The sequence below is a fragment of the Hibiscus syriacus genome, unplaced genomic scaffold (assembly GCF_006381635.1).
Source record: "Hibiscus syriacus cultivar Baekdansim isolate YM2019G1 unplaced genomic scaffold, ASM638163v2 tig00110009_pilon, whole genome shotgun sequence".
Lineage (NCBI taxonomy): Eukaryota > Viridiplantae > Streptophyta > Magnoliopsida > Malvales > Malvaceae > Hibiscus > Hibiscus syriacus.
In genome coordinates this window covers 1,170,409-1,242,497 of record NW_024062561.1, presented here as the reverse complement: position 1 = coordinate 1,242,497, position 72,089 = coordinate 1,170,409, and the positions used below count along the sequence as shown (strand labels likewise).

General features: G+C 33.3%; 2 protein-coding genes and 2 pseudogenes across 2 annotated transcripts; 2 read left to right on the top strand and 2 right to left on the bottom strand.

Moving 5' to 3' along the window:
• The first annotated feature begins 1,779 nt into the window (after nucleotides 1-1,779).
• LOC120212252 lies at nucleotides 1,780-5,698 on the top strand. Its single transcript, XM_039210625.1, has 8 exons — nucleotides 1,780-1,971; nucleotides 3,655-3,867; nucleotides 3,977-4,050; nucleotides 4,140-4,193; nucleotides 4,293-4,360; nucleotides 4,729-4,875; nucleotides 5,017-5,131; nucleotides 5,214-5,698. Exons 1-7 carry the CDS (start codon nucleotides 1,780-1,782, stop codon nucleotides 5,070-5,072), a joined length of 804 nt encoding a protein of 267 aa, XP_039066556.1. The 3' UTR covers nucleotides 5,073-5,131; nucleotides 5,214-5,698.
• Nucleotides 5,699-16,043: 10,345 nt separating this feature from the next.
• On the bottom strand, nucleotides 16,044-44,059 carry LOC120212250 (annotated as a pseudogene).
• A 9,487-nt stretch (nucleotides 44,060-53,546) lies between these two features.
• On the top strand, nucleotides 53,547-55,317 carry LOC120212249 (annotated as a pseudogene).
• A 424-nt stretch (nucleotides 55,318-55,741) lies between these two features.
• On the bottom strand, nucleotides 55,742-59,468 carry LOC120212273 (very-long-chain aldehyde decarbonylase GL1-9-like). The gene is made up of 2 exons (XM_039210638.1): nucleotides 59,265-59,468; nucleotides 55,742-56,276 (listed from the first exon to the last, which is right to left on the bottom strand). The coding sequence occupies exons 1-2, from the start codon at nucleotides 59,466-59,468 to the stop codon at nucleotides 55,821-55,823; spliced, it is 660 nt and encodes a 219-aa protein (XP_039066569.1). The 3' UTR covers nucleotides 55,742-55,820.
• Nucleotides 59,469-72,089: the final 12,621 nt, after the last annotated feature.

The window sequence follows — 72,089 nt, the reverse complement described above, 5'->3', positions numbered from 1 at the left end:
AATAAGCACCTCTAGGCATAATGCTAAAAGTAGCCCCCAACGTTTATTCAAATGGCCATCTTGGCCCATATTACTTTTTTGGAGCATTTTGACTCCTAACGTTTCATTTTAGGGCAAAAAAGACCCTAACATTGACTGTATATTTACTTTGGTCCTGATTCCTTTTTGAAGCATTTATGTACTCAACGTTTTATTTTAGGGTAAAAAACTCCTATTTTAGAGTGTTAATCGTTTGTAACTAACATTTTTCTTCATTGAGGAGCATTTTTTCCTCAAAATGAAACATTGAGGATCAAATACTCAAAAAAATGAGCCAAAATAATTATTTAGTAAAACGTTAGAAGCTTTTTTATATTATGTAATTTAAATTATGATTTTTTACTTATAAAAAGGGAAAATATCAATTCACATATATAAATAACATATACATTAAAAATATATCCTATATAATTATAAAAATATACTACGTAAAATTATACATAATATAAGATACAAAAAATATTAAGGGTAAACTACATGAGTGGTTCCTTACGTCTTCGGTCCGTCTGAGTTTGGTCACCAATTCAAAAATCAAACGATTTTGGTCCCTTACGTTATCGGTCTTTTCAAATTTAGTCCCTCAGCCGTTAACTCAAACTTTCGTTAATTGTCAACTTAGACTTCTATTAATGGGAGTTAACGACTGGGAAATTAAAACCGAACGGACTGATAACAATAGAGACCAAAACTACTCCTTTTTAACTTGGTGATCAAAATTAGACAGACTAAAAACATAAAGGACCACCCGTGTAGTTTACCCAAATATTATATATATACACTATTGAAATTGTCACTTATCTTTAATATTTGTACACTTTTGCTTTTCAAATTAAAGAACCTAAGTTTTGGTCAGGGATTTAAATAGTAGTTTGCTACCGCAATATAGTGGTAGTAGTGTAAATATTGTAATCACTGCAATAGCGTCTTCTATGTCTGTAATCGCAATAAACGCAATGTAACTGCAACCGCTATTTAAATCCTCGGTTTTTGTCACTAGAACGTTGAATGTTGTTAGTTTGATGATGTGATATGTTAGTAAAACAATTTAATTTTTATTTCAACCCCTAAACTTTAAAAAAAATACTACTTATAGGCGTTTTTGTAAACCCAAAACAATTTAAGGACAAGTTTCGAATTTATCCATTTTTCTAATACGTTTTCCATCAGCTATCACCCATGCCGAAATCAAGCTTCCATGCGCCACTGACCCCTTTTATTTAAATAATAAAAAAACCTTTAATTTAATGCTTTTTTAAAACAATTGCATAATGTCAAAATTAGTCCCAATATGTACTAAAATAGTCATTTTGATCTCTATTTTTTGAGAGTATTTTGGCCCCTAACGTTTATTTTTATGGTAAAAATGTCTTTAACGTTTGATTGAATAGTCACTTATACTCATTCTTTTTTGGAGCATTTTGACGCTTAATTTTAAATTTTACTATAAAAAGACCTCTATTTTGGAGCATATAATTTTCATCCATAGAGGAGCATTTTTCCGTAAAATGAAATATTGGATGCTAAAATACTTTAAAAAAATATGAGCCAAAATGATTACTTAATCAAAACATGAGCCAAAATGACTACTTGATCAAACGTTAGAAATAGTTTCTACATTATACCTAAAGAAACTAACGCTCTGTCCATTCCTTTATTTCACGGTCTTCCTTTTATATTTCATTTGGATGCTTTCAATCCTTCAATTTTCTTTCATTTTTTCTTTTGATGAAGGTTTAGAGGATGCAAGAAGGTAAAGAGGGGGTTGATCCAACTGAGACTGAGTTTAAACCCGATTCATGCTCGAGCTTGACGCTTGCTGGACCTGACTTAGTCTTAGATAATGTCAATTACTTCTTCGATAAGAAAAGCAATATGAGTGAGTTTGGTTGGAATACCCTACAACCAGACCATGCCGATGAGTTTGAAAAAATAGTGAACTAGATTGAATCGAAACCAGGTCGGATTTTACGGGAAATTCCAGCAGCTCATTAAATTCTTTTATTAATGTGTCACACCATCAAACTAACAACATTCAATGTTGCAGTGACAAAAAGTTAATAAAACGATAATGTAAGTGACCAAAACTTAATTTTTTTTATTTTAATGAGAAAAATGTACAAATATAAAAGGAAAGTGGTCATTTAAATAGTTTTATATATATATATATATATATATATATATATATATATAAAGAAAATCAAAATGGTAATAATTATCATTATACTTTAAATATGAAAATATATATAATCACATTATATAAATAAATAAAGGTATAATAAAAGCAATATCATAGTATCAATTAATTAAAGTAATAAAATATTACAAATATTATATATATAATTATTTTAAAATATATTAATAATATAATAAATGTTATTTATCAATCAAAAGATGTATAAATATCCTAAAAGATTGAACTTAATCTGAATGAATGTATGTATTTATGATTCGTGTTTCAACTTGAGTTTGCGATAATCTAGTTCGAGCTTAATCTATTTGGACGACCTACCCTTTTATCCTTTTACTAATGAACTTCACGATTCAGATGAGATATTCTACAACTTACACCAAGAGAAAAACCAAAGACAGAGAAGAAAAAAACAAGAGAAATATAGAACAAATGTTTGCTTTTATTATTTAGGAGTGCATAATGAATCACCTTTAATCTTTTTTGTCTCTTCAATAAAGTGGAGAAGGTATTTATTTATAGTTGAGCATCCTTACATCCAATGTTCTAGATCATTTACATTGAAGGCTAAGATTAAAGCATATCTATGCAATCCCCTTATTTAAGGAAATTAAATAAACCCTAACAATATATTTCATAAATAGGAGATTACATCAAATATGGAAATAAATCAAAAGAAAATATGATGATAGATATTAATCTAGGATCTTCTTGCCATAACAAATGTCTATGGGCTCTTCAGCATTACCCAAGGGAAGGGCCATCTCGAATGAGTTTGGGGCTCGAAACAAAAATGGGTATTATATAGACCTTATGAAATTTTTAGAGGTTTAGGGGCACAATTACATTGAATTGAAGTTTGAATGGTCCAATCAAAGAATGAAGCAAGTTTGAGGGTCCTAGATAGGAAAAATGGTATAATTTGAATATATTTTTTATATTAAGCCTAAAAATAAATAAATAAAAAGTTCTGTATAATACCTAAATTACTTTCAGCATGTTCATATCTATGCTAAGTCTGAAATCGATTGTGTACTTATATAAGAAATGTATAATAGGAATGGTTGCTAATGATAAATTCTCATATTTTAAATTTATAAGTTTAGACACCTAAATAGGAAAAATGGTATAATTTGAATATATTTTTTATATTAAGCCTAAAAATAAATAAATAAAAAGTTAAAACAGAATGATTCAAATAGAAACGCAATAAAAGTTAAGTGAATAAATGGATAGCAATTGCTACTTTAGCTGCTCTTTTGGCAAATGAAATAAGGGGAGGAGAAGCATACATCCTGTGTAGGCATTCCTATTTCAGTAGGGCAAGGCTATCAAGTGGAAACTAAGGATCTGTTTGGAAAGGAGAAAATATTTTACGGAAAATGTTTTTCCTATTTTCAGGTGTTTGGTTCGCGTAAAACTCTTAGGTCAACGTAAAACGTTTTACCGTCAATGGAAAACTTTGGCTTAAACACGGTATTTCGACTTACCGTTTGGAAAAGGGTAAGTCGAAATCCAAAGCTTTCTCGCGACCCTTGCTCCACACAGAGAACACCGTAAATTCTTTCTCCCGTCCTTGCTCCACACCGGCGACTGTTTGGAATCCTTTTCACCGGCGAGGCGGACGGTCGTCTTCTCAGGTATGTCTCGTTTCTTCTTCTCCCTTTTCTTTTTCCTTATAAGTCTCTCATTTATCGACTTCCCCTCATTTTTGCTTTTGAGCAAATAATGAATCTTTCAACTAAGCAGAGTGTTAATAGAGCTATGAATCCTTGGGCTCTTCATCTTCAAAAACTGGGTCTGGAGCTTAAATGTTCTCTCTGGTTTGTTCTCTCTCATTGTGCTGTGTTTTATTTGTTTTTTTAATTTGAGGTTTTGAAGTTGATATTATTAAAAATTGTTATCTTGACAGTTTGAATTTGTTTAAACGACCATTGTTGATGCCGTGCGACCATCTGTTTTGCGAGTTAGTACCATTTCTCCTTCTATCTTTATCTTCACTTCTGAAATTTTTTGGTTTTCATTGCTTTCTTTTCATTTTTTTTTGTTTTTGAAATTGTTACAGTACGTGCATAGCCAGAACTGAGTTTTGCTCAGAGTGTCCTATTTGCAAAGATCAATCTGCAGATCGAGGTGATTTTCATTTAATTACTTCTATTTGTTTTTTTTGGGTAAAACATTGTTGGGAGCTAAATAAGGTTAGTATATGGGTTATCTTATTTCTAAACCCTATTATTTTTGTTTTGACCCATTTATAAGTTTTGAGTAGTTATTTTATAAGTACTGTATCTTTGAATTGTTTGTGTTTTATCATGTTGAAAGGTGAAACTGATATATTTTTCAAGCATTGATTTCTTTTAATCGATCTTTTTGGTGTTGGAAATGGACGCATAGTATCTTACATGGAGATTATTTCGTTGATAAGATATCCTTGAATAGGCTTTTTATTTTAACAACAATGTACTCTTATTGTATATATTTATTGTTTTACCTTGTTGCAGTTCCTTTTGATCAAGTTTGCGAACATGATTGGTGCAACTGTATCCAAGTTTTGGAAGCCGGATGTCACTCATGTGATTGCTTCTACAGATGGGAATGGTGCATACACCATGACACTTCAAACGGGAAGTGGATTCTTAATATAAATTGTAAGTTCAATTGTTTCTTTTTCCACTCTATATTCATAAGCATCTGTTTCTTTTACTTTGTTGAATGTGTGTTGGATGAAGTTCAAACACTAAAACAATAAGTTGTATAGTCACCACTGATATGTAAGCTTAATTTTACAGGGGTAAAGGAGTGCTTGAAAGCCATGCATCCTTTGAGTGAGGAACCTTACAGTTAGTCTCGATAACCACAGGTGTCGTGATGGCCCTAAAACTGGCAGACTCGATATTAAATGATGTAAGTTATGTCTGCTAGTTTTTAAAGTTGGCAACACTATTACCTTTTGCTTCGCAAGCAAAGTAACATGTTCCTCTAGCAGGCACCAAAGCTCTTTGATGGCTTTAACTTTTATTTTGTGGGCGATTTCGTGTCTGGTTACAAGGAAGATCTTCAAAATCTGGTTGTCACCGCGGGTGGTATTGTTCTGATGAGAATGGAGGAACTAATCGAACATAATAACAGCGGTGATCAGACATCTCAAGCAAAGATGGTTGTTGTGTATAACCTGGATGCTCCCCAAGGATCCGAGTTAGGAGAAGAGGTTTCAATTATTTGGCAGAGGGTTAGTGAAGCACATGATTTAGCCTAAAAAATTAGAGGAACAAGTTACTTTCAAATGTGAACTTTAATGTGTTGTATTATTATTTATGAATTAGACAATATTTTAGCTCTAATGTGTTGTAGTATAGATTCAGTATTTGTATTGTTGGTTTGATGTGTTTAGCACTAATTATGAATTAGACTATGTATTATCACGGTTGGATATTATTGTTGGTTTAATGTGATAAACCCTTTAATTATATATTTTGACACTATTATTATTAGTACAATGTTATGTACTATTGTTGTTTTAATTTGGTGTACTATTAATTAAACATTCTTAGGATTTATAAATTTTTATAATATATTTTTAATCAATTATTAATATTATCTAAAATACATATTTTTATAAAATATAATTATATATAAAAAATGAACCTTTAAAAATAATAAATAATAAAACATATTCAATATGTACAACTTCTTCATTAAAAACAGATTCTGAAAACAGTTTTCAGGAAAATTACCCAAACAGTGTAAAACATTTTATAATGTACCATCCAAACACTGAAAAATGTTTTCTGGAAAATGATTTACATTTCTATAAAACATTTTCTAGATTTCATTTTCCAAAAACTGATTTCAGTGAAACAAACAGACCCTAAATACGTTGGCATTTACGAACCCAAACTCATTTAATATGTGGGTATGTTGTTGGTAAACCAGCATTTACTGGACCAAGGCTGGTTACAACTAAGGATGTAAAATGGGGGTAATCATTCACGTTTCAATCGAATCTTGTCAGGTCGGGTAAAATCGGATATAGGTCAAGTCAGGTAAATTTGATGTTTCGATTCGGATCAGGTCGGGTCATTTTCAAGTTGATTTGATACCAGGTTCAGTTCGGGTTCAAATCGAGTTACTTTCAATTCAGATCGATGTTAGTTCAGGTCAAAACAGTTTAGGTCCGGAGCAGTTAAAGAACATGTTAATTTAGGATTGGATGGACTTCAGGCGGATCTCGTTCAGATCGAGTCACATCATTGACAGATAAAATTCAAGTTGGATCTTTATCAGATACGAATTGAGTTCAAATCAGGTCAATTTTTATTTTTGGATTAATTATTTTCATCTTTCGCGAACGTTGAATTGCAATTGGTAATTGTATATGATTTAGAGTAAATTACTAAGAATACAAATAATCATGGATCAATTTTATGAAAAATATAAAATCAAGGACTAAATTGAACAAATATGAAATTACCAATAACAATTTAAATAAATTAAACAACACACATTGATGAGGGACTAAATCGAAATAATTTTAAAATCCGATGTTGAAATTAATATAAAAAAGACTAAATTATACCCATTTAAAAAGTTATGACCTAATTACAAAAATATAAATAAGAAATAAGAATGAGTCAAATTCATATGAAACTATAAATTAAATGACTAAATTAAATAAATATGAAAATGAACGAATTAAAATTTAAATAAAGTAAAGAACACAAAAGAATGAAATCAAAATAATTATAAAATGTGAAGCAATTTGAAAAATAGAGTAAATTACATTCATTTCAAAAGTTAAGAAAAAATTAAAACAATTATAATATCAAGATTAAAAATTAGATGATATAAAATATCAATAAGTTTATATCGTTATTATAATGTATAAATGATATATAAATTACATGGTTTTATTTACTATAACATTAGAATATGATATTAAAAAATTTAGAAACTTTATAAATACAGAGGCTAATATATTTTTTTATTGTTCATGCATCTAGTCACTTACATATTTCTTCAAAGTAAACATATTTTGTTAAGAATATAACATCAAATGTGTTGACTTAATTCCTTCAAATGGAATCATATTTTTTTTTTAAAAAAAATTGTATCGATAAAAAAATAATAAAAATGTAATTTTGGATTCAAACGGTAAAATAATTACCTGAAGAATTTTAAGAAGATGACCATCGACGAAAATTAAATACCCGCCCGGGACAAAAAAGAAACATTATAGACACGAAAAACTTTATATAGAATCATATAAATATAATAAAATATTATATTTTTAAAAAATATTGTTTTTTAGAAAATATTTTCAGTAAAACATATAATTTAAAAGATTGTTTGTATTTTCTATAATTTTTAATTTAGAATTAGCTTGTTCGTAATAATAGAATATTAAAGAAAATAAATAGAGGGAAAATCAATCTAATTATAAGGACAGTCAGAAAAGAAGTGTAGCAGGTTTTTCGAATGCAAGGACGAATAAAGAAAAACTGTTGTTGTGCCACTTGGTGAGAATAGGGAACGTACGATGTACATGCAAAGGTGGAGATTCATTGAAACTTGAAGAGAACTCTATAGACTTAACACACATCCATAGACTTAAGGTGGGTAGGGGTGTTCAAATAATCGAATTAATTCGATTAATCGATCGAATCGAATTAGTTTGATTTTTTTTAGAATTCGGTTAACGGTTAATTCGGTTCGAATTCGGTTAATTAACCGAATTAACCGAAATTAAATTTTAAATTTTAAATATATTATATATAACATATGGCCATAAAAATCTAATTAATACTTTAAGATCCAATAATTTTAAACTTAAATCAATATTAATTAATTAAAAAATTATATAAATTTTTTATTTATAATTATATATTATTTAAATTAATTGTAAATTGTTTTTAATTAAAAAATATTAAATATATATATAACATATGGGCTAAGCCCAAACCATTTAAAACCAATTAATAATTTAAAATCCAATAACTTTTAAACTTAAATCAATAATTAATTAAAAAATTTATCTAAAATTTTATTTTATAATTATTTATTATTTAAATTAATTATAAACTTTTTTGAATTAAAAATATTTAATTTTATATAAATTAGAAAATTTTAAAAAAAATTCGGTTAATTCGAAATTAACTGAAATTTATTCGGTTCGGTTAATATGGTCGAAAAAAAATTCGGTTCTGTTAACGGTTAAAGAAAAAAAAAGTTTGGTTAATTCGGTTATGGTTAATTCGGTTCGGTCGGCCACCGTTTTAACCGAATGAACACCCCTAACGGTGGGGAACTTCTGCTGTGCGACGTCTAAAAATGGTTAAAAATAGCGTGATTTATTAAATAAATGATTGGTTAAAATTTAGATCGGTTATGTTATATCATTTAATCGAAAATATTATCAAGTACAATAACATATTAGGTAGCGCTTATATAATGTAATATGTAGCGCTTATATTGACCTATTTTCTAATTAAATAGGTATATTTAAACCAGTAACATTGCAAATTTACCTTTTACATTATAATTATCGGTTTTGATGTTTTTGGGATTGATACAATTTTAAATGTATCGACACTTTATGATTGCACCTCGTTGTGCTTTCATTTTGGGAAAAAAGTATCGACACATATTTAAAGAGTGTCGATACATAATGTAAACCTATTTGCTAATTAACCAGTATATTTTTACCGGTTACATTATAAATTTACCTATTTCTGGGTTTTTATTCTTTGAGAAACTGATAACATGGTGGGTTTCCCAATGTCATTCTTTTGTTACTGCAAAGTTTTTGTTCTTTTCTTACTGGGTTTTGCTTAAAATATCCAACTTTTTGTATTAAAAAAATGAAAATTTTGAAATACAAATGACCACACAAGCACACTTTTTTACTACCTGTTTTGTCATTTCGAGACCGATTTTGTCATATTTTTACATGTTATATTGTTATGGATCGATACATTTTTATAAAGTATAGATACTTTATTGGCGCTATAACTTCTTTTCTTTTAAATTCCAAAAGTGTCGATACTTATAATAAAGTATCGACACTTTCAACATATCCGGTAGCTCTTTACCGGTTTTGTCATTTCGAGACCGGTTTTGTCATATTTTTACCTGTTATATTATTATGGATCAATACATTTTTATAAACTATCGATACTTTGTTAGCGCAATAACTTCTCTTTTAAATTCCAAAAGTTTAACACCCCAATTTATGGGTTAAAATTAAGAAATTATAAAGTGGTGGATTTAATTTGGTATTTTGAAAGAAACAGTGGGTTAAATTGCAAAATTTTAAAGTTGGCAGACCGTTTTATGAAGTGCAGGAAGTTCAGTGGCTAAACTCTTGGTTTAGCCATTTTTAATTATGAGATGTTATAAACCCCAATCTCCCGTATGTTTCTGGAAATTTTCCAGTTTTTCCTCTCCTGTCAACCCTTCTTTCAACTCCGATCTACTCGCCGTCCGACTTCCGATCGACGAGCCGAAACCACCATCGTGTTCGTTGTCAACCGAGGAACAAAACCCTTCAAACCTTTTATCGTGAATCGTCGTCGTTCGTCGTTAATTTCAGTCGGAAGTATTGTCGGTAATAACTCGGTTTTAATTGGTTTTTCATCAATTCACGACGATCCGGCCATCCTTTTACGACACCTCTCACATCATCGTGTTCCTTGCATCATTCCGAGTCTGCCGGTATCATCCGTTGTCTCCGTAAATGGCGGCGCGTGAGGAGGTGAAGCGGTCAAAGTTTTTGATTTGTTGAAATTGAGCTCTCCGCCGTTCAAAATTGTGAACCGAGCTTTGTAAGTATCTAGAAATCGCTCAAAATAATTTTTAGAAATTTTTCCGGGAATTTAGCACTGTTCATGCGCCGCCACTGTGCGTGGGGAAGAAAAAAATGACCGGTTTGACCGGTTTTGCTCCTATTTTAACCGGTTTGACCGGTCAAAACCTGACCCGACCCGTTTACTTGACCCGACCCATTGACCCGTTGACCGTTGACCGACATTGACCACTGTTGACCAAAACTTTGACTAGCTTTGACTGGCCATTAAACGACCTTTGACTTTGACCGAGTATACCTATCCTGACATTTTTCGACATTCCAAATCCGATTCCGCAGTCTGTTTTTCGAAATTCGAACCCGAAGGCCTCGAAATTGCCTGTCAAACCCGTTGACTTTGATTTTGACCGAAAATTCTAAATTTCCGAAAAGTCAGATTTTATGCTTTCGACATCCTGAATCCAAATCTGAAGTCCGTTTCGTCAAATTCGAACCCGGTAAGCTGTTTTTCACTGATTTATCACCCGATTCGATCCGTTTATCGCAATTAAGCTCTGTTTCTGATATAATTTATGTTGATATGTATCTGAGGAATTATTGGAAGTTGAATTGAAGATCAAAGGCGTTCGAATGGAATTTTTATGGTCGATCAGTATTGCACAAAAATCGAGGTAATACTTTACTACCTCTTTATGCTTTATAGAACATGTTGGTATTGATAAATGCATGAATGGAAATGTTTGGTCTCTTATATATAATTAATGAAGATCTACACTAGATACGAATACGGTAGAAAATAGGTAACTGAATATGACTCAGATTACTATTATAAGAAATTGGAGGACAGTTGAAATTAAATTATAAGTTCTTGAATTAAGTGATAAAAGAATCAACCATGGTGGATATGTAGATTATAATTTATCTCATTAAAGGTACTTAGATGATAAATTATGAGAATATTTCGATTAGGTAAAATTACAAAATTACCCTTATGTTGGAAAATGACAAGAATTGTCCCTGGAAGTGGATTAATAAATCTGAAAAGAATTATTGATATGCTAAAACTATTGATGTGCATGAGAAATGTTAGTTTTACTTGGAAATTATGGATAACCGATTTTTAACCCCAAGAAGGTTTATACTAGATACTAGAAGTCTTTTAAGGAAACATTTCAAGATCAAAGAATGTTCGAGGAAGCAATTAATCATAGGATCTCTATATTATATTATTTTCGTTAAGAGCTAATATCGAAATTATCTGGTTAAAAAATTACAAAAATGCCCTCGAGAGGTAAAATAGTCAGAGTTGGCCCTAAAGGAGAAAGCACTTTGAGGATTTGTACTTAACTCGATTAAGTACAAATTTAATTATTAATATTCTGTCTTTGTAAAGAAAAATTCATAATATTGCATTTGTAAAATCCGAGAAGGCACTTGGCCCGAAAATATCCGAGTTATGAGTAAATACCTGAAGAACAATTTATCGGAGGGTGCTCTTTTATCAGAATTATTTGAACAGATTGGAATAGATGATAAATTGGAATTAAATAATAAGACCGGATGGAGGAAAAAGATTGAAATACCGTGGATCTGTAAAATGACCAAATTACCCCTGTAATGAAAATGACCCAAGAATATCACCAAGCTCAGAAATGATGGGATATCCTTGAGCTCTGTTATGATTGGAATAAAACTGAAAACCAAAATGACCAAAATACCCTTATGACCTATATTAAGTAAATGTCTTAGATTAATTAAGGAATCCAAGTAAGCATAGGTATTGGACTACCTTTAAAGGTAATGGAAAACAGTTTAAGTGAGTAGATCAACCCTAAAGCTATGTCAATACCTGAATGGCATATATTACTGGAACATGTATTCGTCTTCTCAAGTTTGGCTCGATGATAAATTTTGGAAGTATTCAGCTCAGCTCTAGATCGTATTCAGTACTAAGAATTGGACGTTTGTTCGAAAAATCAACCACAAAGACCAAATTGAATGGAATGGAAGTACAACATGTATCTGAAATTCAGGAACGTTTGAATTACTCTGGAAAATCCTGAAGTAAATGGAAAGGACATGACTGCTAAATGAACTAGGTAACCTCAATGACTGAGGATTTAATAAGTGATTTGGATAAGTTTGGAAACTCTGATGAGTTTACGTAGTGTACAATTACAATGGGTTATGAACAAATTAATCAAGTACGTCAGCATTTCATGATATTGTGGAAGCGTGGAAATGAAATAAAGACATTAGAAGATTTATTCAGCGATGATTCCGAAAATGGTCTACGGACAAGAATTTGTGGTATTAAAGAGTAAATACCTTAGAAGGAAAATGAATTGACCAGTCGACATAGATTGTTAAGGTTCTGAATCTTTGTTCTCAAGTTGTTCGATTATCTGATCAATTGACATGGATGTAAAGGATTCTGAATACCCTTCTGATTACGTACAACTTCTGAAAACTGTCCGAATAAGATAATATCCCGATTATTCACTTTCTGAATAACTGATGATTCTGTCAGTTAATGAACTCTTCCAATAGTGATTCTAAATTCCAACATTCTATCGACATACTGAAGAACTGTGTTTCTCTGCCTGATACAATACCTCTAAATAATACCTGTAAAATCTGGTGTGTTCCCTAATTACATGAATATTTTATCTGATTTCAAATTTGAATTTTGTTATGATACCTGACCTGGATTCTGATCTGATATTGACATGGATTCTGATCTGATACATGACTTGGATTTGATATGATACTTGACTTGAATTATGTTTTGATTTTTGATATATCCGTTTACTGACGGAACGTGTTTTATTGGGGGGTATTGTTGGAGGAAGATTACTTGGAGGTTCCTCGGCTGTGTGCTCAGGGCCTTACTTACCGGTCTCTCGGCTTTGTGCTCAGAGCCTTATATGATGTGTTGGGTTGGGTGTATGGTTCTGGGGAACCTACACATTATGATGTGTTGGGATGGGGTATATATATATATATATATGTTTTAAAAAGATCTGAAAAGTTACATGGTTTTTGGGAACACACTAGAAAACCTATTCTGATCTCCTGAACTCAATCATCCAAAATATTTCTCTGAACTGAAAGCTCATTGTCCGTTACCACCTGAAATATCAGTAGGATCTCTGTTCAGAATAAAAGTCTGTAATATTCGAAACAATAAGGATATATAAATATTTTTCTGTATCTGCACGTTCATCAGCATCTGGTAGTTCTATATTACTGAGCTTTCCAAAGCTCACTCTATTACTCATCTTTTCAGGCTAAAAGAATTGTACCAGTGCAGCTATGGACTTCAGTAAGGGAGATCTTTCGGTGTTGTTTGTAGAGTACGGTACATGTGATTACGGGGCATGTAATTGTATTTTGATTTATATACGAGTCTGGAAATCTGTTTTATTTTTAAATAGAGATAACTTTTATTTTGTACTCATAAATGCTTTTATAATTTAGAAGTTTTAAGAAAAGTTTTAAATTTTCGCTATTTTTATAGTGGGTCGCTCCGGCGGCCCAAATGTGACACCCCGGATCGGATCTGGTTACTCGTATCGGTCTGGGGGTTACAAAAAGTGTCGATACTTATAATAAAGTATCGACACTATCAACACATCCGATAGCGCTTTACATGTTTTGTCATTTATAGACCGATTTTGTCATTTTTTTACATGTTATATTGTTATGGATCGATACATTTTTATAAAGTATCGACACTTTCAATATATCCGGTAGCACTTTACTTGTTTTGTCATTTATAGACCGGTTTTGTCATTTTTTTACCTGTTATATTGTTATGGATCGACACATTTTTATAAAGTATCGACACTTTCAATATATCCGGTAGCGCTTTACCTGTTTTTTCATTTATAGACCGGTTTTGTCATTTTTAACCTGTTATATTGTTATGGATCGATACATTTTTATAAAGTATCGACACTTTCAATATATCCGGTAGCGCTTTACATGTTTTGTCATTTATAGACCGGTTTTATCATTTTTTGACCTGTTATATTGTTATGGATCGATACATTTTTATAAAGTATAGACACTTTCAATATATCCGATAGCGCTTTATCTGTTTTGTCATTTATAGACCGGTTTTGTCATTTTTTTACCTGTTATATTGTTATGGATCGATACATTTTTATAAAGTATCGACACTTTCAATATATCCGATAGCGCTTTACCTATTTTTTCATTTATAGACCGGTTTTATCATTTTTTTACCTGTTATATTGTTATGGATTAATATTTTTTTTATAAAATATCGACACAAACCGACAAGCTAAATTTGCCGGTTGCCAATTTTTTTTATTTTTCTTCATGATTTCCACCTATTACATTATTATTACTCGATATTTCTGATAACGCTAAACCGAATTTATCAAATATCTTTAAATGTATCCGATAACACCATATATTAATCGTATATTAATCCGCCTTTCTTGAGTCAATTCCCTTACAGTGGGCTTTAAATACTAATCAGAAAGAGCTTCCACAATCGAAAATCCCAAGGAAAATTCAACCAGCTCACCACACTGGTGATTTGGCGATGGACGATGTTGGGGCACTAAATAGGATCCTTAATTTAAATTAATTTAATTTAGTTCTAATTCAATATTAATTTTAAATTAAAACTTTTAATTGTTTCAATTTAGTCTCATGCGTGTTTCAATTGCTTTTAATTTCAATTTGCAATTTTGTATTTTGTTTAATTTAGTCATAGGATAGTTTCTAAACACTTAGTTAAGCCCCTTAAGTTTAAATTTATTTTATTTTAATCCTTTACTTATATTAATTATTTTATTTAATTTTTTAATCATTTATACATTATAATTACGATATAAACTTATTGATATTTTATATAATCTAATTTTTAATCTAATAAAATTAATAATAAATAAATAAATCATTTAATAAAACTAATTTAATGGTCATAATTAATTTTTTAAATCTAATGATCAAAATTAATATAGAAAATAAATTTATTCTAACTATATAATATATATAAACTGTATAGTATATATAAAGTATATATTATATAGTTCATTAGTATATGTAAACTATATAATATATATAAATTATATGGTATATTATATAATTCATTAGTATATATAAACTATATATTATATAGTTCTTTAATTTTTATGATCATTTAATAAACTATATATTATATATGAATTATTCTAACTTGTAATCATTATAATTAATTTAATTAATAATGTTCAATACATAAATTACTTAATAAAATAAAATTAATGATTATATTGAAGATTTATAACACAAGAATCATAATATAAAAATCATAATTAAAAATTAAGTATATTAATTTAATTATTATAATTAATATTTTATTATAATATTTAAAAATTAATCATATTAATTAGTATGATTTATTATAAACTCATTATCTCGATTTTATTAAAATCTTATAATTTCATCAATGATAATATATAAATTATGTAAATGTCAATTCAAGTAAATATCAAATCAGATTAATAACAAGTCGGATCATTTACAAGTTGAAAAATATCAACTAATACCAATTAATTACCAGATCAATATCAAGTTCGAGTTCATATAAGTTTGATGCAATTGGAGTTCGAGTATCATATTTTTGGTTCAATCCGGGTTCAGATCGTTCTCAGGTCGGGTGCAGATCGAATTCATATCCACAATTTTCAGGTCTAATCCGGGTTCAGGTTAACACCAGTTTCAACTTGATTCGATTTCGGATCATCACAGGACAGTCAAACACAGTTTTGACTCGAGTCGATTTCAGTTAGTTTTACAGGTCGGGTCAACTTTTTACGCCCCTAGTTACATCTACAGTATATGATTATGCCACATGTTTTCCCAAAATTTCTAATGTAATTAACCACTAACCTACAACAATTCTCCCCCCACCAAAATACACACACACATACCATCCAACAAGGATTGCAGTTGCAGCAATTAAAATGTGTACCTTGCCTTCCTTTCAGCAATTTATCACGTCGATATATTACTATGCACCATGTCGTCGTTATGCTGCATTTCAGTCCCCAAACCCACTGTGTTGAAACTCATTTCCAGCTGGATGCTGAACCTGTCCGGATGCTGATGCAGTAGTAATTGCTGCCTCTAGGTTCTCGTTAACGCTCTTCTTCGGCCTCTGTGATTGCATGTCATCATCTAACTCATTTTCCACAAGGCTAGGTTCACTCTTTTTCTGAGAATTCCTTTGTTTAGCAGAAGTTATACTATAAGCACTTTTCCTCTGCACAAAAATGTAAATGATAGAATTATAAACATATATATTGTGTTTGCCTAAATAGGTTATTCTCAACATGGTCAGAAGCATCAAAGGAAAATTGCAGGACACAACATCCTTCACAGAGGAAACACGGTTTTTATGCTTTACTATGGTCAGAAAAGTGGCATTCAAGGATCAACCAAAAATAATTAGGACCATTTTTAGTACCTTCTTATTACTGGATTTGGCTTTTTCTGGATCTGGAGATGGATCAGAACCCTGACCTCCAGCATTCGCTAAGTCTTCCAAAGATGCATCACCTTCTTGATCTAACCGTATCCCCTTCATTACTTGTTTTTTCTTTGGTCTATCCTTGGCCTTGAGTGTGCATAAAACATAAAAATCAGTATAAGGCCCATAAGCAGTTCTATATCTCTTTCGATGCTGAGAAAAGAAGAGAATTTGTGCCCAATCAGAATTAAACCTAACCTGCAGCGGAATCTCTCTTAATTTCTGCTCCAGCTGCGCATCCAGAAGTAAAGACACAACATCCTCAGGAGCCAAGAGATCTCCCTGCACATGGCCACCGGTCATGACAAGCTTCTGCACAGTATTTTTCTGACTTGCTCTCTGTAAAATCTTCTCCTCAACTGTTTCCTTACAAATGAGCCGGTAGACGGTAACCTACACATGTAAGATTGTGTAAAATTTAAATAAATAATTTCAATAACTTAAACAGACCATTACCAACTAAAAAAGTGTGACATTTAAAATAAATAAACATTATCATTAAAAGAACAACAAAATGAGCTGAAAGTTCCATGCGGAAATGCAAGTGAAATATTATTAACCAGCATAACAAAGCAAGGTTATTCAAAGAAAAATGAAATAAATTCCGTGCCATCAAATCATTCACAGGCAAATATAACAGAGGGTAAGATGCAGAATCATACATCCTTTGTCTGCCCTAACCGGTGAGCTCTGTCCATGGCTTGCAAATCCAAGGTTGGATTCCAATCACTTTCATAAAAGATTACAGTGTCAGCAGCTGTCAAGTTAATACCCAACCCACCAGCTCTGGTACTCAGCAAGAACACAAAAATGTCATTCCTGCAATAGAAACATAGCACATATTTACTTTTATGGCTTCATAACAGGAGATGAACAAAGGAATGACTACTGAAATCAGTTCAGTGTGGATCAGATGTGAATGAAATACTCACCGCAACTGAAAGTCTCTGACCATGTCTCGTCGATCCATAATTGTGGAAGATCCATCAAGCCTCAGGTACCTATATTTTCTATTGTTCATGTAGTCCTGCAACAATAAACAGTCAGCAGCAACATTTCGCAGATACAGAGGAGTGATAAAGCAATCAATCAACAACATGAAATTTTGTTATTGTAGATTGAAATGTTGCAATTAAAATAAAATCTGAATTCTGTATGCATAGAACAGAAAACCCTTTTCTAACTCTGAACTCCAATGACATACAAGCAATGATAATAGCCATACTTTACAAATGCACTTCATATGTATCACAAATAATATGGCATACACATTGCATAAGAACGTTCTAAGTGCTTTTTTTATTACATATCGAATATAAGTATCCATCCAATAACCATGATTAACTGCTAGCTCCAAATGCTTTTGCACTATATCTACAAATCATGTGTAATATATAACAGACGAGCTTAGGAAATAAAACAAAGGTGAAGAATAAACAGGTAAAATTACCTCCAAAATATTCAACATTTTTGTCATTTGTGCAAATAATAGAACACAGTGATTTTCTGCTCGGAGACGTTTCAATAATACATCAAGCGTCTGAAGCTTGCCAGAATCCTAAGGAGAATGAAATATATCAAACTGTCAATAATATATATGTCAAACCACAACAGAGCAACATAAAGTGAACACAAAATATTCTTACTGTTAGCAACTTTGCATGGGAGGACAAGAACCAAATATCTTATGTGTAAGCTGGAGGGCAGGTTGTGCAACTGGTAATTGAGAATCAATTTCTTGAATCAAACGATGAGGACCATCTGGCATTCTTGGCACATTATACTCGGATGTCCGAGCAAACCCAATCAACAATCTTTTAACCCATGGATTATTCAGTTCTTCGGTCATTCTGTAAGCAAAATTTCTATCTGGGCATTGAGCACCAATCTATCAAGGAGAAAATATTAACAGTAAACAATATATATGATTCTTGCTTAAGCTGCTCCTCATGATAGAAAAAAAGGAAAAAATAAAAAGTAGAATATACCGGCGGAGCTCTAGTTCGTGGGATGAACGCATATGTTGAATGAAGAAGTTTAGTATTAGATAGCAGCCTATCCTGATGAGAGACAACTAAAGCCTCAAATGGATCATTTACTGGACCAGTTGCAAATCTTCTTCTAAGAGAATTAGTCTTGGATCTTGATGGCATTAACAACATCCTTGTAACAGCTCTCACCGTTCCAATCTCAAGGTAACTACAATTAAAGTCGTCATCCAATACCTCCATTAGGTCATCCAAACTTCAATCTAAAACTTGGTTGTCCCATCTTGAAATAGAAAACAAGAGTCTCTCCATAAAAGAACCAGTTCCTAGAAATGCAACCTCTGCTGGAGACAAATCCATCAGACGGGAGAACCGAAATGTGCCACTACTGACAAACAACCCATTTGAGATACTCTCTAGTGGGAAAATAGATTGATAAAGATTTCCCATGGAGAATACATTGAAGTATTTGTACAACATTTCTCGGACTGTCGAGCATGACGTTCCAGAATTTTGTAGAACCTCTTGTTGGAGAAGTTTAGGCATCTGAAAAATGAAAAAAGAGGGCAAAAGTAGAGCTGGTGGCAAAGCACTTAACAAACAAGAATTATACAATCAAAACTATAGACAGTTCAACAGAAGTACCTTGTAGGTTATGGGATTATGACTCCCAGCATAGTGTATATCTTCCAACTCCCCAAAGGGAGGAGGCAGAAGAGAATTTGGGATCTTTCCAAAATAGAAGTATGTGCTTCCTTCATTTCTTTCAAATAACTCCGGATGGTTACACCCCTACCATTACATAAAGATATTCAAAACAATCAGAAACCTCTAAACAGAAAGAGAAACTTCACAAGTAAATGAACAGAGATCCATGTTTTTCTCCACCTTTACCATATTAAGCCAGGATAGGAAGAAAAAACAGGAAAACTATAAGTTACCTTCCTCAGCTGAATGACAATATTCATCAAATTCAGAATTTTCTTTTCATTAAGATGTCCACGGTTGCTATCAAACAATTCAGCTAGAGATATCTTATTCTTAATAGCTTGATAGAAAGCTTGCTCCGGGAACTCAACTTGCAGTGAACCATAATCTCTCTTTTCCTAGTCAGCTCAGAAATCACATCTTTCTTACTCGTCATAGCATAAAGGGCTTTAAAATTGCATGCTGCCAACAAGAAAGGAATAACAAATACCATTAAGAAATATCAACAAGATAGGAAAAAAAACATAAATTCCTTTTTTGAAAAGGAAAAAAAGAATGTCAGTTTCGGCGTCCAAATAAATCAAACTATAGTAAATACAAGAAAAGTAGTCTTTATAAGTCCCACAACTTCACCCTCACCACAAATCTAGCAAGAAAAAAAAAAATACTCACCAATCTGTTAAGCTGATGCTCATTCAAAGTACCTCCATGTTCAGAATGATTCTCAATTCTGATGATATATAAAAAGATGCAATAAATAAGAAAATTTACTTTTGATCAGATGGTTAAAGAAAGTAGGCTGGCATAAAGAACATATACCCCTTAGAAAACCATTCGTTAAACTGACCATGACTGTCAAATAAGGTTGGCATTATGAAATGCAGAAGGGCCCATAGTTCTGCCATGTTATTCTGGATTGGTGTACCAGTCAGAAGCAAGCGGTTACGACAGTTGAAACTAAGCAGTGTCTTCCACCTTATACTGCAAAGCCACAACCCAATCAGAATATTAGCTAAAATTGAGAGTATATGAGATAAATATAGTAGAAAGTGAAACTGGAAAAACTAAAGTTGCAACTTTGAGAAGCAAAGTTTTTTTCCCCCCGAAAGGTAAATAATTTTTCTCTAGAAAATGAAAAACCACAGAAACTGGATGCAGTAATGTATTGCAGGAAATTAACATATAAGATTCTTAAACAAGTAGTGGAAATTTACTGTTACAACAGATACAATGATACACTACTGTCAATGGAAATCAATTATATACATGTATATAATTTGTGCTCAAAGTTGTACTAAAATCTACATACCTGTGAACACCAGAAAGGAAAAATACTTCTAGTTCTATTTTGAATAAAATTTATGTTGCATTAGAAAGAATAAAGAATTAACATCAATATCACTACATGTAGGGATGTCCTGATTTCCAAATAGCCAATTGAACAAAAAATCTAAAAGAAAGTGGCATTCATTGGAGTAAGATAGCCAGTGGGAAACGAGACATTTTATACACACAATTCCCTAATCAAAAAAATATTTCTAAATAGAAAATAACTAATAAGGATTAAAGCTCATACATTGAAGGAAATAAACATATTTGAAGGTAAATGTAAAAACCTGCTTGAACTCTTGATTGCCTGTGCTTCATCTAATACCATGTATTGCCATTTCACACCTCGAAAATACTTCTTATCGGACACCAGCAGTTGATAGCTAGTAATCAGAATATGAAATCCAGCATCTCTGAAAAGAAAGAAATTGATAATTTACATGAACAATATAAGGAATGTGAAGAGTTAATAAGTAGCCATTTTAAAAGGACTCCAAGAATCAAGAACAGATTTTGAAGTGAGATCAGCGCTGTCGAGGACACAAGACATGCTCTAGCAGTTATAACTTAGAACCCTTATATTTCCAAAGGCACAAGTCACAAGCGCAGAGAGTTACTCAGTGAAATAAGGTGCAATTTATACTTGTATGTTTTTACATATTTCTTTCTCTCTCTCTCTATGGTGATAAACATTTGAGTAAAACAAAAGATGCAATATTGCTTCATATATCACTTTCAAGAAACTTCTACAACTTAGAAGAACATCGAACATCAAACTTCAGATAGCAACAATTCAGTATTAGCAGTTATGGCACCAACTTGCAATATTTCTCATATTTTTTTTAGAAACTACAGTGTTTCTCATATCATTGTAGTAAATTGTATATTGCAAACAAAAGTAGATTACCTTCGATAAAGTCACTTTGGATTGATGTTCTTTCTAAGAACCATCCGCTCCTGAAGTCCACCCCAATATGGAAGAGTATTAAGGGCAGTACAGAAGCGACTAATCTCGTCAGCCCAATTATTCAAGACAGAAGCAGGTGCAACAACAAGAAAAGGCCCCCATATATTTTTCTCCTGAATAAAACAACCAATCCTAGTTAGGATAAAGAAAAATTATGCACCAAAAACACCAACTTGTAGTGATTACCCAGCTAAATGAGCCAAGAATGCCATTGCCTGAATAGTTTTCCCAAGCCCATTTCATCTGCAAGAATACCATTCAAACCCTGAAAAGAATACATGACCTTCCATCATACAATCATATAAAAAGGAATTTCAAACTGTTTCATTTGATAAATATTAAAAAGCTATTCAGTTAGACGTTGCTTTACAAACCTGCTCATAACAATTAACAAGCCACTGAAGGCCTTTTAACTGATATTCCTTGAGGGACCCCTTAAACATCTCTGGTGTTTGAACTGTTGAGGTGACAGGCATAGTGGATCTGCATAGAAATTAAGGGGAAAATGAGAAAAAATTAAGCGGAAAAGAATCCCCTCCAACAGTAGTTTTATCCAAATATTGAACACAAAATAGAACTTACGGGTTATGGAGATCTATATCGCTGGACCCTGCAACAGAACTATCTTCTAAAGGCACCTCAGTTTCAGCAGTTTGACGCAACTCGAAACATTCAGTATCAAAAGCACTAGTAAGCTTTTTTGTTTAGAGACAGCACTTGAGCAGCTCTTAGAGCCTCCTTTTTCATTTCAGCCTCCTCTGGAGCTTCTTCACCACCGGACACCATCTTTTTCATCATCATTTGATTCTTCATCCCTTGGAGGCAAAACTTCAGTGGGTTGAGAATTTTCCTTGTTCTGTATAAAGTGACTATAAAGTTCTGTTTGTTGTATAAGAAAATTGAGCCTTTGTTGCTGCCTCTTTGCTTCTCGAAGCTCCTGTTCACGCCTTAAAGCTTCTGCAGCTTCTCTTTCCTCCCTTTTCCTCACTTCTGCCTATTAAGGATTGGAATTCACATAGCAGCAGGTTCAATAAAAAATTTCAATAATATGCAGAAAGAGGCCTCACACTGATTGTTTCAGTTACCGAGCTAAACCATGATTTAAAATATGTACATGCAAATAATTGCATACATTGAAAAACTTGTGGATTGAAGGACAGTGACATTTTTACTCATTATAATTCTAAAGCAACATTCAAATGTTGTCCGCCATAACTATTAATAAATTTATCCAATTTGCAACCAAGACTTCTAATTGCATCAAATGACAATCATAAAAACGTTTTTATTATAAATATTAATAAACCTTATCCAATTTATACATTTTAATGGCTTTCATTAAAAATATTCTTTATTGATTCTCATTAAAATAAATAATTTTAAAAATATTTTGGTTTATATAAAACAAGAATTGCATGCAAGGCACATGATAATAAATACTAGTACTACAAAATGTTCAGCCCCCCTCATTATTATCTGGTATATCAAACTGAACTATCCAATAAGCCCTTCCATATTTCCACTCCTAATAATAGGCATACTCTTAGTCAACCTTTCAAAAATAAATTCCACACATGCAGTTAACAAGAAAAATTATGTCCATCCTTCTAGATAAAGCACATTCACAGAGAACAAAAATTTAGAAGGGGAGAAGAAAGATACCATCTCCTTGTCAACCCGCTTCCAAAACAACAGCATATCTCTAGTTAATTTCCTTGTGCGGAGTGCAGCACCCCTCATAAATTTGAGAGATCTGCTCACCTTCAATTTCACCTGGAAAAATGTTAGATTGTCACTAAAGCTTCAAGAGCTAACACCAGAGAAACCATACTAAGCTAGAGTACTCTAAAGGTCGCATAGCAACATAAATACCTCTCTCTGACAGTTTTCAGCGAATCTCTTCGAATCAACAAGTTGCTTTCGGTGAAAATTAGTGAAATTCCTATGATGCTTTGAAATGTCTCTTCTAACAATGGTAACCCAAACTTTTACAATTTCTCCATTTCCTCCCTCTCAACTACAGAAAGGTCTTTCTTCACTTTAGGTTTCTTTGGTAAGCTCCGTTCAATTATCTGTAGCCAGAAACAATCATAAAGGAAGTTAAATAGGAGTATTATCACAAATTAAATAAAAAGAAGGGCACCATGACTTAAATTGAGCAAACCTCATGTGTCTCCTTTCTCCAAAACCTTAACATAGTAAACCTGTAATACACCACCTTCTGACAAAATAGACCGTTGTAAATTTCCAGCAGCCCCCTCAGGAATGGAGGAATTCAATGCACTCTCAGATACCTTGAGACTGAACTTCTGCGTTGAGTTCGAGGCTACCAAAGCCTTCAATCTCGCCTGGAGTGATTCAAATTGAGGATAAGGCTCTCCCATCCCTGATCGGCTTCGAGACCCAAATCTTTTATCATTAGCCATCATTGTTACTAAGGACCCCAAATCTAAAGTACCCTTTAGGTAAAATTCCTCCACCCGGATATCTGAAAAGCTTGGCAAGTTCAATGACAATGCCAGTTTATCATAGGTTGGAGGATCCTATATGTGAAGCCCTCCCCAATATCCAAATAAGAAGGTTCATACATGATTCTGCAGATCATATGTGAAAAAGAATTGTCAGTTAAGCCAATAAGTTGTATGAATATGGAGCTCCAAGAAATAAATTACAATTTATGTATCGCAATACTACATTGTGTGCCAACCAACAAATGAAAAAATAAAAATAGTATACTTGCGCAGAAGATCTGCTTCTTGATAGTCTGCAAACCTCTGAGACTAAAATAATTCATCCATTCAGATGTGGTCTCCATATCATAGAACCCTGACCCCGCTCATTCCCCAATCTCCTAGATTTTGAACTTCCCAAATTGCTCTTTGGAGTTGGAATGCCCATTCGAGAAGGAGCAGAACTCAAAGTGGTATCCTTGAACCTCCTTTTATACTTCTGTACGTGTTCTCCAAGCATTGATCGATAACGCTCCTCCCTCACGTGAGTGCCTTGGTAATCCGCGTCCTCCTCATCACTATTGAAAGCCCAGTCCACTTTCGCTTTGCCAAACTCAATTCCCTCTCAGACATAGTTCCATTACCATGGTTTGGCATTGCTCCACCTGTTGAAAAATCATTACAGAACAATGCACATTCACTTGGTCAAAAATATCTTTAATCCTAAGCTGTTCTAACCACCAAAATTCTCTACAAGTATAAACAAAACCAATGAAGAGAAGGGAAAAAAAAGTGCGTTTACATGAATAAAATCCAAAGGAGCCCTTAATTATGATTTCCGAGTTGAAAAACAACAAGGCCTACCTTGGCTACCTCTGCTCTCATCCTGACTACTATTCCCGTAATAATCAAAATCATCATCAGGTTGTGGAACTTTGAAGTTCTTCAAAGACTACAGTACAAACCAAAATAAAATAAAGAGGGAAGAAATTTACTTGAAATCACAATTAACATAAACGCGGGAAACGAAATTCACCAAAAATTGGAACCGCAAAAAACCACAAATCAGAAGATACAAAAATAGAAAAAGATTGGTTGAGAAGGCAAGTCGAAAAGACAATAGACCTCAAGATTGAAGAGACCGGAGTAGGACAGCGAATCCTTCGATGGGGCCTCGATTCCATGGAGAAGAAAAGGTTAAGAGAGTCTCAAATAGGAAAACCCTAACTCCACGAGGAGCATGGAAGAAGATTCAGTAAATAGGAGGTAAGAAACTCCAAAAATTAGCAGAGGGAATATCTATATCTATTATCCAATGCGGAAAGGGAGAAGGAAGAAGGTGCGTGAGAGTATGTGGGTTTCTACTCCTAGTCCTAGAAGGGTGATAGAAATTTAGATAATTAAATTTAAATGATTTTTAAATTATTTTATTTAAATATTGACTTAAAATGCACAATACCTCATTTGCAAATGCCCATATTCAAAACTTAACATTGTTGAATATCATATAAAAAAAATACCATATAGTGAATTGCTTGGATTATTTTGTGGGAAGTCATTATACTTCTAAAATTTAATATAATTAATATTAATAGAACGAAATTAATTGTGAAACCTAGTTCCAACGTATTTAATGTATGATTGCATTACATGATATGATATTGACATAAACTCATATGATGCATTATAGACAATAATCTAAGTGATATGAGAAGTTACATGACTACGTGATAAAAGTTACGAACTTATATGTATATGGGATATAAACTATGAATTGTGATAAAGCCATGTATGTGATAGAGTATAGGTATAATTAGCATGTCAAGAGTCGAGGGTTATACGTGGTCCTTCAGGATATAGTAATCCTTTGGAACATATATGCGGTTCTTTGAGAAAATATTAGGTCCTTTGAAATATATATGGTCCTTAAGGAGATTTCTTTGTGGCCATTCAGACATTTATATGGAACTTTGGTGATTCTACTCTGCACTTCGGTGCATTTATACGAACTGTGGTGACAACATTTGTGCAAAACCTCAATGCACACACATACCTTAAATTCTCGATATTGTACCATGGGCTAATGAAAGATATAATAAATAACATTAAATACTGTGATAAGTTATATGGGAAATGCATGTCTATGTATGTTGCTCTGAATGAATATATGATTGTATGTTACAAAATTCATTATAGCATATTATATATTGTGCCTCAATAAGTCGATGACTTAGCGTGTGAGTGTTTTACACGTAGGAAGGAAGTCAGAAAAGCGAGGATAGTCGACTGGGATAGCATCACTCCTGCAGATCATATTAGAAGCAACTTAAACAGTAGGTTTGTTATAGTAATCAGTATGACATGTAATTAAAAGTTTAAGTTGTATATGCTATGATTGATTGTGAGCTTTTTGTACCAAATTTAGTAAATTATTGGGTTATTAATATAAGTTTAAATTTTCTACTATTTTTGTATAAGTATATTGTTTTGAAAAGTCAATGTAACATCTTGGACTTGTATCCGGGGGGTACGGGTAGGTGTTACATTTAATGGTATCTGAGCTAAGATTTAGCCGGTTCTAGGCATAAACCGAGGTCAAAAGTGTTTTAAAGAGTTTACATGCCAACAGAATAGGGAATTTCTGATTTGATAGTAATGAGTATGTTGCCTTGCTAATATAATTATAGATTATGCCTTATTAGATGTCTGATGAGAGAGCTCCCGAAGTAAAGCGAGAGATTATAGGCATGAGGGTAGTAGCAATTCACCTGCCCTGGCCAGATAAGGTGAAGAACAGACACCTCAGGGATGCTTGTGCAAGATCAGATTGTCTTCAGGACATTGATGTGGCAAGGAATTGAAAGGATTAGGAGCTCCCAAATTTAATGGTGAAAGCCGAGAAGGTCCTGTTGTAGCGGAGGTCCTGTTGTAGCGGACCTATATCTTAATGATTGAAGATTATGTTAGATAGTCTCCACTACCAGAAGTAGAGAAGTGGATGGAGCGGTTTCTTTGTTAGGGGAAAGCTAGGATATGGTGGATGAATGTCACCATGAGGTTGAAAAGTGATCAGTTACCTGGTCTTTGTTCTTGGAAGAGTTTAGCACAAGTATATTGGAGATCAGTTTATCAGGCAATGAAGCAAGAGTTTATGAGCTTGAGTAGTTGAATCGTACGTATATGAATATGAGTGCGAGTTCAATAAGTTGAGTCGATTTGCTGCCGAGCTTATTCCAACAGAAAAAGATGCTTGTGAATGATTTGTGGAGGGCTTGCGCCCTAGATTAAAGAGATGTTGATTCTATTGATTTGTCCTTATTCCAGGAGACAGTTAATCGTGCTAAAGATCCGGAGAGAGCTCATAATGAAAGATTTAGAGAATAAAGGGTACAAACATCTAAGAGAACTGGTGCTCTTCAAGCTCAGCACCATCAAAATGAGGCAGAGATTCTGGATTTCTATCTCAAGCTAGGTCGTGGGTACTGTTGCATACGGTTTACTTCTAGAGGATGTCAAAAGAGCGAGGATAGTCGGCTGTGATAGCATCACTCCTGCATATATCATATCAGAAGCAACTTAATCAGTGTTGGCATGTAATTAAAATTTTAAGTTGTATATGCTCTGATTAGGTTGTTAGCTTTTTGTATTGAATTTATGTAAATTATTGAGTTTATTTAATATAAGTTTAAATTTTCTACTATTTTTGTATGAGTATATTGTTTTGAAAAGTCAATGTAACATCTTGGACTCGTATCCGGGTCATGTACGGGTAGGGGGTGTTACATGAGAATATTTAATTCTTAAAATAATTCACTTTTAAGATTATTTCTCCATTTAGGGTGAAATCTATAGTACCGAGTCAAAGACTCCAAGCTTACATTGTGTCTTTAGGCCAACCAGGAAGACTACAAGAGTGCACGATGTCTTCAGGTAAAATAGGAAGACTCCAAGCTTATTTGATGTCTTCAGGCAAAATAAGAAGACTCCAAGATTACATGGCGTCTTCAGTCTAGGGTGGTAGGTTACCTCCGACTGGGAAATAAGCAAGTAATAACGACACCATTAATTATCCATTAATATAATAACTCGGGTAGGTTGGTGGTCGAACGGGAAATTATAATAAATACCCCGGGATGTTATAAAATGGGGTGTTTTGGTTGAGAATTGGGGAGTAAAGCTGTGGGAAAGGGAGAAGAGGCAAAATCTGGAGAAGAATTAAAAGAGTGAGCAACCGGGAAGAATATTAGAGAAAAGTTTGAAAGAAATTTTCTTCCAATCTTTAATAAGTAAGTATTGTTCGAATAAAATTTTATTCGTATTCGAATAAAATATCTCTATTTTGTCTCATATTATTTAATATTAAAATATTCATTTTAATATGTTGTTGCATGTAAAAAAAGCGAGTAAGAAATTTGAAAAGGTTTTTATAACATGAACTTGTCAGAAGAAATTCTCAAGTAAGTGTAAAAATATTTCATTTAAAGTAATTTACAATTTATTGTTAGTTACATATTGACTTAGTAAATATCAATTTACAATTTATTGTTATGTAAATACCATTATTATAGTTTTAACATTATTGATTTAGTATTTGTAGTAGAAATGTTAAGAAATATAATTATAATGACGAAAAATAATATTTATTATAACGATGAAAATAATGGCACCATTAATTATTCATTAATAACCCGAGTAGGTTGGTGGTTGAACGGGAAAGTATAATGAATACCCCGGGATGTTATAAAATGGGGTGTTTTGGTTGAGAATTGGGGAAATAAATTCGAAGTAATCATAAGTAGTTTTAAAAAATTTGAAGTAACAAATTTAATCATTATTATAATGTATCATAGTATTTAATTATTATTATATAAAAAAAATATTGTTAATATATTTACATTTTTTGCAAGGTTAAATAATATCGTAGTAGTTAATTTAATTTTAATCATAAATTTAATTTTTTGTTATTAATATAATTGTATATTTTTTACCTTACGAATCATTAGTATAATTTGAATAAGATTGATTTAGTATTTGTAGTGAAAACGTTAAAATAATTAGATCAACTTTTGTTGTCATCGCATGCATATGTCGCAACGAAGGAGCAAAACGAGAAACATTTACAGTTAATTTACGACAAAGATGGTATGATTGTGGCCGCTTTCAGGCGTGAAGATATATGTGTGCTCATGCAGTCGTTGCATGTATGCATACTGGAATAAATTTATACACTTATGTGGACGAGTGCTTTCACCTACATAGGATATTAAATATATACAACCATGAGTTCAGAATGATCCCAAATGAATCATATTTGCTGAAACAACATCATGATGAATAGTTATCAAATCCACTGCTTCGTAGAAGTCCAACGGGTCAACCTGAGTATACTCATATTCATACTAGTATGTATATCCATATTAGAGAGAAATGTCAACCGAAGAGATGTGGATTATATAGAAGTGAAGGTTATTCAAAAAGAAATTGTCTAAACCTATCACGGTATAGACATCACTAGTAATCTTATTTCTATTTGAACGAGTATTTGAATTTCTTGCCTATTTGTATTTCAATGAATGTTATGTTTTATCTATTTTTTTTTGAATTAATATGATTTATATTTGTTGACGCTATATTTTAATGAATGTAATTAATATCAATAGTTGAATTAATGTGATTAATATTAATATTTGAAGGAATGTGATGGATATTAATCTTAGTTTCAACTTAAAATTCATTAATTCAAACATATAAAGTGATTACAAATCTTGTCGGTGTCGAGGTGTTGTTGAATAATAATGCCGAGATGCGCGTCGATTTCGTTGTGGCCGTTGCAGGAGTTTGCTCATAATAACCAACTTGCTCATTCACCGAGGGCATATGATCATGTGTTGTAAATACATTCCCACCACCACTTTGCTCTCCCACCTGAGGATAAATACTCGTATTTGACATTATAGATTTCACATGATCAAAATCATATGTTGCTCCAAACATAGGAGAGAACATGGGTGATTGATGAGGAATAAGCTAAGGAGTGTAGGCTGTAACACCATAATCACCAAAACATGATGAAATTATCTTGTACCGCCAAAATATTCTGATGGGATATTATCCATTGCCGCTTTTTCTGCTCCATGGTGAGATGAACTCCCACTCCGTCTTGGTTTTTTGACTTTACCAAAATTTTCTTATATTATATAAATTGTCGTCTTTCTATGTTCGTTGTCAAGAACAACTTTCCATGTTCCCAATTATAATTCAGGTAAACTGAATTCTGAAAGTCAAAGTCATCTGCTTGAATGGGAGTGAGAGTTGGCAAGTACGAAACCCTGTTGTTCCAAAGATTGATATAGTTGGCATGCCTTAATGCCCAATCCTCACCATGCCTACCCCGCCCATCTAATATGTGGAGAGCGTCATGAATCTCTGGAATTCGCGAAATATGTTGGTGGAAGTTGAACTGCCTCAACACTCTATCGAAAAATTGGAACTCAACAAAAGTGAAATAGATCAATGGTGTAACAACACACCAATATTAACAACCCTCCTAGACATGTTGTGGAACACATGATATAATTTCTCCATCATCGTACGACCTCCATATAAACTATAAAAGAAAATTATATAATTATTAATTAATTAAATAATATTATAATTGAACTAAAGAAATAAACAATATAAGAAACTAAATAAATTAATTATATAACTCAATTTTGCATTTAATGTCTATCTTAAATCTAAACTCTTTCACATTATTGTGCACCAACCCCGTTCCTTCTATTTTATGCTTCCATCTGTATACCAATCAAAATAAAATTCGGTAATTATTTTTCCTATAAAAAAATTCATTAATTAATTTAAGATCAAATATTAATATTACCTTCCGGCAAGAGAAAAGTCAACTGCAGTTCGACTAATCGGTGTTAACCATGGAAGTCTGTGCCAGGCCCATGATTGTAATAACATCAGACATCCACACATTTCCATCGTACATGTATTATTTACAAATAATGACGCCTTACGCATCTCGCGATACAAGAACGCCAATATTGTCGATTCCCAACTATACTGACAGGTATTCAAAAAGTTACCCCAAAACGAAAGTTATTGTATATGAACAAGATTACCAGATTTATCCGGCATCAAGACTCCCCCGATCAACCGTAATATATATGCTCGAGTTGCATATATAATGTCTTGCTTAGTACTATAACGACCGAGCTTAAACTCATTCACCAATCATGATAACCTCAAACATGACTCTTTTGTAAATGTTTTTTCTAGCACCATCCCAAGGTAAGGCCCGCACATTTCAAACACATACTGGTCATTTTTTCCCAGCACTTTCATTCCATTTGTAGGGACCCCGAGTTGTAAAGCCACATCCTCCAAAGTGATCTCACATTTACCAACTTATATTCTCTTACAAATCTTACTTCGTAAAAGCCCACCATTTGTAAATTCTGGACAATAAGTTCATATGGCTTATCATAAATGTTCACTCGACTACGAAGGACTCTTTGTTCGTCATCCTACAATTTATTAATCCATGTAATTAGAATTAATTCATTGTTCTCAAATAAAATATATTATTCGATCATAATAACAATGCTCCCAAATGACTAGAAATGTGTCGATCATCTAGTCTCAAAAGAACATTTTATTCTGCCATGCTTCAACAAATCTATAAAAAAAATTAAATATTTCAATTTATAATATTAATCATAATTAAAAAAAAAATTAAACAAAAAATATGTTAAATCAAAATAAATAGTCTAATTAAATTATATTTACAATAAAAACAAAAAAAAGCAATAAAATTTAAACTAAACTTACCAAACCACTCAAATACGATTTAATATGTAAAATCAAAATAAATAGATCAATAATTTATATTACTCAATAAAAAATAAAAAATATAGTTTAAACTAAACTTATGAAACTACTCAAATACAACTTAATATGTAAAATCAAAAATAAATAGTCTAATAATTATAATTTAAATTAAAAACAAAAATTATACTAAAAATTACACGAAAATTTAAATTAAACTTATCAAACCACTCGAATACGGTTTAATATTTAAAATAAAAATAAATAGTGTAATTAATTTATTATTTAAATGAAAACCCTAAACCCTAAATAATTAATTTTAAACTAAACTTACCAAACCACTCAAATACGATTTAATCTGTAAAATAAAAATAATTAGTTTAATAATTTATCTCAATAAAATATAATTTAAACTAAAAATTTTAACTGACCAAACTACTCAAATACAACTTAATATGTAAAATCAAAATAAATAGTCTAATAATTATTATTTAAAATAAAAATAAAAATTACACTAAAAATTACACTAAAATTTAAATTAAACTTATTAAACTGTGCGAATACAGTTTAATATGTAAAATTAAAATAAATAATGTAATTAATTTATATTTAAAATAAAAAAACAAAACAAAAAAAATTTACATTAAACTTACCAGAAATTTTGAATCTTTTATTCCTTTGTTCGAACTTTCTTCTCTCTTTTTATTTTTCTTATTCTCTCTCGGTGAAAATTTTATTCTCTTCTTTTCTCAGCTCACCCCTACTGCTCCCCAAAACCCAACTCCCCTATTTATAAAAAAAAATTATTGCATGCCCGTTAGATGCATTATTGGTGCACATAATGGCACCATTATTAATGCCCAATAATGGCACCATTATGCCTATTTCAGGTGCAGCAGCAGCAGTCAACCTTCTTGCTTCCCCATGCTGCAACAGTTGGCCTGAAGACGCCGCGTAGTCCCGGGGGCAGTCTATATGCTGAACCATTGACCTGAAGACGTCGCGTAGTCTCGGGGCCTTCTGCATGGCCTGAAGACGCCGTACAATCCATGCGTCTCTCCCCTGCCTGAAGACGTCGTGTACTCCTGGAGTCTTCCTGGTTGGCCTGAAGACACCAAGTAAGCTTGGAGTCTTTGGTTCGGTACTGTAAATTTCACCCTATATGAGGAAATAATTTAGGAAGTGGATTATTTTGGGAATTAAATATTCCCAAATGGATTATTTCGACCATTTTGCCTATACCTATGACTAGAAAAGGGATTAAAAAGCCCTTAGAGGCAAAAAAAGAAATATCATTATATACAAAAGTGATCAAAATGGTACAACATAATGAAGTAACAGAAAGGAAAAATGACTAAAAAACTAGTATGAAAATAAAAATAACTAGAAAGTCCTTACATGTATAATACATACTAAATTACCCCTATATTAAAAAGTTACCAAAATGCCCCTATAATAGTAAACAGATTTATAAAAAAATTAAGAATGATTAAAACACATTCTATGTTGGATAAATGAATGTCATAGTGAATGATGTTTGAGAGGCATATGGTAAGCCATCTTGATTATTATGATGAGTAATTGTGATGAGGTAAGATCATTGCATGCATTACGACATATCACGAGTTTTCAGTATTCTTTGTACGATAAAGGTAAAGGCTCATGATATTATTATTGTCTTACTAAACTAGTTAGAGGTCATTTAATACAATAACATGTATAGGGTCGAACATCTACATTGTGGTCATTTGGGATCGTCCACCTTACATAACTAGGTTTGTCTGATGTGAGCATGGGCTTTTGGGTTCATTCATCTTGGGAACATTATGCTTAAAGTTGATAAATGTAATACCCATAACTCGTATAATTATACCTATACAGATTATAGATGTCACCTGAATTTCTAAAACCATTCCCAATTTAAAAAAATTTTAAAATTTATTTTCTTAAAATAGTAAATGATATTATAAAAACATCATATGAATTATGTTTCATTATAACAAATTTAAGGAAAAAGATTTTTTTATGAATAGTACCGAGAACAGTGAACAGTGAGGGTATCAGTACATTGTAGCAGGGTATCAATACCCCTTTAGCATTCTGGAAATTTTTAATGTCAGTATTGTTCATCACTATTCACTACTACAATAACTTCATCAAAATATATAAAACTCATAAAAACTTAACCTTTAATCATTATAAAGTTACTATTTTGTTTCCAAATTTGTTCAACAAAACAAATAGAACATTACTAATTACATGCCACTATCTAAGTCAAAATTCCATCATAGGATGTCTTACTGATATTGTAGTGTATTCCTGGATGATCGGAGTGCCTTGTACTCTTTACTCTATTCTTGGCTTTTTACCTACGCGTAAAAATCATTACACGCTAAGTATAAACTTAGTGAGACAATTTAAAACAATAAACAGTGCAATACAATTCATGCATGAATTTCAATGTCAAAAGCAAATGTCATATGATCATGTTACATGCATATCCAATATTTTACCATATACTTGCCATTTATTTCATAAGCTTGTAAGCTTATTTTACCAATATACTTACTATTATTCCATAAGCTCGTAAGCTTATTTGCATGGTTACCATTTATTAACCAATAAACCATAAACCATAAACAATAGCCCATAACCCAATATAAAACCATGAGGACCCTGGGTACATGAGTCAAATATAAGCACCGTAGTGCTAACCCGTATGACACATAAGGTCGTGTCCACCATCTGTACCAGGTATCCTTAAGTACAGTCCCATATGACACATAAGGTCATGCCCACCATATACACTAGGTATCCTTTAGTGTATCCTGTATGCAGCCTGCTGCTAGACTCTATGGCATGCCAACTATACCATGTCCCTCAATGACTTACTTGGGCATACAATCTATTCTATTTGATTTATCCATGGCAAAGTATATTATCAATATTTAACATTGGGCAATTCATACCCGAAATAACATTCATGATCAATGCATTATAATTTCATACTGTGACATATCAATTTCATGTCAATTTATAAAAAATGACATAATATCATGTTGATATAAACAATGTCAACTTATCACAAGTCTTCCTGATGATATATAAAGCATCCATGTATAATTTCATGCATGTATTGCACTCACCTTGACACTTTATATAATCCACAATATAAGCCTCACTATATTCCACAATAAACCCTTTTTATACTTGACTTGCTTCAATCACAAATCAATCACGATCTGTATAAATAACAAATTCATAATGATACATATGTTAGTATTATACTAACATAAACATATCCCAAAATAACTCCATAATATACTTGAAACTCATTTTCTATCAAAATACTTAACTCTTAATAATACATTTTAACATTGGAACCAACTTTTCCAATTTACTCAAAATGGTCCTTAACCATTTTATCACTTAGATTCTTAATACCAAATATTCCAGCATTGAAATTATTACCATTCAATTGCTTTTACAAAGGCTTAATTACATTTAAGTACCGTAACTATGTGAAGTTGTACTTAAATCACCAATCTTTTCAAACTTCCAAAATAGTCATAATTCACATCTAACACTCATTTCAATTCCAAAACAACATTTTCCAGTGTAGTACATCAACTATTAAACAATTATACAACCATTCACAACGTTTCCAAAGTTGTTGAATTGGTCCCCCAACTTTTCAAAAATTACAAAATGGTCCCTGAATTTTTCCAAGGCTTGTAGAATACTTTCTACATCATTTCCAGACCTTATATAATTTTCCATAAATTTTCTAATCCTTTAAGACCAAGGCCTAATGGTTTAAAATTCCAAAACTAGTTTTTTCATGATTTTGCTCGATTTTGATTCGATTCAAGCTTGAAATCAACTTGAAATCAACCTTATAACATCTTTAAAATCAAATATCTAATCAACTCTCATCAGAACACAAAGTTCTACAATTTCCTCTTTCGACCAAATTTTAAAGAATTATTTATAGGAAGATTGAACATGTTATAACCATAAATCAAGCTTGAAAATGAATCTACAACTTCAAAAACATCAAGATTCATCATCAATTTTATAAACCCTATCATGAACATAAACCCTTATATTTGGGATATTTGAAATCCAGAAAGATTAGAAAGAAATATTGGTACCAAATGACAGCGTTTTTCGCATAGATCACTTTCCTATTTCACGGTATAACTCCAATTCCCAAAGGAATTAGCTCAAAAATGAAAAAAAAATATTTTCTTACCTTGGAAGCTATCTCACGCCCTTTGCTGGAGAAGATGAACATCTTGGCATGATATTTTTTATTGATATCATGCTTATCATCCTTTAAAAATATATTTAATTCATTAACTTGGGAAAATACCAATATACCCTTAATTAAACTTCATAATTACCATAAAACCTAAATACTTATCCTTATCATCATCTAAATCAGAGAAATATCAGCCTTATCATCTATCAATAGTCAAATATGAACAAAATAGTTTTTCACTTTACCATTTTGCCCTTGTAATTTCCAATGATCCAAATTAAACATGGAATTAAAACATTAAATATTATTTTTCCAATATTTTAAAAATGTGAAAATAATATTTTTATTTCCTTATTTTCGTAACCCATTTGTAAATTTTTACAAATACATTTTGGTCCCTAAACTTTTCAAAGTTTATACTTTAGTCATCAAACTTTACCAAATTTATAATTTGGTCACTAAATAAATCAATTTATGGAATAACATTATTTTTGGAAAATCCCCACTTAATTCCTTAAACTTTTTATGATTTTCTACTTTGACAATCAAACTTTCAAAATTTGCATTTTGGTCATTATCTAAATTTTTGGGGTATTACAATTACCATTGAGCTTATATTTATAAAACTTATAACACCCTTCTCCCGTATACCTTTATGTATACAGGCTACAGATGTCACATCACTTTTAAAATAGTTTCCCATTTGAAAATCCGTACGAATTTGTTTTATTTTATAAACCATTATAATTTACTTACAGTTAAAACATGCATTAAACTTAAATAGACAAATAAAAGAGATGTTTCACATTTCAATGTTTTATAGTAGTTTAATTCAAAAGCTTTTCAAAGAATTTTTACTAATCCTATTACATGTCGACTAAAATATATCAAAAGTTGACAGGTATGTCATACTGTTACTGATGAGGCGACTCTAACTTGATGTCCAATGATCTCTTTACTCAACTTATATTCAACATACACGTGAAATAAACACACGTTAAGTATTACTTAGTGAGGCATACTTAATCATAAGCAACTTATAACATAAATATAGGGTAACATTTCTAATATTGAGCAACTCTTTACACTTTATTATAAACCTTATAACCTTGCACCATTAGTGCTAATATGGTAATTTACCAACTTTCTATTCATATTCATTTATTAGAATGTACAAGTAGTGCCTATACGGTAATTCATCAACTCATGATGAATTATGTGGTTTTACATATATAGTGTCGGTACGGTTATTCATCAACTCATGATGAATTCCGTGGATTTGCACACATAGTGTCGGTACGGCTATTCATCAACTCATGATGAATTATGTGGATTTGCACACATAGTGTTGGTACGTCTATTCATCAACTCATGATGAATTCCGTGGATTTGCACACATAGTGCATGTACGGGCTATTCATCAACTCATGATGAATTCCGTGAGTTTGCACACATAGTTCCTGTACGGCTATTCATCAACTCATGATAAATTTTGTTAATTTGCACACATAGTGCATGCACGGCTATTCATCAACTCATGATGAATTCCGTGGATATGCACACATAGTGCCTATACGACTATTCATCAACTAATGATGAATTCTGTGGATTTGCACACATAGTGCCTGTACGACTATTCATCAACTCATGATGAATTCTGTGAATTTGCACACATAGTGTCTGTACGGCTATTCATCAACTCATGATGAATTCCGTGGATTTGCACACAGAGCATCTGTAGTACACTTAGTACTGATATACCATTGCACCATTAGTGCTAATATGGTAATTTAAAAACTTTCTATTCATATTCATTTATTAGAATGCACAAGTAGTGCCTATACGGTAATTTAACTCATGATGAATTATATGGTTTTGCATACATAGTGCTGGTACGACTATTCATCAACTCATGATAAATTCTGTGAATTTGCACACATAGTGCTGGTACAACTATTAATAAACTCATGATGAATTTTGTGGATTTACACACATAGTGCCTATACGACTATTCATCAACTCATGATGAATTCCGTGAATTTGTAAATATAGTGCCTGTACAGCTATTCATTAACTCATGATGAATTCCGTGAGTTTGCACACATAGTGTCTGTACGGCTATTCAACAACTCATGATGAATTTCGTTGATTTGCACACATAGTTCCTGTACGGCTATTCATCAACTCATGATGAATTCCGTGAATTTGCAAATATAGTGCATGTACGGCTAGTCATCAACTCATGATGAATTCCGTGGATTTGCACATAGAGTGTCTGTAGTACACTTAGTATTGATATACCATTGCAACATATGTTTTAACAAAATTTATTTATAATTCCTAATGAACATAATAAATTAACTCACCTGGCTTCCTATGTATCCAAAACGTAAGGCTGATTAGTCCGGTACTTTGCCTTTTCCCTTAGTTTTACTTGTCTCGGGAGCTTGGTTTTGATCTACTCAAGCATCCATTAAAATATGTACCATACCCAATGTTAGTATATTTTCTAACCATTATACTTAAACAATACTCAAAAGGACATATCATTAACTTTCTATAACAATATCAGCTTATTTTTAACATTTCTGACTCTATAGTATTGATACCCCTACCATGGTATCGATACTTCTATACTATGGTACTGATACTATGATACGGTATCGATACCATTTTTGCATTCTGTTTCGAAATGGTATCGATACCTTCCCTTCGGCATCGATACTCTCCCTACGGTATCGATACTGATTGAATCAGTATCGATAGTACTTAGCAGATTCATCCTATTTTAGCTTGTAGTATCGGTACTGTTCTATCAGTAATGATGCCCGTACCCAGAATTTCTAATTTTTAACCTGATTATCACCCAAATAGGGTTAAATTTCGTTATATATACGTTATACAATGCTATTAAACTCTTCTTTAACTATCCATACTAACATTCCTTCATTTAGCCTCTTAAAACATCTAAAATCTTCCAAGAACAATAAATTCTAAGAATCACACCATTTTTCCTAATGCATTCTTAATATTATCCAATTCTTCTAATCTCTCATGTAACTCTTTAACAAGTCAAATCTACCAGTAAACATCCATAAACACTCATATTTAAACATATCACTCAAAAACCTATTTTCTTCAATCTCTATTATCTCATCTATAACTTAGTTTTGATCCCTTTAATCCTTCCTTAAGCTTCTAGTATAATCAATGCTTTAAAAGGCAACCAAAAATGAAGGAATAAACTAGTAATTTGAAAACTCACCTTTGAGCTATGGAGGAGAGTTATGCAAGGGAAAGAAGAAGAAGGAAAAGAGTTGACCAAGTTACATTCCCTTTTCCCCTTACTCTTTACTTTAATATCCTAAAAAAATGAATTTTAAATTCATTTAACTCTAATTGACCAAAATGTCCTTTTAATCCTCCATTACTACAATTTAGTTTAAACTACTCTTCCCAATTCATTCTCATCTTTTATCAATTAGACAAATATATTCTCAAATATTAAATCCTTCCAATAAAGTCCCTAATTCACTATTTAGGGTATGACAAATCTCCCCTTAAGAAAATTCATCCTCGAATTTAAAGAAGTACCTAAACCGAAGAGATGTGGAAACTGCTTTTTCATATCCTCCTCTCTCTCCCAGGTAGCCTTTTCTACCTTATGATTCTGCCAAAGCACTTTAACCAACATAATCCTTTTGTTACACAATTCCTTGGTTTCCTTAGCCAAGATCCATATTTGTTCTTCCTCATAAGTTAAATTTGGTCGGATTTCTATTTCTTCAAGAGTGATAACATGTGAGGGATCTAATATGTACCTCCTAAGCATCGATACATGAAAAACAATGTGGATCTTGTCCATATCTGGAGTCAAAACTAATTGATAAGTTACTGGTCCAACCCTTTTTTAATATCTCATACGGTCTAATGAACCTCAGACTCAACTTTCCTTTTCTCCCAAAACGTAACACCTTTTTCTATGATGATACTTTCAAAAATACTTTTTCTCCCTCCTGGTATTCTATTTCTTTTCTTTTCAAATCAGCATAGGACTTCTGTCGATCAGAGGTTATCTTTAGATTACTCTGGATGATACCACTTTATCCTCAATATCTTTCATTAAAATTTGGGCCAACCAAGTCCCGATCTTTCAATTCAAACCAATTTAATGGTGTTCTGCATTTTCTCCCATATAGAGCTTCATACGGGGCCATCCTAATACATGATTGATAAATATTATTATACGTAAATTCTACATGACTTCTCATTTGTCTGCGGATGTAAAGTTGTACTAAAGTTCAATCGAGTACCCAATGCCTCATGCAAGGACTTCCAAAATCTTGAAGTAAACCTGGGGTCTCGATAAGACTCTATCGATATTGGTACTCTGTGTAGTCTAACTATCTCTTTTATATACAACTCTACATACTTATCCATTGAGTAATATATTTGAACTGGAATAAAATGAGCCGTCTTGGTCAATCTGTCTATTATTACCCATATCGAGTCATTTTTACCCGGTGACAACGGTAGCCCTGAAACAAAATCCATTGTGACTCGCTCCCACTTCCACTCAGGAATGGATATTGGCTGTAGTAACACATATGGCACTTGATGTTCAGCTTTCACTTGCTGACATGTCAAACATTTTGCAACAAACTCTGTGGTAGCTCTTTTCATGCCAGGCCACCAGTAACGACTTTTCAAATCCTGATACATCTTATTTCCACATGAGTGCATTGTCAAAGGGCTAAAATGTGCCTCAACAAGTATATCTTTCCTCAATTCATCATCATCAGGAATGCATAGTATTCCACAATAATATAAGCATCTATTATCCCTTATTTCGAAATCTTTGGCTTCTCCTTCTTCGACTTACGCCAATCTCATTAAGCATTTCTTATCTCTACCTTGCAGCTCTTTAATCTGATCCAAAAACATCAGCCTTATCTTTAATTCTGTAATCAAAACACCATATTCTTTTAAATACATACGTCCATCTAAAGCCCTTAAAGCTTCAAAAGTCTTTTGACTGAGCGTATATGCTACCACATTAGTCTTTCCCAGATGATAGTCAATAACCAAATCATAATCTTTTAACAGCTCAATCCATCTTCTTTGCCTTAAGTTCATCTCTTTCTAAGTCTACAAATACTTTAGACTTTTATGGTCTATGTAAACATGACAATGCTCACTGTACAGATAATGGTGCCAAATTTTCAAAGAAAACACTATGGATGCTAATTACAAATCATGAGTTGGGTAATTTCTCTCATGATTCTTCAACTGTCTTAAAGCATAGGCCATGAATTTACCCTATTACATCAGAACACATCCCAATCCGCTATGGGATGCATAATTGTAAACAACATATTCTTTAGCCGAATCAGGTTACACGAGCACTGGAGCCTCAGTTACTATTCTCTTTAACATTTCAAAACTTTCCTGGCATTTTTCCGTCCAGACAAAAGGTATCCCTTTTCTTAACAATTTAGTTAGTGGTAGAGATAACATCGAAAAAGTCTTCATAAAATGCCCATAATAACCAACGAGTCCCAAGAAACTCTAAACTTCAGAAATATTCTTTGGCGGTTGCCAATCCACTATATATTGAATCTTTTTGGGATCCACTCTTATGCCTTCTGCAGATACTATATGACAAAGGAAAGCAATCTCATCTAACCAAAATTTGCATTTGGACAGCTTCGCGTATAACTTCTTATCACGAAGTATCTGAAGAACCACTCGAAGATGAGCATCATGTTCCTCCCTTGATTTGGAATATACCAAGATATCATCTATAAAAACTGCCACGAACTGATCCAAGTACAGTTGGAATTCTCTATTCATTAAATCCTTGAATGTTGTAGGAGCATTTCTTAATCCAAACGGCATTACCATAAATTCATAGTGTCTGTACCAAGTCTGAAAAGTCATCTTGGAAATATCCTCCTTTTCGATCCTTAACTGATGGTACCCCAACCTCAAATCTATCTTAGAGAACACTACTGCACTTATCAACTGATCAAACAGGTCATCAATCCTCGGAAGAGGATACTTGTTCTTTATCGTTATCTTGTTTAACTAACGATGGTCTATACATAACCGTATAGACCTGTCCTTTTTTCACGAATAGCACATGTGCTCCCCAAGGAGAAACACTGGTTCTTATAAATCCTTTATCCAATAACTCTTGCATTTGTACTTTAATTTCCTTAACTCTATTGGAGCCATTCTATACAGAGCCATAGAAATAGGTTCAGTACCCAGGCAAACTTCAATTCTGAATTTCACCTCACGATTTGGAGGTAAACCCGGTAACTCTTTAGGAAAAACCTCTGGAAACTCCCTAACTGTGGGAATATCTTTCAATCTCATTTCTGACACTCGAGTGTCTATCACATTGGCTAGAAAAGCTACACATCCTTTTGACATAATTTTCTTTTCTATCATGGCTGATATCACATTGGAGGGTGACTCATCTTTATCATCAATCACTATAATCTCGGAGCCCTCCGTATCCCTTAAGAATAGTCTTTTTCGGTGGCAATCTACCCATGCATGATGTGGAGACAACCAATCCATGCCCAAAATGATTTCAAACTTATCAAAGGGCAACTCCATTAAGTTTACGAGAAGACAACCCCTTGAATCTTAATTGGACACTTTCTACACACCCTTGTTACCTTTGCATTATGACCCATAGGGTTTACCGCTATCATTTCACTAAAAATTGGTTCTAAAGGAATTCCTCTAATTCTAACCAACTTTGTACTAATATAAGAGTAAGTAAAAACAAGGTCAACTAGAACAAAAATAGGCTCATCAAATAGGTGAAAGGTACCTGTTATAGTTTTTGGATCATCCTTGTCTTCACTGGTCTTTATATTATAAACTCGGGCCACTCCCCGAGTCTTTTGTCTCTGGCTAGACTCATGTTGACCTCCTTATCTTCCTCTTTCTTTACTTTTACTTGGTACAGCTACCGATCGTTCGATTTGTGCTGATCTATCCCCAGACTTTTGTGGATAGTTTCGAGTATAGTGACCTTTTTCTCCATAAATAAAGAAAGCACCAGAAAGCACTCTACATGTTCTCCGGTGAAATCTTCCACATATCTGACATTGATTACTTCTTTCTCCAAAATCTCTACCTGAGCTAGCAGTAACAGATTAGGGTTGTAGAGACTTCTGTGCAGCTTCAGCAGCGTCCACTCTATCAGTATATCAGGAACCTGAGCCCTTGCCTCTCTTACCATGAGATATAGATAAAGACATCCCAATCCATTTTCCTATCTATACACTTTGCTCTACTGACAAAGTCTCCTCTTGAGTTCTTTCAATCGCCTTACCTCTATTTATCACTTCTTGTAAACTAGGCAAATTCAAGGCCAACATCATCTCTTTCAACTTTGGCCTCAGACCCTCGATGAAACAATCTCGATTAGCTTTTTCATTAGGGACTACCTTAGTAGCATAACGAATAAGCTTGTTGTATTCGGCCTCATATTCATGCACCGCTCGGTCGCCTTATTTTAAGTTGAGAAACTTCAACAACACTGATCTTATAAATTGCTCCCCAATATACTTGTTCTTGAACTCCTATTAGTAGAACTGTCAGTTCACTTGCTCGGGCGATGCATACATCATCGTGTTTGTCACCCGAGCTGAACCTCGGAGTAATGATACAGCTCCACCTGACTTCTCATGATCGGAGCAATGAAGGCTTTCCAACATCATCATAAATCATTCAGCCATAAGTCCGCATCTATAAGACCTTCACTCTCTTCTCCCCTAAACTCATGAGCTCTCAAACTTCTTAACTCTTTCAGAATTAGCATTCGCGGTACTGGAGGAGCAGGAGAAGGCGGAGAAGGTTGGAACCTTGTCAAAATAGCGTCGAGAGCTTGCATAAAAGCTCCAAACTCCGGAACATGCATACTATGAGGTGCCGGTACGCTGGCGTTCTCAGACTAAATCGAATGTTCGCTATTCTCTTCATAGCTTTCACTATCAGATTTGTCTCTACTCTCTCGACCAGTCGCTTTCTCAAATTCGTAGAATCCGACATCTAACATAACATTCATACAGATAGTAATTAAGTTAGTAAGGAGAGACATCTTTTATATTCATTTTATACCCTATCAGTAACCTTGACATCTTAGTGGCATGTAAACTCTTTTTTATATCTAAATACACTCATTTTCTGCCGAGAACCGGCTAAACCTGTAGCTCTGATACCAATAAATGTAACACCCATCTCCCGTATATCTTTATGTATACAGGCTACATATGTCACATCACTTTTAAAACAGTTTCCCATTTGAAAATCCGTACAATTTTGTTTCATTTTATAAACCATTATAATTTACTTACAGCTAAACATGCATTAAACTTAAATAGACAAATAAAGGAGATGTTTTACATTTCACCGTTTTACATCAGTTATGTCATAATGTTACTGATAAGTCGACTCTGACTTAATGTCCGATGATCTCCTTACTCAGTTTGTATTCAACCTACGCGTGAAATAAACACATGTTAAGTATTACTTAGTGACGCATACTTAATCAAAAGCAACTTATAACATAAATATAGGGTAACAGTTCTAATATCGAGAAACTCTTTACACTTTATTATAAACCTTAAAACCTTGCACCATAAGTGCTAATATGGTAATTTACCAACTTTCTATTCATATTTATTTATTAGAATGCACAAGTAGTGCCTATACGATAATTCATCACCTCATGATGAATACTCTGGTTTTGTACACATAGTGTCGGTACGGCTATTCATCAACTCATGATGAATTCTGTGGATTTGCACACATAGTGTTGGTACGGCTATTCATCAACTCATGATGAATTCCGTGGATTTGCATACATAGTGCCAATACGGCTATTCATCAACTCATGATGAATTCCGTGGATTTGCACACATAGTGCCTGTACGGGCTATTCATGTCATGATGAATTCTGTGAATTTGCACACATAGTGCATGTATGACTATTCATCAACTCATGATGAATTTTGTGAATTTGCATACATAATGCCTGTATGGCTATTCATCAACTCATGATGAATTTCGTGGATTTGCACACATAGTGCCTATACGGCTATTCATCAACTCATGATGAATTCCGTGGATTTGCACACATAGTGCATGTACGGCTATTTATCAACTCATGACGAATTCTATGAATTTACACACATAGTGTCTGTACGGCTATTCATTAACTCATGATGAATTTCGTGGATTTGCACACATAGTGTCTGTAGTACAATTATTACTGATATACCGTTGCATCATTAGTGCTAATATGGTAATTTAACAACTTTCTATTCATATTCATTTATTATAATGCACAAGTAGTACCTATACGGTAATTCAATGCATGATGAATTCTATGGTTTTGCATACATAGTGATGGTACGACTATTCATCAACTCATGATGAATTCCGTGGATTTGCACACATAGTTCCGGTACAATTATTCATCAACTCATGATGAATTTTGTGGATTTATACACATAGTGCATGTACGACTATTCATCAACTCATGATGAATTTCGTGAATTTGCATATATAGTGCCTGTACGGCTATTCATTAACTCATGATGAATTTCGTGAGTTTGCACACATAGTGCCTGTACGGCTATTCATCAACTCATGATGAATTTTGTTGAATTGCACACATAGTGCATGTACGGCTATTCATCAACTCATGATGAATTCCGTGAATTTACAAACATAGTGCATGTACGGCTAGTCATCAACTCGTGATGAATTCCATGGATTTGCACACATAGTGCCTGTAGTACACTTAGTATTGATATATCGTTGCAACATATGTTTTAACAAAATTTATTTATAATTCCTAATGAACAGAATAAATGAACTCACCTAGCTTCTTATGTATCCAAAACGTAAGGCTGATTACTCCGGTACTTTGCCTTTTCCCTTAGTTTTGCTTGTCTCGGGAGCTTGGTTTTGATCTACTCAAGCATCCATTAAAACATGTACCATACCCAATGTTAGTATATTTTCTAACCATTATACTTAAACAATACTCAAAAGGACATATCATTAACTTTCTATAACAATATAAGCTTATTTTTAACATTTCTAGCTCTATAGTATTGATACCCCTACCATGGTACCGATACTACTATACTATGGTACTGATACTATGATATGGTATTGATTCCATTTTTTCATTCTATTTCGAAATGGTATCGACACCTTCCCTTTGTTATCGATACTCTCCCTTCGGTATCGATACTGATTGAATCAGTATCGTTACTACTTAGCAGATTCATCCTATTTTAGCCTGTAATATCGGTATTATTCTATCAGTAACGATACCCGTACCTAGAATTTTCAGTTTTCAACTCGATTATCACCCAAATGGGGTTAAATTTCGTTATATATACACCATACAATGCTATTAAACTCTTCTTTAACTATCCATACTAACATTCCTTCATTTAGCCTCTTAAAACATCTAAAATATTCCAAGAACAATCAATTAGGGACTATCAAAATTATATCGTTTGAGTTTCTAAAGTTTAGAGTCACTTCGTAATAGAATATAACGCTCGCAAACTTAATGATATGTAAAGGTCAGATTTAAGATGTTGATATGCTAATTATCTATTGAAAATACAAATATATGGATAAGTATAATATTATAACCTTATACTTTCTCTTTATAATTTTTATAATAATATTTTATTTTTCTTTTTTAATTTTTCATAATAATATTTTATTTTTCTTTTTATAATTTTTAATTACATATATTTTATATTTTTTAAAATAAAATTAATATCAAATTGATAAATCAAATAAATGTTGATCGTTATTTTTTTCAAAAATCATGATGAAATTTAATTAAATGTATAAATATTAAGAGTTAAATTTATTACTATACTATTAAAAACACACACACATATATCATTGTTAGTGATTAAGATGGCATGTCTCAATTAATTGGGTGATAAGTTATAATATCTTATAATTAAGTGATCCAATTATAAATTTACGAATAATTGACTGATCCCAATTTAGCCAAAAGCTTAAAAAATATTAATCATTTTCCTTTTATGTTCTCGACGTCCAAACCAGCAAAGGCAACATGCTATTTTTTTAGCCCAATAATCCAAGAGGTTGAATTATTTAGCCCAATAGGGCACTCGGAGTTTTATTTTGGAATCTACGGTAAATGCTACAATGTCTATGGAACTCGTCATGCCAGATTGACGAGTTCCATGGGATATATTTTTTTATTGGGTCGTGTCATGTAGGTCTCACTGCCCGAATATATTTAACATATCCTAAGGGACTCGTCATGTCAGCGTGACGAGTCTCAATAAAAAATAATTTTTTTAAAATTTTTAAAAGCATTGAAGAAAATATATTATTTTAATGCTGAAGGAACTCTTCATGCCAGCATGTATAATTTTGAATTTGTTGACCGTTGTTGAACGGTCCAATTTTTTTAAAAATTCAATGGAACTTTTTACGCCGGTGTGACGAGTTCTAACATCTATTTTCAATTTAAAAAAACTAGTCGTTTATAGCCGTTGGGTAGACTAGTATAAAAAGAGGTTTGGGTTGGATTAATTTTTCACTTGGAATTAAACATTCTATTGAGAGTAAAAACTTTTTTGTTGAAGATTTTTTTGTTGAAATGACCTCAAGAGAAGAAATGTTACATCTTGATGTTGTTCATATTTCGTTGAACGAGTTGACTACAGTAAATTTAATTTGTTTTATTTCATTTTAGTTTTGACAAAATTATAGTATTAATAATAATTATTTATGTATTTGTATTAAATAATTTATTTTCAAATTGTAGCGAGAAGAATGAGGCATTAATCATCGAGGAATGACGAATGAAGAGCCACATCAGCGGATGATGATATATATTTCACAATCCAGATTATACGGATCGACGTTTCTTCGCGGATTTAAGGTGATGCCAGCACTGATATCGGCATTGATTAAGCGTTGGAGGCCCAAAATGCATACGTTTCATTTTCCTTGTGGTGAAGTGACGATAACATTGGAAGAAGTCGCGTATCAACTTGGCGTTCCGATTAATGGTATGCCATTGGTGCTTCACAACACTTATTCACGAGATGTTATTATTTCAAATTTATTAGGAAAGGAGGCTTCAGTCGATGTCATTGATGGGTTGTGGATACGGATGATGTGGTTGGAAAGATAATTTAGAGTAGACGAACAATCAACGGAGCAAGAGGTGATATATGCAACTCGAGCATATCTTATGACGTTGATTAGAGAGATCTTACTACCAGATAAATCGGGCAATTTGGTGCACACCCAATATCTTCTGGTATTGAATGATTTCCTTGTATGTTGTCAATATAGTTGGGGTTCTGTAATTTTGACTTTTTTGTATCATGAACTTTGCAAGGCGACCATAGTGGTTAAAGGGAAAAAACGGATGTAGCGGGTTGTTCAGTTTTGCTCCAATCATGGGTGTGGTATCGTCTCGTTGCAAGGTAAATTCCTATATTTAAAGTTTTGATATTTTATAATATTTATTTAAATATTTTGAAAATGACAATAAATAATGTAATTTTTTTCAGATGGCGACACTGAATACTGATACAAAGTTGTCGGGTGCAACCAAAGTAGATATTCGGATGAGGATTAAGACATGCTGTAAATTTTAATATTTTTTACATTAACTTTGAAATTGTAATTGTTAGGATTTGTGGAAGCACGAATCGAGAACCGAAAAATGTGCAAAGGGGGTGAATTGATAAAAATTAGTTTAGGGAGTAAGGACACCAAATATAAGACAATGAACACAAAGATTTATAGTGGTTTGACTTCTCAACCAAGTCTACATCCACTACCTTAGCTCCTCACTAAGGATTTTCTAACAAATTCACTAATTTGTTATTTTTTTTTCAAGGACAAAGAGATAACCTTTACACTCTATATCTTTTTCACTTGACTAAGATAGAACCAACCACTTTTACAAAAGAAAATGTAAACAAGAAAAACCCTTACAAAGTTGGTGTTTACAAATTTAAAGCTCACAAGAACAAAATATTTACAAGAGAATTGGAATAAAGAGTGAAAAGCTATTCTCTTGTGTTTGAATGCTTGGATACGTGTTGTAACCCTTCTTCAAGTGTCCTCAACTTGTATTTATGTGTTGGAATGTTGTTCTGGTCGTTTCTAGCCGTTGGAGGTGTTTTGGAGCCGTTGGGGATCAATTTTCCTGTAAAATAAAACTGCCCAGAACAAAGGGGTATCGGTACTCCTAAAGGGCTTGATGGTATCGATACTATGTCTATGATATCGATATTATTATACAAAGTAGTATCGGTACCCCTTTGGTTATCAGTACCATTTTTCCATACTAGAATTTGAGCAATGCTGGTAGTATCGATACTACCCAGTGAGTATCGATACTTCCCTTACCTTTGGTATCGGTACCATATGAACAGTATCGATACTGTTCACGAGGTATCGATACTATAAGAACAGTATCGATACTACTTGGTACAAAAACATATTTTGTACTTAATTCCACTTTTAAAGACTTTAAATTATTTTTGAAAACTTTTGAATAAATTCAATTCAAGTCCAAAAACATTTTTCTTTAATTGTTATATCAAAATATAGTTCAACGGTAATATTAATTGTTTAATTATACTAACATAATACTTTTGACAGTTTAATTGGATGCCTTATTATGAGTCGGATATCCAACGGTGTCTACCGCCAATGTTCTTTGAAGGAGCGAAGATATGGTGTGTTGTAACACCATTGCTCCATTTCGCAATTGTTGGGATCCATGTCGCCGATAGAGTTTTGCGACAATTTGAGTTTCACCAACCGATAGAAATGTCCATATTTAACATGGACGATTTGCATAAAATAGATGCGCATGGGAAGCATAACGAAGATTGGCCGAGGAAGCATGCTATATTCATAGAGCAATGGCAAAATAGACATTTACGATTGTTTAATCGTTCCGAGGTACAACCCGAAGATTTTGATTTCAATGTTTCTCCCTAACTCCAAAATTATGAAGCAAATGGGAAATCATACTTGACAACGCCGGAGGAGCGGTCTGAGTGGGAAATAATGAAGGTAAAATATGCACACAAAAAAACTATCATCTTTATCAACATCTTCATCTTATGCTTCCGCCAATTATTATCCATCGCAAGAAAGTTATGGTGGATATGGTACATATCAACCATCGATGGAGTCGAGCGGTGTGGAAAGGAAATTCGTGGGATCAAGTTCTACCTTCACAACAATTTTTCTCAGAATCGGAAGAAAGAAGTCCATGAGATCATCTTGTTCAATACGAACAATCTCAACCTCATGGTGATTTCGGTGTGCAATTTGAGGCAATGATGCCAATGATGGTGTCCAATACCTTGAATACTCCATTGTTTTCACTCGAAGATGTAAATCAAAATGGTAGAGTAATGTTCGGTACACCGGAACTAAAAGAATACCAAAATGATGAAGGTGGACGACCACAACGAAATCAACGAGCACCACATCATTACTAGTATACAATTCCTCGACATCGGCAAGAATTGCGCAAATATAAGTAATAAATTTGTTTATTTAAGTTTTTGTACTCAATATTCAATTGTATAAAAAAATCATTGATAAGTAATAAATTAGTTTATTCGTTTTCACCCTTAAAAATGTTTAAAAATTGTCAATAATTTTAGTTTTAATTAAAAGAACTTTGAAAAATATGTAAACAAATAAAATATTAAAAAAATGAAAAATCTTTAATTAAAAATAACTTGTATTTATATGTTGGAATAAGGTTGTGGTCGTTTCTAGCCGTTGAGGATGATATCTAGCCATTTGGGGATGTTTTATCTGCAAAATAAAGTTGCCAGTACATTGAGTATCGGTACTCCTTTTATGGGTATCGGCACTTCCTTTATTATTTTTAAATAAAACTAGCTGTTACTAGCTGTTGGGTCTGACTGTATTAATATTGTGACCATGGTATCGATACTACTATGTAAAGAAGTATCGGTATCCCTTTGGGTATCGTACCTATTTTGCATTATATAATTTGAGCAAGCTGATAGTATCGATACTACCTAGATAGTATCGATACTTCTCTTACTTAGGGTATCGGTACCACATGAACAATATCGACACTGTTCATATAGTATCGATACTATAAGAACAATATTAGTACTTCATACGTGAAAATTAGTTTTGTGCTCAAATTCACTTTAAATGGACTTTGAATTATTTTTGGAAACTTTTGATGACTTTGAACAATTTCAATTAAGTCCAAAAACATTTTGCCCTAATTTGTTATATCAAAATATTACAAACTATGGTTCAACATAATACAAGTTAAAAAAACATAGTTACAATACAAAAAAAAACTAATTGCAGTACATAATATTTTGTAACGCCTATTTTAGCGTCCAACTCGATATTTTTGGAAGATGTGGACAATGTTTTATGTTATAACATTCACCTCTGTAATGGCCACAACGTTTGGGTAGATCTGGCTCTCTTTGCGGATCATTCATATCGGTATGAATTCGGCTAGATCTAGGTCGACCCCGTAACTTCCTACGCAATTATATGACTGATCCCAATCACCATACAACAAGGTCTTTGCTTTCTGTTTAGCCATCCATGCCTTGTAATAAGTCGAAATATAACCAAATGTATTCCGAATAGATGCCACTAATACAGAAACGGGCACTCTTTGATTTTTCCACCAACATTTTCACATAAGAGCATATGACATCTGAATCTAAATATTTCTGGTCTTGTGTCAAGGACGTCACTGTACATGTGTGCTGTGCATTGAACCTTGTGACTTCCCACAACATTTTCTGTTGTAGGTATGATACTCGTATCCTCCATTTACAACCAACATCATGATGTATACACCGTACGAAATAAGTCTTTTGATCCGACTCTGCGACATATAATTGAAGATGAGCTTTGATGCAGTACTCCTTGATTTCTAGTTGTGCCTCTTTTTTTGTTTAAAACTGAGACCCAATGGCCAACTCAGATGACCGCTCATCTGAAGAACCCCAGTGGGCAGCACATAACTCTGACATATCATATATTTCAGGATTCCGCATAGCATCGTAGTTAATGTCATGCATTACAAGTGCATGATGATACTGAGGCAAATCATGGTGAGGCATTTTAGGTTGAGAGTATGTTTTTGCCCAAACATTTGGAGCATTCTGCAATCCTTGACATCTTGAAAGAGTTGCCACCCATGCATAAGCCTCAACATCCACACCTTGTCCCTTTGAAGCAGCCTCAAAAACATCAAACTCATCAACTAATGGTGTGTCGTCATCATCTACCAATGGAACAATATCTTCATCATCTTGGCTAAATTCAACAAGACTTTTTCTGAACCATCCAACAAGGTTTTCATCACCATCATTTGCATGTGGTTCAGAGGGGCATATTTCTTCTGTTCTTCGAGCTGGTACTGATGAGGTCAGAATATCACTTGTATTTGTGGTTTCGACGTACATCTCCACCATATCATTATTTGATGATTAATGAAGTCCTACCGTAACAGCACATCATCATCATCATCAAGCTGCACTTTTCCATATGTCATTGGATTTGAGGAGATCAGGTGCCGATAACTTAAACATGAAACATAAGCCCTAAGTTTTCTCTTAATTTTTTGCTTCATTTGGCGATAAGATACATCTACAGGGAATATCATATTGATGGGCCTGTGTGACTTAAACATAACACCAACATCAGTTTTTATAATTTCTCCATTATAATGGAAAATGTGAAGAATTTGTTGTTCATTGTTTGAAATGTATTTAGATAGAAGAAATGAGTTTCATATGTAAGAGATTGAAGATGAAAGGAGTGTGTTGTGTGTGTAAGAGATGAAAGGAGTGTGTTATGTATGTAAATTTTTTAGCCGTAGGAACTCGTCAAATCGACGTGACCAGTTCCATTGAATTTTAAAATAAAATTGGACCGTTCAACAACGGTTAATCCAACGGTCAACAAATTCAAAATTATACCCGTTGAAATTTGTCACGCCGCATGATGAGTTCCTTTAGCATTAAAATAATATATTTTTTCAATGCTTTTAAATTTTTTTAAAAAAATATTTTTTATTGAGACTCATCAGGCCAGCATGACGAGTCCCTTAAGATATATTAAATATATTCGGGCAATGGAACCCACATAACACGACACATTAAAAAAACATATCACATGAATTCATCACATCAACATGACGAGTTTTATAAACACTGTAGCATTTACCGTAAATACAGATATAAATTTCCTGTTGCCCGGGCTAAATAATCCAACCCGACTGGATTATTTGCCCCAATTCCGCCGGCAACATGCTCAAAGAAAAACCGGAAATAATGGTAAGTGAAACTTGCACATATACTACCAAGATCAATGGAGTGGCCAATCTCGAGTCTATCATACAGAAATGCGCGTCCTTCTCCCACATAAAGCAATTTCAAGCTTACGTCTTTACCACCGGTGCCTTCAAATTCAGCCGCGCTCGCTCCAAACTGCTCGAACTTTGTGCCATCGCCCCCTTTGAGTATCTCTCCTTCGCCATCTCTGTTTTCCGTCGAATCCCAACGCCTTTTACCAATGACTTCAATGCCATTATCCGTGGCCTCATCCAAAGCCCTCAACCCTCCACCGCTTTCGCGTGGTACAGAGCCATGCAACGTGGGTCTTTCAGAGTGGATGCTCTCACTTGCTCTTTCACTCTCAAAGCTTGCGCGCGTGTCTTGGCTGCTACGGAGTCTCTTCAGCTTCATGCCAACATAATACGCTTTGGGTTCATGGCGGACGCTTTGTTAGGAACTACTTTGCTCGATGTGCTCGCCAAAGTTGGTAGTCTTCGTTGTGCTAGATTAGTGTTTGATGAAATGCGGCTTAGAGATATTGCCTCGTGGAATTCCTTGATTTTCGGGTTAGCTCAAGGGAGCCAAGCGAGTGAAGCGTTAGATTTGTTTAAGAGAATGCAAGTTGAAGGGTTAAAGCCGAATGAGGTGACGGTTATTGGTGTTCTTTCAGCGTGTTCGCATATGGGAGACTTTAAAGAAGGTGAAAAGTTTGTAATGCACTTATTGATATGTATGCAAATTGTGGATTTTTGGATAAGGCGTGTGGTGTGTTTGACAACATGGGTTGTAGGAAGTGTCTTGTTACATGGAATACCATGATCATGGCCTTTGCAAGGGATGGAGACGGACATAAAACGCTTAAACTTTTCGAGCAAATGGAGAAAGATGGGGTGCAGTCTGATGCAGTAACATATCTCGCTGTGTTGTGTGCTTGTAATCATGCTGGCCTGGTGGAGGATGGTCTGAGATTGTTTAATACGATGGGGAAGCATGGAGTGAAGCCTAATTTGAAGCATTATGGGAGTCTAGTTGATTTGTTAGGTCGTGCTGGGAGGCTTAAAGATGCTTACAATCTTATCAATTCTATGTCAATGATGCCCGACGTAGTTCTTTGGCAGAGTTTGCTTGGAGCTTGCCGAATTTACAAGGATGTGGAGATGGCAGAGATTGCTTCGAGGAATCTAGTATATATGGGGGTCCAATTATTGTGGGGATTTCGTGTTGTTATCAAACGTATATGCTGCGCACGAGAGATGGAATGATGTTGGTGGGGTGAGGGATGCCATGAAAAACAGGGATGTTAAGAAGGTGCCCGGTTTTAGCTACATGGAGGTGGATGGCTAGATGCACAAGTTTTTCACCGGTGATAAGAGCAATGCCAGATGGAAAGAGATATATTCGAAATTGGATGAGATCAGATTCAAGATTAAAGAGTTAGGCTATGTTGCCGAGACTAGTTTTGTTCTTCATGACATAGGGGAGGAGGAGGAGGAGGAGAACCAACTGTGTTATCGTAGTGAGAAGCTGGCAGTGGCCTCTGGCTTGATTAGTACAAGTGAAAGAACCCCAATTCTTGTGATTAAGAATCTTAGAATATGTGGAGATTATCATGAGGTAATTAAGCTTGTATCAAATATATATGAACGGCAGATTATCGTAAGGGATCGAGTTCGGTTTCGCAAGTTCAAAGATGGCTTTTGTTCTTGTAGTGATTACCGGTAAGTGTAACAACACTCCCAAAATGTCAATTAATCATTTAACAGACTCTTTCTTTCTACAATCTTTCTCCCCTTGTGTATTAAGGAATACTCGTGTTTGGTTTGGCCCATGCAAAAGTAAATATCAAATAACACATTAACAAACAACAAGAAGCATAATAGCAACCTGAAATCAATACTTTTCACATATAAATTATCTTATACACCGATTCTAGTCGTATTGAAGAGCAACACATCAGCTAGTCTCATACAAATTACAAAATATGAAGATTTAAATCCCGGTTAACATAAAGCAAATACTAGCTGGTAAAACAATTGCAGCAATGAACATAGTCAAGGGATTCCTAGAACTTAAAGCCTCAAACAAAAGAAATTCAACTTCTCAATAATGGGCCAACCTCATCAAGAGAACAGTTCAAGTATAAAGCAAAAGCCTCTGGTACTATGCAAGAGATATCAACAGAATGCGACTAGTCTTTCTTTAGCCTAACCTCGAAACCCCTTCCAGTCGCTTTGAAAGAACGCAAGGCATATGAGTTCCTAGTAGCCTATCTCATATGGGAAAGAACGGCTGAGAGTAGTTGTACTTTGTGCCTTGGAGTTGATGGATGTCGTGGTAAGCACAGTTATTCTGGAAAAATATATGGAATATACTGCCAGGCAACCATAGCCCACAGTGATCATCCACTGTTTTAATCACAGCAAAGCAGAAGAAAATTACAGCTGTGCGCGCTGTCATTCCAGAGACGAGGAAAGAGATGGCCCAGTCAAAAGTATCGAGCAAGAGACCCTCAAGTGGGTGATTGTAAAGGGCCACAATTGCATAGGGAACAACCAGTCCATGATGTTGGGAGTGGACATGACGGTACAAAAATTTGTTTTGATGCATGAAACGGTGAACAAAGTACCGACATGTATCCATGACAAGCATTGCAACGATAAATTGTACAATTTGAACAGGAATAGAAGGCTGGATCATGGTTCCAGATGCATCTGCCGTCGATGTTAACTACAGCAAGAACAGAGAATATTAATTAAATACTTGGTGTATAGAAGTTCTAGATCAGAAGGTAAAATATGAGCCAGCAGACAGTTCTTCAACCTCACGCAGACAGTAATAAATGCTAAATCTACAAATCAACCAAGTGTTCAACTAAAATTATTTTCTTTTTGCAGATTATAGGCAAGAAAATGATTCCAATAAAAAAACATTTTACAGGCAAGGAAGAAGTTAAATGCAGAAAAACATGTATGAAGCCTGCTAAGCATCCAACCTAAAACCAATTGCTGATAGATTATGGAGCCAACTTTAATACAGAACCACAGGGAACCCGGTACTTAATAGATATAGGACAACATCACTTAACATTTCCCTTACATGTAGTTCAGAAAAGGCCTACACATGGACATTAAGGTTGTCAATCTCGCATGAATCTAGACCAGAACAACAGAATAGAATTTGAACTCTAATATCATGTTATGTATCCAACTTAAAACCAATTGGTAATAGGTAGAGAGGATAAACTAGGATATTAGACAACAAGAAACTCAATACTTGATAGACTTGGGATGAAAGCATTTAACAATGACATTATAGTCCAACAAGCTAATTAACAGGATTCCCATCTCAACAACAAATTAGCACAAGTTAGAATTTGGTTCCCAAAGAACAAGGCCATTTAGAGAGATTTTAAGGCTAACCCATATTTCAAAGAAAATTAAAGCCCAATGTGGCGATGCGATGATTAAGAAACTGAGTTCTGAAATAACAGGGATTGTACAAAAGATGGAGAACAATAAGAATATAAGCCAAGTTTTTCATTTAACCTCAATAATCTTGAAAATTCTGAGTCCATTTGGTACCTTGTGCAGTCCAAACCAGTTTATAGGACATAATAATACATAAAGGACAAACTTCATTAAACAAAAGAATCCAAACACATGCCACCTATAAGACATTTCAGTTGCTTAGAGAAACATAAGGTCTTCTGGTTTTACTTATATGATCAGTGCCCCTATACAGACACTGAGTACATCAAAATTTGACTATTTCACCTTGGCATACTTGGCTGACCGGAGAAGACACCAAACTGGCTGGATGTAGAAAAACAAAAGATGATTTCAGCTTGTACGTAATAACTCTTGAACATGACAAATGGTTTTTTAATTTTTTCTTTCCATAACCAAACTTCCAGACTTCCAGATATGGCAAGTATAAATGAGGACAAAAAAAGGTTTTTTTATTTTTCTTTCCATAACCAGACTTCCAGATCACTAATGAGAGCATTAAAAATGGATGACCGATTATTTGATGGAGCTGTAAGCCATGTGAGATTCTTCATGATGGTATGATGGTTCAGTTAAGTTGATTTACAAGCAAGACCTAGTGCGAGAGGAACTTGTCATGTTCTTGGCTATTGTAATAAGAATAGTATGAACTCTATTGCATTTTAAAACTCAAAGGAAATGGCAGCAACAGTATGAGGAGAAAAATATATGCAACTTAGAGGACATCTTATTGTCATGACCTGTACAAGCCATGAATCAAATTTGGGGAAATGGCATCAAGTCATCAACATACACAGATTTTTACCTCACACTTAAACTTCAAATAAAAATATACAATAACATGGCATGACGAGTCATCATGCACCACAAAAAGCTTTATGCCATCATAAAGTAATTGTGGGCAAGAAGAGGTTGGTGATGTAGAGCTAAAAATAAGATTACAAGCTAAATACCCCAAAAAAGGAATCACTGTTCGTCTTTACCGCTACCCTTTAGAAGAAGGGGAAAAAATCACAGCAATGCGAACAAAAGCGTCTTTCTCACAAAAATGAAACTTGAACTTTAAATATTTCTCTTATTCATCCAACCTGTTGCAAATGCAATTTTGCTTGCTCAGAAAATAAAAGACCTATAGTCCTTGTACGTGGTTCATTACAATGTTATATAATCCCTATGTAAAACCTAACTAATGTAGATCACATAAATATACCTACAAAAATTAATTGAGGAAATACGGTTAAGGCAGAGACAATTGGCATTAGCATCTTTTTTGCCCCTTTGAATGGTTGTAACCAAAGGTAGTTAAGACTATGCAGTATATCTAGGTTATTAAGTATTATTTAGGTTTAAAAAGTAAGGTCGAACTCTAAGCAAAATAAGCACTGCATGTGCAGGTTCCATTCCATCAAAACCCTACATTTTTAGGTCTTTCTCTGATACCTTGAGACCAATGTACCATTCATTCCCTAGCGCTGATAAAATTTCTAGGTCTTTATCCTATCCAATTTTGCCTTGTTGTATCAATTATCCCTAGCCACAATTGATCATGCCTCCAATATTTTGAACAATGAAGCAACTACAGAATATGATTGCGAACTTAAAACCAAATCCAAATCTACTCTATCCTGGTCAATTACATAAGGTAGGAGGGGGGAGCCGAATAAACTGGTTGCATAAACTATTGGAACATCCGAACATTTCAAACCTACTTGCAGGCACTGCTATTTTCACGCAACTCACATTCATTTCAAAATTCCAGACTGAACTACACTAAGTATCTATGCTTGATCCCATTTGGAATCACAAACACTAATTTCCAAAATTAGTGAAATTCGCCTTTTTATTCTTAGCCTGTTATGTAGGTAAACTGTATAGATATGATAACCCATTTACTCAACAAGGAGCTTGCTTTGACTTTTTCATTGTGGGCATTTGCAAAGAATTTGATTTGACAACTACCAAGTTGTGATACTTACATGTAATATGATACTTTAGAATTTTAGGCTTATGGTTTTACTGACAACAATTTCCAACACATTTCTAAACAAATAGATAAAGGAGCTCCTACGACATTGACATCAAAGCAACATAAGTCCAAGCTCAGAATTTACTGTAAAAGAAACCAAAGCACCCCATCTAAAAGCCGGAAATTACATCGAAGAATAAAGTTTGTCAAGGAATATTAAAATAACATGATTTGGCAACTAACCAGAAAGAGCAATTTAGCAACGGTTGCTTGAACAAGCTGTTGAAACAACACGCCCTTGACAACTGAAACGAGAGGTACGGAATTCTTCTCTTCCTCCTCTTTTCTAGTATGTAAACGGTACTTATCCAAAGGAGGTAAGAGTTGATAAAACCCAGCATACAACCAATATACTACAATTGGGACAATCGTCCCCCATTGCTTCATCACTCACATATCCTTCCCAAAACACCATTCTCCTCTAAGCCAAACAAATTCTGAAGCTTCTATTTTCTCTCTCTTTAGACCAATACCCACTTCCACTTTTACAAATTTGAAGCTGCATTCACAGTTTCAACCCTGAAATAAACACCAAAAGAGTTATAAAAACAAGGGTTCCTTGACAAAGTGACACAAGCAGTTCGGTACTAAACACGTTAAGTTTTTAACGATGGATGCTAAAATGAAACAAAAATTAAACGTTAAGTATGATTTTGAAAAAATTGAAAGTTTAGGTACTAAAACAAATCAAAACTGATAATTTAAGTACTAAATGTGTAGCTTACCCTAAATATTAAATGTAATAAATAAATTTTTTTATTATTAAAATTGATTTCTTTAAAATATTATAATAATTTAATCAATATTATTTATGATAAAAATATATTATTAAATTATTTCTGTTTCTCTCAAAGTTTCAAATTAAACGTATAAAAAATAAATAGAGGTTCTCACAATATTCAGTTAAGAAAAATATTTATTTATATCGTTATAATTTAATAATTAATAAAAAAAAAAGATAACGTGATACATTCATATAAAAACTGAAAATCTGAAGTAAATTAGGAAACATACTTATTTACATCAATGTAAGTCGGTGCTTCATTGTATATAAAAAAAATAAGTTAGTGCTTCATACAACAAAAAGAATCATATGTTACATTCACCTAAAATATGATGATCTAAAGCAAATTATGGAAGATCTAAAAAAATAAGATTTATGTGTTTGCGTTAGAATTATGGGAAGAAAATGAAAAGCTAAAAAATGCATAGAATAGATGATGAAATGAAGATATTTGAAGATATTATGGTTAGAGCAAGAAAAAAGAAAAGAAACTCAACGAACATACATAAGATGAAAAAAAAACATATACTCACTTAAGTTATCGTCATTGTTGAGGGAGAATGAGAGTGTTTTGTTTGTTTATGCTTTAAAGTGAACTATATTTTGATATAACAATTAAGGCAAAATGTTTATGGACTTGAATTGAATTTATTCAGAGTTTTCAAAGTTTTCAAAAATAATTCAAAGTCCTTTTAACTTGGAATTGAGCACAAAATAATTATCGTTCTGTTTGTCCAGAAAATTATTGTGCCATATAAATCCTTGTGACAAATTTCTCAATCTTTTACTCTCATTACTCTCTAAACTATTTATTGCTAATTTACCCCCTTGCAACTCTTTTGGTTGTAGATTGAGCTTCTACAAATCCTAACAATTAGTATCAGAGCCTAACTCGTTAAAAGGTTTAATCACCTTGAGACGTTCCTAGAAGAAGCTCTACCAATTCACGATGCAACCGACAAAGATATGGCTTCAACCTCCGGTGCCTATTTCATTGAAGATTCACAACCAGTCAACAAGCCACCCTACTTCAATGGAGAAAACTATGCCTATTGGAGGAATAGGATGATGCTCTTCATTCAAGCCAACGATCTAGGAGCTTGGAACTCAATCATTAAAGGATACAGGCTATGCACATCGCCTATTTCATTGAGATTCACAACCAGTCAACAAGCCACCTACTTCAATGGGAAAACTATGCCTATTGGAGGAATAGGATGATGCTCTTCATTCAAGCCAACGATCTAGGAGCTTGGAACTCAATCATTAAAGGATACACCATTCCAATATGTGAGATGGACGATTGGAGTGATGGAGAGAAAAAGAAGTTCCAAATTAATGCTAAGGCTATGCACACCTTTTGTGCAGGCCCAGATGAATATGGAAGAGTCTCCTCTTGTTCCAATGCCAATGAGATATAGGATAAGCTCCAAGCCATTCTTGAAGGAACCGATGAAGTGAGGGAAACCAAGATAAGTCTTCTCAACCATAGCTAAAAAAATTTCAAGATGAAACCTGATGAAGGCACCAAAGCTATGACGGATAGATTTTCCGTGATTGTCAACGGTCTCAAGGGATTTAGAGAAGTAATCCCCAATGAGAAGCTTGTGAGAAAGATGATCTAATCTCTTCCAAAGTCTTGGCAATCGAAGAAGACGACGATTATCGAAGCTAAAGACCTAAAGTCTTTCACTCTCGACGATTTGGTTCTCTTCTCACTCATGAGTTGATGGTGAAGGAAGAGAAAGATGATGAAGAAAAGAAGGACAAGAAGAAGAAAGAAAAGAAGAATGAGGTAGGCGTTTCCTTCAAATTCACTAATGAGAGTTATCAAGATTCAAATGAAGAGGTGAATGAAGATGATGATGAAGAAGAAGGGATGACCAAGCTCTTCAAAATGTTCAAGAGATTCATGTCTTCGAAGGAAGCGAAGAATGAATCGAGCAAGAAGAAGAGTCCCCCGGTGTGCTTCAATTGTCAAAGAACGGGGCATGTCAAGTATGAATGTCTCCTCCTAAAGAAGAAGGGATCATCCAAGAAAAAGGCATATGTGGCAGCTTGGAGTGTTGAAGATGATTCCAATGATGAAGATGAAGTAACTAACCTATGCCTCATGGCCCTCGAAGAAAATTCAATGGTATATTCTAACTCAAATTATTTAAATTCATATTATTTTGATGAGTTACAAGATGCTTATAATGAGTTGTATTTGGAATTTGAGACCATGAATTCCAAATAAAAGAAATTTATTTCAAAACTTAAAGTTGAAAATGATTTGGTTTTGAAAGCAAAAGTTGATTTTGAGAATAAAAATGAAACTTTGGAAAAAGATTTAGAGCTTTCAAAAGTCAAAATCAATGAGAGCTTAACAAAAAAAAGTTTAAAAAACTTATTAGTTTGAAAATGGCAAAATGCTCACATTGCCATTTTTAGGGTCATTTGGAACATACTTGTCCCATAAAGAAACAAAAATCTTTTAAAATTAGACAAGTATGAGTTCCTAAGGGAACAAGGGGCATTGAAACTAACGCCCAAGGATCCAAAGCAATTTAGATACCAAAATCCATATAAACATCTCTTGTAGGTGTGTGGGAGCAATGGTGATGAAAATGAAGAAATCAAGATGCTCTTGCCATACTTGAAAATGAATGGGTAACCTCTAAGCCTAATGCTTTTATTTTGGTTATTTGGTTGCTCATTTAAGTTTATGTATGCATGAGTTTTAATTTTAAATGATTATGCATTGTTTTAATCTCATGTATGTTAAAAAATGCTTTATGATTAACATTTTAAAGTATTAATGATTTTTCATAATTTTTTGTTTATCATAATGAATTTTGGTCAAAATTGATTTTCAATGCAAATGATATCTCTCTAACAATTGATATCAACTTTTCAAATGCTTTGATTTTACAAATTTTAAATTTTTGACCTAAATTTAAATGTTTATGCATGTGTTTTTAAATGCAAAAGATATCTCTCTAACCATTAATATCAAATTTTTCAAAATGCATAACATTTTTGAAAATTTTATGTACATGTACTTAATTTCAATAATTAGTATTACATAAATTATTTTTGACTTGGATATATTGAATTGCATGTGTTACTAACATGTTTGTTACTCTTTGTTGAAATTCAATATTGTTTAAGTGCCAAGCTTTTAAAGTTAATTTTTGTTTGGAATGCTCTTGTTGAGGGGGAGCTTTGATTTTTCAAATAATTTTACTTCAAAATTTACAACTTACTCTCCATTGTTATTTTTGAACTATAAAGTTGAATTATTTTTGACATAAGAAAAAGGGGGATAAGTATGGTTTGAAAAATTTAAATTTCTTAATGAAAAAGGGTGAGCTGAACATTTTCATATATTTTCCAACAATTGGTATATTTTTTATTAACTATTTTATTAAGGGGGAGTTTTTCCAAAAACAGTTTTTCAAATGTTTTGTTATATAAAAAAGGGGAGATTGTTGAACTATATTTTGATATAAAAATTAAGGTAAAATATTTTTGGACTTGAATTTAATTTATTCAGAGTTTTCAAAATTTTCAAAACTAATTCAAAGTCCTTTAACTTGGAATTGAGCACAAAATAATTTTCTGGACAAGCAGTACCAATACTGTTCTTACAGTATTAATACCTCATGAACAAGTATCGATATTGTTCATATGGTTAATTTTTGTTTGGAATGCTCTTGTTGAGGGGGAGCTTTGATTTTTCAAATAATTTTACTTCAAAATTTACAACTTACTCTCCATTGTTATTTTTGAACTATAAAGTTGAATTATTTTTGACATAACAAAAAGGGGGAGAAGTATGATTTGAAAATTTTAAATTTCTTAATGAAAAATGGTGAGCTGAACATTTTCATATATTTTCCAACAATTGGTATATTTTTCATTAAATATTTTATTAAGAGGGAGTTTTTCCAAAAATAGTTTTTCAAATGTTTTGTTATATAAAAAAGGGGAGATTGTTGAACTATATTTTGATATAAAAATTAAGGTAAAATATTTTTTATTCTCTTGTCTTCATTTGTTTCTTATTCTCTTGTATTTTAAGCCAAACAAGCCAAAGGCTCCACCTTTCTTCATCACCTTCATCCATCCGAAAATTATAAGGTAAGATTCATAACCTACAGTTCATAAGCTCCATGAAAAGCTCACAATCTCCTCAAATGGTGATTTTGAGATTAGTGAAGGTTTTAGGGAGGATTTAAGCTCCAAGAGCTCACTCCAATGATTTCTATCCGAATTTTATGTTGTTTAGTTGTTTTCTAACCTCCTATAACCATTGTTTTGGTGCTAGATACATATTGGAAGCTTGAGAGTAGTGGTAGAGTGGAGCAAGCACCTCCAAAGAATAAGGTCAAGAGGATTTGATTACAGAGTGAGCTTAAAATATATTGTAGTAGCTTAGAGGCTAAGATGACACACTCTAACTCTTCCCTACTACTTGTATGTCATATACATGGATTTGCTTGCTTGTATGGGGTGGTTAAACATGTCATGGGTTTAAGAGTTTGAAGATTATTATGGATATTTTTTATGTTAGATTAATGTAAAAATGATATATAATAACCCATAACAGTTTCTATAAGCTTTAATAATCAATTTTGGCCTTAAACAAGTGTTTATGCCAATTTTTAGGGGCATTTCTCGTATAAAATAGTGTATTTTGGGTTTTGGTATTGATACTGGATAAAAAAATGTAAATATGGGTATTTTTTAGGTTATTATCGATACTCAATTGGGTAGTATTGATACTACTCCTTTGAAAATTATAAAAAGTGATTTTTGACCAACTTTGAGGCTAAATTTAGTACAAATACTTAAGGGAGTATTGATACTACTCGAAAGAGTATTGATAATATATGTATGATAGCAATACTAAGGGTATTTTGGGGGCTATTTTTTGTACCGATACTCAAGGAGAGTATCAATACCCTAAGGTTAACATTGATACCCATGTGAAGGTACTAATACCAATAATGATGATTGATTAGTGGACTTCAAGATGTTGAATATATATTAGAGTGAATAGCTTAATAGCAGTTGAGATCGTACATTTAGCTTGAGATTGTGGGAAAAATACTAAAATGTTCTTATAGGAATGAAATTATTGAATAACCCTTATAGGTATAAGTAAATGCAATAACCTATGCTAGTAAGAGTTTGAGTTACAAAATAATTGAATAATGATGTGAGACTTGAGTGAGGAATCCAGAGAGGTTATAATTGACTAATAAGGAGAATATTAATGAGACTAGATTAATAATATGAATAACTAAAAATGTGATGGTTAATGATGTGAGATGGGATGTTTAGTTCTAAAGTAAGAACTTGATAATGAAGACCCGTTAATAATAATGTGATGATAACATGATATGTATGATAATCATATGAACCTTATGAGGTAAAATTTCATAAGACTTATGTATTTGTTTGACACTTGAGAAATGATAAGGACACTCACTTACTTATGTGTGACGATCGTCTATTGTGTTTAATGGATGTGTATGATGGGTTATCTGGATATCCCAAGAGTTGTGTCAAGGAACTAAAAGTATGCTAGTCGAATGTTTCTTTAATGCTTTTCTAACCTAGACTAGTTCATTACTCTAAGGGAGTAAGTGACCCGAGTGTACGTTCCTAATACAAAGGTGACCTAGGTCTCACCCAAGATACTAGCCATGAGTGACCACTGAATGTATTTTCCTGATGCAAATATGACTCAAGTCTCATCCAAAGTACATAGTTCGTAGGCTTCAAACCTAAGAAACCTAATATGCTCTTATCTTTCTCCCTATTGCACATAGCTGCCGCTCGTCCCAAACTCTAACCCCTCGCGTCGCCGACCACCGCATATGGGTGGCAAAAAATGTTACAAACGCTGCCTAATCCGACCGAGACCAGGGAAGGTCTGAAAGCTTCCCCTTTTTTATTTTCATCTCTCTCTCAACCGAAGGCTCAACCCCTTCGACACACTCCCGGCACCGAGAACTCTAGCGAGGAAAGGTAAATGTTTCATTTCCTTACTACTTCTTTGTTTTTACTTCTAAAAGAAAATAAACTACTGGAAATGAAAGAAAAAGAGAAAAAAACCTTCAATAAATGCTCCCTTGTATTTCTAATATGGAAAATTGTTACAATTTTCTTTTAAAAAATGGGGGGAGAAAAAAGAAGGGTTCTATTTTTTCTTTTTATAACCCCTCTTTTTACAAAGTAAAAATCAAAGATGATTTTTTATTTCTCATTGCATGTGTGGTTATTGATGGAGCGAGGGACGTAGAGCAACCGAGACCGTGGGAGCTAGGGCTGGCAGTACAACTGGTGTTGCTAAAATGTGGAAGGGTAGTTGTCTCCTACTGGAAGCTGCTGGAATCCCCAAGTGAAGGGACAATTGTTTTAGGCTTGCCGTTGTGGAGGTTGCTAGAATGTTGTTGTTGTTGCTGAAAGCTACTAGGACGTTTTTGTGGTGGAGGCTAAGGTAAAAATGGTTATTACAGCTGCTCCTCTTTTCTTTTTGATGTGTAACAGAAATGGAGCAATGACATAAAGCACAATTTTTACCTTAAAATGTTTAAACTTCTGAGCTATAAATTCTTCTCATTATGAACTTTTCACGCTCTTTGGACGAGTTATTCTCATTGTGAATTATTCCACTGGTAATGACAATCTACCTTCTTATATGATGGATTTGGTGAAGAATAACAATGTTGATGTTGATCTATCTTCTTCTGTGATAGAATCAAGCAAAAGGTTGAACAAGTTCTTCTCATAATGTACTTCTCCTTCTTCTTTGGATGAGTTCTTCTCATTATGAACCTCTCCTTTGTAAATGATGATCCACCTCCTTCTGTGATGGTGTCAAGTAAAATGAATATGATGTTTTGACTCTTTCTGTGAAGAAACGAGCACCATATTGACGCTGATTCAACTTCTTCTATGAAGAATCAAACGAAATATTTTCATTAATCCAACTCCTTCTGTGAAAAATCAAGTGAAAGGTTGTTACTGATCCAACTTCTTCTGTGAATGACCGAGTAACATGACAAATATTGATCCAACTTCTTCTATGAAGAATCAAGCAAAATTTCGATGTTGATCTATCTCCTTCTGTGATAGAATCAAACAAAAATGTTGAGCAAGTTCTTCTTATTATGAACTTCTTCTTCCTCCTTGGACGAGTTCTTTTCATTATGAACTCTCTATTGGAAATGTTGATGTTGATCTATATCCTTCTACGATAGAGTTGAGCAAAAGGTTGAACAAGTTCTTCTCATTATGAACTTCTTCTCCCTCATCGGATGAATTCTTCTCATTATGAACTCTCCATTGGAAATGTTGATGTTGATCTATCTCCTTCTGCGATAGAGTCGAGCAAAAAGTTGAACAAGTTCTTCTCATTATGAAGTTATTCTTCCTCTTCGGATGAGTTATTCTCATTATGAACTATTCCATTGAAAATATTGATCACTCGATTGAGGGGTCGCTAATTCAACTCCATAAACAATGAATTGAACCAAGGTTGAACAAGTTCTTCTTATTATGAACTTTTTCTCCCTCATCAGACGAGTTCTTCTCATTATGAACTCTCATAAAAATGTTGATCCCTCGAGTGAGGGGTCACTGATTCAACTCTATATGCGATGAATCGAGCTAAGGTTGAACAAGTTCGTCTCATTATGAACTTCTTCTCCCTCATCAGATAAGTTCTTCTCATTATGAACTCTCCACTAGAAATGTTGATCCATCTCATTCTATGATGGAATCGAACAAAATGTTGATGCTGATCTATCTCCTTCTGTGATAGAGTCGAACAAAAGGTTAAACAAATTCTTCTTATTATGAACTTCTTATTTCTCTTCAGATGAGTTCTTCTCATTATGAACTCTTCCATTGGAAATATTGATCCCTCTATTAAGGGATCACTGATTCAACTCCATATGCGATATATCGAGCTAAGGTTGAACAAGTTCTTCTCATTATGAACTTCTTCTCCCTCATTGGATGAGTTCCTCTCATTAAGAACTCTCCTAGAAATGATGATCCACCTCGTTCTATAATGGATTCGAATTTTTAAAAATAATTATCATATGTTAGTGACAATAGTATTTGATATACTCTGAGGTATTAACCCAAAGGTCCTCGAATATTTTCTGAGATCCACGTTTTCAAATATTGAAAAGTGGACTAATTATTTACTAAAATCTTCTTCAACAGGGAAATGTAAAATCTTTGCTAACTTTGGAATTCCTCAAGGTAGTAACATGCCACACTTCCAAGTAATGATTTCTTTATGGATTGGGATCCTCTGCTCTTGTGACTCTTCCACTCCAAATATGATTTCCTCTATTTGAGGTTTGAATTTTGATTTTCTCTTCTTGAGGTCTTGCCATCATAAATATTTTCTTTCCTTGGAAGATCTGTAAAGAATTACGCATCTATCTATGAAGATATGAATGCAATTGAATGTATATGAATGCAATTTTTTTTCTTATACCAATGATGTTCTCATTGGTACCAAAATGTTGATTTAATTTCTTTTTTATTTCAAATTAGAGAACTTAGTCTGCCTTCACTTAATTAAAATGTCAGTTCAAGTTGGCATTCTCTTTTTTGGAAGAGGAATCTGATCTACTCGTATCATCATGTCTTCTCTCTCCTCTTGTTTTTGTTTCTTCATGAAACCTTGGAAGAAATGCTCACTTTAATTCTTCTTGTGGTCAGATATATGATCTTGACGCCTTTTTTCATTGACCCAGTTGTTCTATCAGAGTTGTTTCTTCAAGACTCTTATGTCAATTGAAGCATGAACAATTTACTTTTCAAAATAAGCTCTTCTTGTCTCCATACTCTACCCCTAATATTCCGAGCAGCGAGGTTTTTTCTCAATACATTTTTGATTTGGATCTTATTATCCCAACATGATCTGGGTTTTTGGTCATGCCCTAATGTGGATACTTTTATGTCTCATCTTTATTTGAGTACAAAAAATTCAACTTTGAATGGTCTCACTCTTGCATTATTCATAAAAAGTTACGTCTTATCAACCAAATAAACATTATCTTTGATTTCTTATGAAGCTTTTGAACGTCAATGCCAGCTTCAATTGTAGAAAAGATTTCTTATTTTGAAGGCCATTCAGAAGGTTGATCAATATGTTGATACATGAGTGCCTTGAATCTTTTTTATGACTTGAAATACCAGAGAATCTCAAAACAATACATGCCTCTTCTTATTAAGGAAGTTGTCTTCTTCTTGCTCAGTTATTGATGATGTCACTAAGAAGTTAAAAGTTTTATTCTTGAGTCTTCTGATCTATCAGACTTCATGGTTCCAAGGATTGGAGAATGTCTCCCTTGCCCTTGCCTTTTTATTCGAGGTACAATAAGCCTCGTCAGCTTCAAGGATCTCTATTATTCTTAAGAAATCATCTTATTTATTTACCCCATATCAAAACAACTTGAAAAAAATGTCTGATGAAAATTGAATAGCTATCCTTACGTAGTCACGTACATGAATTCATATCATATATCTTTCCTTAGACTCTTTTACAAATGAACACGAGTGTCGAGGTTTTGGGCTACTTTGGATTCCCTGCATTTAAAGATTGGTTCAAAGTAATACCAAGAAATCTTTTGTTTTCTTTTGAACTATGTTAATATACTTATAAGATGCTTGTAAATGAACAAAATTGAGACTTGAAATGATAAAATTAGAATTTTTACAAAGTCGTGGCAATCATGGAAAGGATAAAAATCAAGAAATAAAGTCAGATACCTCAAGCATCACTAGCATGAATGTTCTTGAACCAATCAACTTGATATAATCTAGTGCACTGAGGTAAGCCTCTGTATAGAAGATCTCAAATGTTACCAAAATGTGTGTAGATGTGAAGCTCCTCTCAAAATATCAGGCTCTCTAAATTAATCAAATGGATATATTCCTGAAGCATAGAGGCGAGCTTTTATATAAAAGACCTCAGATATTGCCAAAATGTTGCAGCTGTAAAGCTTATCCCAAAATATCAAACTCTTGAGAGTATTTTATTTTCCAATACCTAATACCAAAATGAATTTAAGCTGCCTTTTCAGGTTTTCAACTAAAATCCTTTATGTGGTCTCAAGACTCTCTTTGCGGGTTTTTATCTTTAACCCTACTATTTTTTCCTTTTTTTCCTTTTCCCTTTTCCCTTTTCCCTTTTCCTTTTTCTTTCTTTTTTTCTTTTTATTTCTTTTTTCTTTTTTCTTTATTTTTTATTTCCTTAAAAGAGCTAAAGGATAACCATTTCAACTCATAAACGAAACCAAAATCAATCTATTGGAGAAGAGAGCTATGGCTAGTCAACAACCATTCACGTTTTCCTTCAATCTGGGAAGCTGAGGGACGAAAATGGCTTCAGGAGCAGTAATGCTACCATGACTCGACGATGTCTCAGAAGCATCCTCAGACTTCATAAATTATCCCAACTGTGAAGCTACCGAGTCGGCGTAGCAAATAGGAGCAATGAAAAAGATGGTGGTGGTTCTCCTTTAGTACACATATGACAGAGAATGAATAAGTTCCTGGAGATCATTAGCTAAAAGCCCAATTTGATCTAACAAAACATGATAATGGGTTGGCCTCATGGTTACAATTATTCTCGTATGAGTACAAGGATAAAAGTCATTGTTGTGACAGATTTTGTTTAACAGTGCCAAGTGAGACATTGTTATGAGATCTCTGATGAATGAACTTTGTATGATGGCTTTTCTGTACAATGATACCCACAAACTTGGGGTTCTAACTCTCATCAAGAAATTTGTAGGCCTTAATGTCTTGATCCAATTCTTTGTTCAAAACCCAATTAAACTAAGACTTGCTAACCCCATCTCTGACTACAATCATCTGATGAGGCTTCCTCTTCCTTGAGTAGAAATCCAATAGAGCTTCCCTCATGATACCATCATCATCCTTTTTCACTAGCTCATTGTTTGTTAGAAACATCACATTCTACCTCATTGTTGCACTCATAGATATCTACTAAACACAGGTCGCTCAAAATTTATCTCATGATTGAAATTCAGAAACATTCATGCTATTAATGATTAGGGCACCTGTAAAGAAAAATTGTAACGAATATATATTTGGAAGAATAATAAACATTTTTATGGAATGAATTGGATAAAAAATGTCAAAAATGAAATGAAAGAATGTAAATAATTATAAAGAATATGAAAATGTATAAAATAATTGTCACTTGAGAAATGAAGGAAAGCGTCTCCAACTGCAGAAAAAGTAGAATTAAGATAGCATCCTTCACAAAGATTCCATAATGCTCGTGGGAAAACGCATAAGGGTTAATTCTGAGTATTACTCTAAATTTCATCTAAAAACTACAAGTATGTCCTTTGTTACTCAATTGTTCAGTTTTTTTTTCAGGGAAACACGGTCAGACTTCCGAGCAAATTTTCCAACCTCATCATCTTCAGGCTAAATGGTGACGTACAACTCTTGATCTTTCATATTCTTTTCTTTTTCAATTGCTTTCACCAACTGTGGTTTAATATTTGACATTTCCAAACTAGAAGGTATTCTTCGTATGATCCAAAAGACTATCATCTTCTTCTAGGCTAATCTCTTTTGCCTCTTCTTGCTTTTTCAGCTCTTTCTTCCCTTATTGGAAATTATACCCAAATTTGAATCCAAAATGATTTTCCTTAGGAATGATAGTCTTGGTTGGGATCTGAGCATCCATTGCTACAACGATAGGTAAAGTGCTTGTCAAACTCTTTGAAATTTCTAATGCCCCACTTACCATCAAAAAAATATGATATAGGTGTTTGAGACATCTTCAAGGTTGCATCTACCCAATTCGTTCTCAATTCTATGGGCCAGTCTCGTACTACATCCAATTAAACCTTTTTACTTGGATTTTCTTTATCTTTCTCGTGCTCCATGTAGTCTTCACAGGACTTGATTTCATTAATCTCTATTGAGAGAGAGATTTTTGGGCAATGAATTTTAGCAATTTGTTTTCCAACCTTACACCTATGAATTTCTTGCTCTATAGGATCTTGAAATTTTCTCCAAAGTTACTGGAAACCTTAGATGAGCATCTTGAGGTTTTAGTATGGTTTATCCAAGGAACCTCCTTATAGGACAATTATCATTCTGAGGCCACTGCAGCAGGACATAACACGGTGCAATCATCCCGACTTTGAGCATTTCAGCAT

Bases quoted from the DNA above. Each gene is read 5' to 3' on its own strand.
- LOC120212252 (XM_039210625.1), top strand. From the start codon at position 1,780: ATGCAAGAAGGTAAAGAGGGGGTTGATCCAACTGAGACTGAGTTTAAA. The intron at 4,361-4,728 runs GTGATTTTCATT...ACCTTGTTGCAG, and splicing joins AGATCAATCTGCAGATCGAG to TTCCTTTTGATCAAGTTTGC. The intron at 4,876-5,016 runs GTAAGTTCAATT...TTAATTTTACAG, and splicing joins GTGGATTCTTAATATAAATT to GGGTAAAGGAGTGCTTGAAA.
- LOC120212273 (XM_039210638.1), bottom strand. From the start codon at position 59,468: ATGAAGCAATGGGGGACGATTGTCCCAATTGTAGTATATTGGTTGTAT. The intron at 56,277-59,264 runs GTTAGTTGCCAA...TTCTTGCTGTAG, and splicing joins TTGCTAAATTGCTCTTTCTG to TTAACATCGACGGCAGATGC.